Source organism: Dermacentor silvarum, chromosome 8, assembly GCF_013339745.2.
Source record: "Dermacentor silvarum isolate Dsil-2018 chromosome 8, BIME_Dsil_1.4, whole genome shotgun sequence".
Taxonomy (NCBI): Eukaryota; Metazoa; Arthropoda; class Arachnida; order Ixodida; family Ixodidae; genus Dermacentor; species Dermacentor silvarum.
The window spans coordinates 66,032,641-66,100,943 of NC_051161.1; the positions used below are offsets into that span (position 1 = coordinate 66,032,641).

A 68,303-nucleotide genomic window follows, 5' to 3' on the forward strand; every position below is an offset into this window, starting at 1 on the left:
GCCGTGCTTCCTGAAGGGCTGCAGAATTAAGCGTCTCTTTCCTCCTTTCCATATATAGAGAGCAAACGCTACTTTTTCCGTCGCGCGAAAGGCTGTGGGGGGACGGGAGGGAGGGAGGGGAGGCGACGTTTAGCTGCGGCACTAAATACGTATTTATATAAAAACGCCGCGCGCGTTCGTTGCGAACGTGGGCAAAACGCCGACGGCGTCGACAACAGTTCTGCGCGTTGCTGGTGCTGCTGCATGTCCAAGTTTATACTGCTGATAAAACTACTATCCTTACTCCGTATAGCTCTCTAATAATTTGCTATCGCAATTGATGCTTCGCCTTTCGGGTGAAACTGTGACAAATTTTTTGGCATGATTGGCCATCAATCCGGTGAGAGAGAGAGAATAAACTTTAATAAAAAGAGCATGCGAGCGTAGGTAGCTCCTCCGCTCTGCAGTGGGTGGTCCCCTCAGTCCAGGAGTCCAGTGGCCTTAGCTGCCCTTCTCGCTCGATTGACCAGGTTGAGCTGGTCCGGTGAGCTTCCTGTTATCACACCGATCACTATGATGAGTGGCAGGTGCCCGAACTCTAGCATATGTGGAAACTCTCTTACGTAGAAGAAGTTTTGAAAATACGGGCTCTGATTTGATCATCGCCTACATGCACTACTAGTGGGCTATGTGAAAGTGCGAGAACCATTTAAAATACACACTGTCATCAAACTGAAAACTAACATATAAAGCAAGTGTTCACGTTACATATGTTGTTTTTGTTATTACAGCAGAAAAAACGGGTCTGTGTTTGTCAAAACACACCTTAATTTCCCTCTGTGAGTGCAGTCTGATCTTTCTCGTAGCACGTGGAATATTCACTTCCTCGTTCACAAATGTACACAGCATGACAGTGTTCATTGACTTCGTTGCCACGTTGTGAACATCCCTTTGAAACATGTAGTGGTGGTGGCACAGGACATCAAGCTCGCTCCTTTAGCCTTTCTAGCGTAGATGAACATATGCACGCTAGCGTCAGCACAACATAGGCACGCACAAACATGACGACAGCACAGTGCTCGATGTCACGGACACATCTTTTTCTTTAAATTTGTTTTAGTATGCTTGTGTTGTGTCTTTGTTTCATTTCCTTTGCACGTTATGCCTTTAAAGCGTGTTCGCTACAAATATATATTTATATAAACAAAAACATTCGGCCGATCCCACACTTATTTGAGAATCGCTGGTAAGCGAAGCGTTCTTCGATGCTTGCGCAAATGTTAAATCAAATGTTATGCAAATGTAACGGTAATGGCGTGAAAGGGTACAGGCAGATGATCTGCTGAACAAGGAACCCAGCATGGTTTTCATCATGTACGAGCACATAAGAAGCGGTATTGTGATCAGCACACTCGTACAGGTTCCGAAAGCTCAATCGTACACGCGCTTCTCGCTTTGACTTGGTCAGTGACTGCATTTATACCAACTTTCATCATGACTACTAACCAGAGGAGGTTTCTTCGAAACTTCGACTGCGAGTCATGGTAGATTTGGCAGTTAGTTGCGGGACGATAGAAGACTATAAAAGCAGGCTTTGATTCGAACTCTGCCTGGTATGCTCTTTTTTTTTTCGGGCCCAACGCAATTTACGAAGCCTATTGCTTTATACATTCTTACGCGACCATTTCATCTAGCCACCACCTTCTGAAGCATCAAAGCGACCGACAACATTGTAGTGGAAGTTTAGTCCTTGAATGCCGCGAAAGGAAGTGAACGACAAAAAAAAAAACAGAAGACAAGGATACGTACTGATGCGCACGCTCATTACGACCCCATAATATCATCTTTACTGGCGCAGCTTCTCTTTTCCCTACAGCGTCATCACATGTGCGAGACTGCGCGCTGTTTCTGACACCAGAACGTTTTGTTCAGTGCGCCGGGCACCAAATAGGAGGGGAAAAAACTGGAAATGGGAGGCGAACTTCGGCGTGTACGGTAGGCGTGAGCTAATATTTCATCCGCCTCCTCGCGTCAAACCCTCCCTAGATTTTTTTTCTCCCTCGGCTGCAGCACTTCGTAGCAGATGACGGCTTCGGCCTTCGCTGGTCCCTCTTACTTGTCTGACCGACGCCGACGCTTCTAGTATGCCGCAACCGCCAAAGAAGATCAAGCGAATGCCGAAACAAGAAACCAAAGCAACGGCGGCGGGCGGCGACGAATGCATGAGACGCGAGAAACTTTGCCGCGCCGGCAACGGCGGCGCAGCTACGGTAACGAAGAGACCAAGCGAACAGACGCAGCAACAAAATTGGGAGACTGAGCCCCCAGCCGATGCCGCCGAGATCTGGCCCGTGTGCGTCGGGAGAGACTTTTCTGAGAGGCCCCTTCCTTCAGAACGAGGCAGGTTCTGGCTTGGGCTGCGTCGGCTGCGTTGCTTCTTCTATCGCTTCGTTGCTCGTCGTTGCCGCTTCTGACGCATGTCGATCTCTCAAGCTTCTTTCCGTTTAGCCTCTCTTCTACATCTCTTCCCACAATCTCTCTCTCTCTTTCTCTTCACCCTGTCTTTCCGAGTTCTTGCTCCACATCCTTTCTCGGTTGATTTGTTTTTTTTTTTGTCTCTTTCTATATGTCCCGCGTGGTTGCTTTCTTCATTGTTGTTTGCCCCGGCCACGTAGCTCCTTCGCGCCACTCTCCCGTCCGAAGACGGATGCATAAGGGCGAAATATGATTGGTCGGCAACCACCACCAATCAAAATCCTTCTCCCGGAGTGGTGTGCTGCCTCTTCTTTCTGGCGATGTCTTCTCCCCTTTCCTTTCGCGTGAGGTTTCCTGCGACTTCTTCGCTCTTTCTGTACATTTTTGTTTATTTCTTCTACCGCGCCCTTCTGTTTCGTACATAGTGTTTTCGTTTCGCTACGGCCGGCGTCGCAGCGGATCCTATACTACACGCTTGCCACTCGCCTCTACGCAAGCGGTACAAGAGATAGGAAGGAAAAAAGAAGCGTAGGCAATGACGAAAGAGCGACCCGCGAGGTGGCGCGGAGGCGAGAGCGACTGTGCAGTGTTGGTGTATGGGAGAGGAAGGGGGGGGGGGGGGGGGGCGAGTGAAGGAGGCTGTGCCGTGTTTGATTTACGCCTTTGTCGAGTTCGCTCTCGCTTCTGTAAAGAGTTCGGGCTCTCCAATGGCGTACACGCACTTAATAAGCTTCTGAGCGGTGGACCTACAGCCAGCCGTAAGCCTTCTGGGGCGAGAAGCGCTAAGAGTAAAATCTTCCGTGTTCGCGTTGTTCTCGTCTGTAAAAAGCATTACGTCTCGCATGTTCCTTTGTGTCGGCCCTCCAGAAGAAACGAACCTAATGCTGTTCTTTTTTTCTTTCTTCACTGATCCACTGCTTCACTTGTAGACCGAAACTCCACGCCGTTCACCGCAGCAACAAAGTGACTGCTGCACACTTTTCCTTTTTTTTTAATTTTTTGATCAGTGAAGAGCGGATATTGTCATATTGTTCACATTTATTCTCCAAGGCCTATGCTACGTAATGATTCTAGAAGTGTTCTTCTTCTTTCTGGGGTTTTACGTGCCAAAACCAGTTCTGATTATGAGGCACGCCTTAGTGGAGGGCTCCGGATTAATTTTGACCACCTGGTGGTGGTCAAATTAATCCGGAGCGTTGTAGTGCACGTTCTTGCGTTGTAGTGCACGTTCTTTAACGTGCACTACAACGCAAGCACACGGGCGTTCTTGCATTTCGCCTCCATCGAAATGCGGCCGCCGGGGCCGGGATTCGATCCCGCGACCTCGTGCTCAGCAGCGCAACACCTTAGCTGACTGAGCCACCCCGGCGGGTAATTCTAGAAGTGTTCCGGGGTATTTCTAAGTACACGGGATGTCATAACCAGACGGGGCACTGTCATCATCATCATCATCATCATATATTTATGTCCACTGCAGGACGAAGGCCTCTCCCTGGGATCTCCAATTACCCCTGTCTTGCGCTAGCTGATTCCAACTTGCGCCTCCGAATTTCCTAACTTCATCACACCACCTAGTTTTCTTCCGTCCTCGACTGCGCTTTCCTTCTCTTGGTATCCATTCCGTTACTCTAATGGTCCACCGGTTATTCATCCTGCGCATTACATGGCCTGCCCAGCTCCATTTTGTCCGCTTAATGTCAACTAGAATATCGGCTATCCCCGTTTGTTCTCTGTATCTAACGCCAACTTGCCGAACACCGGAGTGCTCTGGTAGTAGAGTATTTTACCACAAAAATACATCTGCGTACGTGAGTGGTGAACATGGAGAAGTTCATGTTGAGTGGACGTCCCAGTGGAGCACTCAGCGAGTTCCAACTGCAGGTGCCAACCGGCGTAAAGGGCACCCCATCGCGCAGCCACCCTAGGCACAACGTGTTCCACCCTAGAAATGTGACGGGGTACGGACTAGAAACACTATGGGATGATAACCCATGGGTCCTGCTGCAGTGAGATTATATAGGCGCAGAATAGGGTGTGCGATAAATTGATTTGAGGGAGGTTGATAAAAGATCAAAACTGGGTAGTTTGCCTGCTGGTCAAAAACGTTCGTAGTGTTCGCAGCATAACCTTGAATCTAGTGCACTACCTGATTGAGAGAGTACATCTCCCAGCATGCTTGCTTCCATTTTCTTGTGAACCTTTTGTGAACCCTCTAACGGCCGCTAAACAATCTGTATAGAACATCTGGGCGTATGATTGCAGGCAGCTTAAATATGACAGATTGTACGTAGTCTGGGATTGCTAGGTGTTCCGTTACCGAAAGTTTGGCTTGCTGACCAATTCAGCGTTGATGGCGTATTGTGTTCGGACTAGATATGATATTAGGCAACCATCCTGGTAGGGTAGCAGTATTTTGTATATAGACATGACGGGTACTATACCGTTGTGAGTCGACGATGAAAAGTTAATTGGTGCTAATTTTCGGTTTTGCCGCGTCAGGATTTGTCACTACGCCAAAAAGGAAAATTTATGTCCTCTTCACGCCTATTGTGCAGAATCTCAATGACAAGCGTACAGAATTGCAGATAAGCGTACCAAGCACGTGACTTAGAGTGATATTTCGTGCGGCCGGCCCTTATTGAAGCTTGTTCTGCGCATATGCCGTGAAATACATCCGCTGACTAAATGGTGAGTGTCGAACTCAGCGCCCTATCTTAAACGCTGATGACTCCTGGGTTAATAAATGTTAAACGCGCATAATGTTTAAGTAAAGAAACATTGCTCACCACAAGTAGTGGTTCTCAATAGGCCCTACATATTAAGTGAAATCGTGCGATTGAAGCAAGGTAAATGACGGGGTATGAGACATGCCGCAGTGGAGGTCTCTGGATTATATTATAGACCACCTGGGGTTTAACGCTCACTAAGAACATGACACATGAACACTTTTGCATTCCATCACCGTTGAAACGCAGCCGCCGCGGCGGGGGATTGAGCCCGTGACCTCGCGTGTCGCAGCCGAACCACTGTCACTGGGCGAACGCTAGGCTTTATTAGTAGGCACGGTGGTTAGTAGGCTTTATTAGTAATCTACATGTATTGTTGTGTACGTTCCTTGCAGAACCACTGCGATTTCGCTCACCTTTATTGTATTGATTTGCTTTCTCTTTTTTTAGACGACGACATTTTCAAACTGTACGAAGTCAGTAAAATGTCGATAATAGCTATCGTTTAAAAAAAGGAAAAGAAAGGACAGAAAGGAAGTGCTTTGGAAGCTGCCGAGTACATTCAACATGTCCACTGTCCTGTCTTCCGGTGAATGCCTGACAAAATCGCGTTATTTTCACTTCCCTGTACGCTACCACATCTGTCAGAAGTTTGTTGAACTCTCACTCGTGTTTGCCGTGTTTACGCGTACACACACAAGTCCTTTCATCCGCTGACGACACAGGTATACCTTCCACCACTTGCTTTGAAGCATCCGAATCTCTTGCAGAGTCGCAAGCTTAGGGGCGGACCGCTCCGATTTCTAGTTTTCCCTCATTGTCTGTGTTCAACACGCTGGCACTGCTAGAAAAAGGGGTTGAAAAGGACGCTTCGTTCCCACAGAGCTTCGCCTCAAGTTCGGCGCGACGTGTCGGCGCCCTTCCCTTTTGAGAGACGTGATCCCCCTTCTCCGGCCACAACCCACCCCCGCGTGGGCTACACGCGCTGAAAGACGCTGCGTGTTTTCAAGCACGGACAAGTAAGAGTGTGTCGTGTGCACAGTGTCAACGCCATTCACAGGAACAGGAGGAACAAACTTAGAAAACGCTGTATCACACGAGTCGGTGCCGACACCTCCGAAGAGGAGTATACTCTGCCGGTTCTGGCGCCCTCCGTTCTTCACACCGCGTATTCAGATTCACTCGGTTCTCCAGTAGCATTCAGTGCGACATTCATTCAGCTCAAAAGACCAGCACTGAAAATCCGAGAGGGAACGCGCAGAGTGATGCGACTGCGTCGCAAGCGCGCAGCTTGTTTGAATGGTTGTTTTTCTCTGTGCCCTTCGGAGCGTGCGTTTTTTTTCATGGAGTTGGTGGCGACGTGGCAATCCAAACTGCATCTACAGTGAGCTCACTTTTTTCGCAGCATCTCAGCTGAACACAGCGACAGAGACTAGTTCAACGTAGGGTAACGAATCGCAACAGCAACAGTATATAGCTAGAACGACGACAGCGATTCGCATCTAGGATGATACACGCAGTAACGAAATGATATTTCTTCAATTAAACGAGCTCGGTGACATATTTGCACTTGGGCGATCGCTTGTCTAAGCATTATTTTTTGTCCGGTGTCGTTCATTTGATGGAGAAATATAGTCCGAATAGACGGTCGGCGCCGTCCTCCAGCATAGTACACACGTCATATACCCGAAGCTGAGGCACATGGCTGCATTGCGAATTGTCGTTTCCATTTGGGAATGCATACTTTTTTTTTGTGAATCCCATACCAATATAACTCCTTCATCCCTCCTGTCCAACGTTGGACATTCGATTCCCTGTCTGGTAGCCTGCTCCTTCGCGCACGAAGTGATTAGTTGCAAGCGTGATTTTTTTTAAACTGCTATCAAAAGTTATTAAGGAATGTAAGCGTGCGCTTGAATAGATCGATGAACAGGCTGCTACGTTGTCTATTTTTTGAGGTCGGCTATATGCTGCGGATGATGATAATACTTAAGGCTCGTGTCTGTACAGGTTGCCTCCTGACTTCTTCCCCGTTTGAATTTTCACAGGCTCTTTCAAGACCTCACGTGCTTTTTTAAGAAGCAGCGATCATTCTCTCTGAGGTAATGAGGAAGGCGTTCGAGCTTTTGAGGACGACAAGACAAAAAGTTCACAAGAAGGTTAAAACTTGAAGTCATGATAGTGGCCGAACAACCCGCCTAGCGATGCACGCTGGGCTTCTTTTAGACGTTTCGACAAGGGTACTTGCCTTCGTCAGTGCACATACGACCACATAGTGTACGATATCACATACGATGCTCATGTACATACGATGCTTACGAACGATCGATTCGTTCCTACCCCACTCCACAGTTTTTCTCGTACGCCTAAAAGCATAACTGTGCTGTCTCCACGTGTTCATCAAGATGTTCACGCCCCAAATGCTTGCACGTGGAGCACGTACTACCAGCCGTCTTATCTTTTATTTGTCTTGCCGCTACCTGGTTCATTCGTGCATACATCGCGGCGCAACAGAACGTCACGCGTTCCGAAATAAACGGCTAATGTTATTTTTGGTTGCACTTACGCTTTTGCTTGTGAGTGTTGGACATCGCGCAATTTTCTTTCAGTTCGCCCCGAAACGGCATGTTTGCCCCAGGACGTGCTTAGCTTTTATGGACGCCATTAGCAGCTAGCGCACCACGAAGGAAGCATTGTTTATATCGCACCGAGCGCCATCACTCAGGAATGCAGCCACCATGCATCAGTACCACGCTGGTGCTACCGAAATCGTAGGGTCATCCTTTATGTGATACACTTTCGCTCCGCGCCGCTGCACGTTTTCTATCTTTATTTTGGTTATTTCTTGACTACTAGAAGCCTCGACAAACTTGCTGAACTTGGCCCTTTTTAAGAAAAATAAGCAACGAGAAACAACACAAACGCAGCCGGCGCGCGGAACCGAGCCCTGACTCTTCTCTGGACTGGGACGTGTTATTGTCGGTTGCTTTTGCTATCTTATCGCCCAGCTATTGTCTTTTACGTACTGTTGGTTTCCGTCTGCTGTCGTCCCGTTTTACTTTCCTTGAGCCTCAACCCCCCCTCCCGTTTTATTTTGCGTCCGGGTGTCTGTGTTTGTGTCACTGCTTGCTTTACTCCAAGTCTCGAAGCGGGTGGCGACGTTAGGCGCCCCGAAAGCGCGTACAGGGTTAGTTCTGCAGTGGCGGGGGCATCGGTGCCCGCTGAATTACAATCAAGCCGTGGGCGACCCCTGCGGATCGTTCCGGGAATACTGATTTACTCAAGGCCGACAATTAGCGAGAGTGCGCAAGGGCCCGTTGCTGCCGCTTGTACGCAGGCTGGCCGAGAGAGTGCGTCCGCGTGTACGGACCGCACTGTCCGAAAACGGCGCTGTCTCTTTCTCTCCTGCACACCTCTCTTCCCTAGCTCAACGCCGACCGAGGCGGCCGCACCCTCAGCACGCTGTGTTCTAATGCCTTGCGCTGCCCGCGCCATGGCAGCACTGCAGCGAGCGTTTCATTCGCGTAGATGGTGCATTCGAAATGTATTCGGTATTCGGCGTTGCGTATGGTCAAAGCACTACTAAGGCGGAAGCATTTAACATTGCGTCAGGCACCGTGAGAGCAGCATAAGCTTAAATCTTTAACGTAGTTGAACAGAGGCGTTTTTTGTTGCGTGAGAACAACGACGATATAGCCCGCTATCCCATAACCGTATAGCTCAAAAAACAAAACAAAACAGCTAAAAAAAACTAAACAAAAAACGCGTTGGTGATAGTTGTTTGTTAACGCTTGCACATCATTTCAGCACCACGCGAGCACTTGCGTCAAGATAGGCGTACGCAGAGTTCAGTTCAAAACTTGCGCCCGTGTTTACAAAGCAATGTAGTGCGTCAGAACGGTTCGTAGGAACCGTGGCCGATCGTGGTTAGGAAACATGTGAATAACGACAGCGCCCTGCCTGTCACGTCGCTTCTCAGGAACAAAATACTTATAAATTTCACTCATATTCTGTATTACAGCAACGAAACGTGTGAGACGTTGTATCATCAGTGATCATGTGCGTGAACATTATCACTCCTTCATTATTTCACGCCAGATTTGAAGGCTAGGCAAGTGGGTACACGTGACTGCGTCCAAGCTCGCTACGTAGAGACGTGGCACCAGCAAAGCTGCATTTGTGGAATACACGCAGATCCTTCCAGCCATTTTTCTCAAGCTGTTCCATTACCATTTCGATAACATTTGCAACACCTTTCAGCGCTTACATAGCAGTTACCCCGCATGAATATTTCGACAATACGCAGCTAAAGTTATGAGGAGTAGGAGGAGGAGGAGGAGGAGGGGGTCACTTCGTGCTCTGTAAGTGCAAAAACAAGACAAATACGAAAAAAAGAGATGATTACGAGCCCTGTTGATGAAAATACTGCTTGATTAGTGAGGTCAAATAGTTAGAACACAAACGAGAGGCACTTGAACTTGTAATGTACTGCACAATTAGCGAGAATTTGGCGAGTTGTAATTCGTTCATGATTGAAAAAGAAGAGACGATCACAGTTTACTTGCAGGAAGGCAGACAGGCTGAGCTATAGGTACTCTGCAGCGGCAAGAGGACGCTATGGTTCTTTTGTTTATCCTATCGGTGTCGCCGACGCCAGCCGCTCGGGGGCTGCGATGACAATGAAACAATCTTCTAAAACCGACACTTGTCTGTACGCGCCGATATTTGCCCGGTCGAAAGCTTCGCTTGGGAATGCTCGTGCTACCCTGCGCGAGCGCGGCACCTGCCTCGGAATATGCAAATCTTAAGCGTCATCGTACGTTTGAATCACGTCCCTGTTATTTTATCTCCTCCGCTGGCTAGGTTGCATGGTATGGTTGTCAACTGTAAAAAGTTTCTGCGCAAAGTTCCTATAGCTTGCTCTGGCCTACTACTCTACACAGGGAAAGAGGGACGGAGAAGAAAAGGATTGATGAGTGATGGTGACGAACAGAAGGCATCTTTAAAGTCACGTGTCTAGTACGATGGCTTGTGAAAGAGCCTTACGTTCCCGGCTTCGCTGTTTGCGTCAGGCCAAGAAGCCGAAACAGCGTCATCGGATAGTCTGCTATCGATGCGTGCATTCGAAGAGACCAGCTTCTGTCGTCCTCACGCCTACGCAGTACAAACCAAAACACGTGTGCAAGTGCTTCTCGCCTGTGTAAAAAGACCACCCTGCGGAGTGTGAAGAAAATGGCTTCGAACAAAGGGTCTCACTCTTTAAAAACTCACTCCACAACGGTCGCAAAAAAAAAAAAAGAAGAACGAAAAGAAAAAGGAAAAGGAAGAAAGAGCTACGCTAGAAAAACTATGCTCCTTTCAACCATGAGTGCTGTCGAGATTGACGAGGCAAACGGAGATCTGGTCGACAAGGGCGTCCGGGTCGTGGACGGCACAAACCAATCCGGCGGGGTCTCAACGCTGCTTCGTCTTGTGTTTAGCTTGGTTTCCGGACTGCATTTGTTTAAGCCGAGGAGCAGGGGGGCAGCGTGCAGGATGTGTGTTTTAGAAAGGATTTGACAGGCCGTGCAGAGGATTCGTGCTCGGCTTTGTCCTCGCCTGACGCTCCGCTGGAGCAGGGGCTCCTCAGCGATGCAATCTAAAAGTGATTTGGGGTTTGGGAACTGCGCAACGACTCTCAGCGCGAGATGGAAGCGACCCGCTGAAGTGTAAGCCGCGTGTGTTGGACGTTGTTTTGCGATCACTGTGACGCAATGTTTAGGAGGACGAAACTCGAGATACGAGCTCAATTTGCTCGCGTCGTTCGTCTGCGTTATCTGAATCTGAGTGCTTAGACGGGACGGTGCCAAGCAGCGGTCATATTCCGAGGTTTCGCCAATTTCTGCTGCAATAAGCCACATCTTTGTTCTCTTTTGAAGTGAAAACAACGGTAAATACCGCATTTTACATCTAGGATGCAATTCGTGACGTATTAAGCCTTTCTTCCGTAACTGCCCTCACCTCAGCACTTGAGCAACATTGCTCCTCACCTTGGCAGAAGGTTGTATCGTTGTTTATTTTTGATGCATAAGCTTCTAGGCATTGGTGCCCACTTACATCAGCACGGACGGCCCGGAGCACCTTTCTACGCTTTATAAGGACACCTGGATTGTGTGACAGGCAGTGACCGTTAATGTGATCCTTCTCGGGTGCGGCGTGTGTGCGCCATAATGATTTATGTCCTTTTTGCCAATCCCCTTTACCCGCCGCGGTGGCTCAGCGCTGCTGAGCACGAGATCGCGGGATTGAATCCCGGTCGGGGCGGCCGCATTTCGATGGAGGCGAAATGCAAAAACGCCCGTGTGCTTGCGTTGTAGTGCACGTTAAAGAACCCCAGGTGTGGTCAAAATTAATCCGGAGCCCTCCACTACGGCGTGCCTCATAATCAGAACTGGTTTTGGCATGTGAAACCCCAGACAGAAGAAGATGCCAATCCCCTTGTGCTTCAATACATTTATTCGCTTTGCGTTGTGCAAGACACCAAAGAAAAACCTGCCGTGTTTAGCTGTCTTTTTTTCTACCACCTTTCTCTCTATTTTCATAGACATAATAATCGAGCAGGCTTGCATGTTACATACTCGCAAAATATAAAACATCTAAATACAATACAGCTTGAATTGCTCGTACTGTAGTTGAAATGCGAGCCACCCTGCCAGCGTTATCATTACAAATTAGACATCTCTCGTGAGCGTATTATTGACCAGGTGTACACACGTGAGCTACTTTGTAGGTGGCATTTTTTTGGAACACAGCACGTAGACATTCTGCTTAATATGAGTTGCGTGTCTGAGCGGCTTAGGCACTGGCATGCAAACAAAGATAAACCGGAAGTGGCCAAGGCATTAGGAACCAAGCATAGAGGTATAACGGGTTCAAATCGCAGAAGTGCTACCAAATCGTCTGCCCCTCTTTGTTCTTTTGAATTTATTTATTTCGTCCTGCTTTTCTCTATCAATGTGTGCTACATTTAACAGCCTGAAAATAAGGATGATAAATTTTACGGACATGTTTCACCTTATCGGTGTTGCCCGACTATACTCAGTAGCAGTGCTAATTTCTTGTGTTCCCAAGCTCGATTAAGTTTAATGTTTCATTTATCGAGGCCCCAACAGCTCGCTCAACGTGTGTCTCTCCTAAAGCGGCCTTTTTCAAAAATCTCAGTGCCATCTTCGTCTTGAAGCAAAGTGAAAATTTATTAACCTCGCTATGCAAAATAACCTACTCTAACGCGCCGCGCCTTACATCCCCGTTCTCATTGTCGCACTTCCTCAATTTTTTTTTTTTTACTTACTGATATCAAAGACATTATTATAGCTGCCTTTCTGCATCTCCTTTTAAAAGTCGCTGGTATTTCTTGTCGCTTCGTTTCAAACAATTACATTCCAAGAACGTGGGACAATAGACCCAAACCTCCCGACGTTTGTTTTTCCTTTGCACCCCACTTTTTTTCAAATACAGTCCCTTGCATTCCTTGAAATCTATTCTCAGATCACATGGCGATACTGGTACTTCGCTGAACTAGCTGCTTCCGATTCTTTCGCGCTCACATGCGCGACGCCTAAAACTGTGCCGCTTCCTTTCGCGCCGTCTCCACTTTCTCGGAAACTGGGTGTCAACCTTATGTCCCCCTTGTCTGCTTTCGGTTCTCTCGTACTCTTTCAATCCCCGCTCTTGTCTTTGTGTTTTCCTTTTTCACGCTCTAAAAGAAGAACAAGTAAACGGGCAGAGAGAAACTCGTTTCCTTTTTTTTTTTCCTTTGTAGAGCAGAAAATAAACTTTTTTTTTCCAATCTCGTCAGTGCTTTCCTTATTGTCGCCTAGTCGCCCCGTCCAATCATCTTGAGTCTATTCCCGAGTTCCTGCTGCTCCCGTAGTTCGCATCCTTCGCCCGTTTTATTCCAACTTCTTTAGGAAAACGAGGATCATTTCGAGCCTTGTTCCGCCACTCTACGACCGTCTCTGTTTGCGCTCCGAAATTGAACTATTCCGTCTCGCTCTGCAGTATTTCTGCATTTACCCGCCTGTTCGTTCTCTCGTGCTTCTATTGGTTTCCGCGTCGTATCGGCATCTGCTGTGGATAGCCTGATGAAACGATGTTTGTGAACTCGGGCGCTTCTGTAAAACGCCCCCTGTAGTTCTTCGACGGATTTCTTGTTTTTCATCATAAGTTGCTCAGCGAATTAGCTGTTTTGAATGTCGAAGTATTTCCTACGTCAGTCTCCCGCTGGGGCTGACATGAGAATGAGTTCTTAGGAAGAACTGCTTATTGTTGACGCTGTTATTTCTGGTATTTCCCTATCGCGATCGCTTGCTTTCTTTTTATCCTCAATTTTGAATTACTGGACTGCATTTTTGGTCTTGAAGTGTGAAGCGTGGAATGTGTTCCATATTGCTGTTGATGTCTGTGTTCGACCATGGAGCACAGTGGTGATGTATTTTTTTTTTTTTTTCGAAGGCAAGTTATACTTAGTCTTGCACTGGCTCGCGCAGACTAATCGTCTAGAAGCCTCTTGTGCGTCATTAGTACCTCCGAGATGTGCAACCACGCAAGAAAATGTCGCTAGCGATAACAATTTATACTTATTGTTTCCGTTGGTTCGTGTCATCTTGTCTGAGGTCTATCGTTTGTCACAAATTACATAATCAAGCAATACCAAACATTTTAAAGAACGCCGAAGACACCAGGATGTACGCGCACTAAAATTTCGGAGGCAACAGCCGTCGTTCGCAGAATGCATAATAGATGCCGCCACAACACGGCGCTGCCGGAAATTCGGACAGAGACGGAGGAGGAACGGCAGGAAGCTCAAGGAATGCCTTCGCCCGTTCGCTAACCTACATTTGGGTAAGAAGGAAAAGAGAAACATACATAAGAAAATAAAGAAAATGTAATGAAGAGATAGACAGTGTGAACCCACTCGCAGAGGAATGTTCACTGACAGCCACAGGTGTTCATACAGTCTAGTAGCCTTCAAAAAAGCGCTATAGGGATTTTGTGGCCTTGTCCATGACAGAGAAAGAGAGGAAGATGAGATGGGAAGGGCAGAAAGGCAGGTGGGTTAACCGAAAAAGAAGCTTCTGGTTTGCTACACCATATTGGGAAAGGATAAAAGAAGGACGAAAAGAACTGCGGAGAAATAGTGATCAAGCTTAGCGACCAGGTTCTTTTTGTCCGAAAGTGGTCTGTCATATAAGCGGCTAAGACTAGCTTGCACAACATATCGTTCAGCATCGAACTATTGGTACTGGCTTAGAATGTGTTCTATTGTTTCATCACACCTGCGAGCAGTGCATCTTCCGCAGCTGGCCATTCCAATGAGAAATGATTATGCATTCGCAAATGCGAGGTACCCCCAACCGAATGCGACAAAGTAAAATTGTTTCATTAAATATGCACCCTAAGTATAGAGTATTTGCCTCAAAAAGAAGTATCGGCGCCTTGCCAGCGGAAGTTCGTCAGTGTGCTCACAAAGAGATCATTCATGAGCACGAGCAAATAAGTCGTCGGTACCCTCTGCGAAAGCATTTGCTATCACACTTTCTTTCGTTGGCAATTTTACACAAAGAACCCTCTTTTTTTCGTACTCAGTTGCAGAAAGGTGTAATACTGGGCGGGCTGGTTGATGTTCATTACAATGGCAGCGTAAATGTTGCCGTAAATGATACGGTGACACACAGAAGCGAAGCATACAGGACAAGCGCTGAACTAACAACTGTTAGTTGTTCAGCGCTAGACATGTGTTAGTTGTAGAACTATGAGTTGCAGAACAGAAACTATCAGTCATGCTAGATGAACGATTACATATGTATGAATAAACAAAGCATGATTTGTGGAACGTCTCTTTATGTGTGTAATGTGACCAGTGATAACGCTTAGGGTGCGGGACACTACCATACCGACTACAAAGGCCAGCATTTTGTTTTACTTCTACACACGTGTTCAGCTTTATTCCAGCTCAGACACAGTATGTCAACCTGCTTTAACATTTCCCGTTAGAAAGACGCCTGTAATTGACTCGTTATCAAGAGCTAAGCAAGTCTCGGTAATTCTGTTCTGTAGGAACATCATATGGACGCGTTGTTTTCTATAGATCTAAGCGTTCCAAACTTACAACAATTAAGACACAGTAACAGTATACCTTGTAGTGATCTAAACAGCCGTAGTTGCAAATCAGCGCCTGTATAAGCCTTATGCTTTTTTTTTTTCTGCGGCGGCTTCTTATTCATGGTGTACATTCTGGCGGCCAGCTACATAGGAGAGGAAAGTAAGCTATAGCATCGCGACAGAGCTCTTCTGGGAGCTTCGTCATCGGCGCAAATAATGTAAAGTACGCTCCTTATGAAGTGCCTAATGGTTCGTCTTCCGAACCTTAACACTCGACACCTTCACGTTGCGATCGTCTCTTCTTTCTGTCGCAGTAGCTATTTTATTTTTTCACTACTCTAAAGCGAAGCCGTTCCGATTGCGTGCGTGACAATACTGATTCACAAAAAAAGACGTACAAAGCAAAGTGTCTTCAGAGGCAGGCGAGGCCATTAAACATTAAGGAAGAAACGAACCGGGCTCGAGTAAATGAAAACGTCCCCGAGTGGACGACGGGCGGACTTCCAAAACTCACTCATCTCGTAGCGACGGTGCCACCCTCGGTGTGGGCATATTCGTTTCTTTCGTGTAGTTTGGCACCGTTGTTTTACTTTGGTTGCCGAATTCAGTCACAACCGGAGAGTCTCCCACCCTGGTGCTCGCGGGCTAACGCGACTCCGGTCACCCAGGGTCCCCTCGCAGTGCCCGCCGTTGCCATGGGCGCCATCTCGTTTGAGTGAGACCGTGGCGCGAGCACGCGCGCGCGCGCGCGCGCCAAGATGAGCGATGTGGTTTCGGACCGCCATAAATCCCCCGCGGCCCTGGCGACGCCCGACGCTATTTGTCACGCGGATCGGCTCCTCATTGGTGAAACAGTTTTCTTCCTCTTCATGAGCGAAGGGGCAGCTATGGGCGCCCACCCAGCGACGCGCCGCGTCGCTGTCCGCGAAAGGAAGACTCTATTTTCTTGTCTGTGTTATGGCTTCCCGACGCCGCTGCTTGCTTTTCTTCTTCTTTTCTTGTTTTCTTCAATCTTTTTGTTTTAGCTTGTCCTTTATCGCCGAGGAGTACTTCTCTCTCGTTTACTTCGTTTTTTTTTTTTTTTTTTTTCTGGTGCGCTGAATACGTTTTAGTCCTGGCGCCAGGGAACCGTTTAGCTGAAGGATGACCCCATATCTGCGACGCCTCGAAATCATAATCGCCTTCGCTTCCGTTGCCGCGACCGGACGGTCAGCAGTTCATTTTTCAGCGGCCGAGCGGATGTCGCTGAGAGAGGCGACGGCGTCAGCACTCGCGCCGAACTCGGGATATCCTTCTTTTTTTTCTAACGCGCAAAGAACCGTAAACGTCTTTATATGACCGTCGATTTTTTTTTCTTCTTACGCCTATAAAGCGGTGAGTATCCTTTCGATGATCATGACAGCAGCCCCGCCTCATTCTTCTCCGTGGACCACTTCTGTCTCGCTCGTTTGGTGCCGCCATCTTGAAAAAGAAAAAAAAACACAGCACGGCGCTAACCATATACATTGTTGGCGATGGCAAGATGCGACCTTCGGTATTAACGGCAGTAGCAATTCGATTGTTATATGATGCATGTTTTGTTGACTCATCACGTTAGACCACCGCCTTTCCCGGCATTCCCACCATTATCCTTCCTCTTCGTGGCGCAGTCGTTTAAGTCACGCATCTGAGCATCCCCGGACTGAGCGTTTATCGCCGAGCAAGTGTAGAACGCACTATGGTAGCAAGTGGCGAGTTTCGCCTTTAGCTCAGCTAGGGACTTCGCCACCAGGATTGCCCAGCCTGCGATCGCGGAGAGATGATGATGATGAAGATAGTTTAACAAGGAAAGCGAGAGGTAAAATATGTATTTACAACAGGCAGTATGGCGAAGCCCACACACGAGCCGAGGCGCGCCTTCATCGTCTTCTTTTCGCTGCGTCCTCGTGCGCGCGCTTGGGTAACGGTCCCATGACACGACCCCCCGGCGGCGGGAGCACCTGACGCGGTGTTGTTCATGGACACGAGAGGCAAGTAACAAGCGGACGACGGCTAACGTTCGCGGACATAGTACGGTTTGAGCCGTACGACGTGCAGAATTTCACACTGTGGGCGGCGAGTCGACGATGTCGGGGTTTGGAGGGGTGCCATTTCATAGGTGAGGTCGGTGACTTGCCGAAGAACACTGTAAGGGCCTGTGTAAGGCGACAAAAGCTTTTGCTGAGAGTCCGACTCGGCGCGTTGGAGTCCAGAGGAGAACGAGGGAACCTGGTGGAAAATGGTTGAGCCGGCGATGCCTGTCGTATAAAGCTTTCTGCCTTGCTTGCGATGTGGCTAATCGGTGGCGAGCAAGCCGACGGGCGTGATCGGCTCTAGCAATGGCGTCGTGGGCATACTCAGTGGTGGTAGACGTATCAGAAGGCAGCAGGGTGTCCATGGGTAAAACTGGATCACGGCCGAACAGCAAATAAAATGCAGAGAAACCGGTGACATCCTGGCGCGATGAAGTGTAGGCGAACGTCACGAATGGAAGGTTAACGTCCCAATCGCGGTGATCCGAGGACACGTACATCTACATGTCCGTGAGCGTGCGATTTAAGCGTTCTGTCAGGCCATTGGTCTGGGGATGATAAGCGGTGGTGAGCTTGTGTTGGATTGCGCACGGTTTAAGAATGTCGGCGATTACTTTTGAGAGGAACTGCGGGCCTCTGTCCATAAGAAGTTGTTTAGGGGCACCGTGATGAAGTATAACATCGCGCAACAAAACGTCGGCGACGCCATAACCGGAAACTCTTCCTTTTCCGGATCTTCTGTAACAACTTGGGTAATGGTGCTGAACAGTATGATCCAGAAGCCTAGCAAAGCTTAGCATGAAATGCCAACAATACGATCTGATTATGAGACACGCCGCATTTGGGGATTCCGGATTCATTTTGACCACGTAAGGTTCTTTAATATGCACCCAACTCTCTCTTTCCCCTTACCCCCAGTGTAGGGTAACAAACCGGACGTCTGGTTCACCTACCTGCATTCCTTTCTGATTTCTCTCTCCCTGTCTCTCAATGCACGAACGTTTTAACATTCCGACCTTATCGGAATGCGGTTGCTGCGACCGGAACCGAACCCTCGACCTCGTGCTCAGTAGCGCAACGCCATAACCACTGAGCTATACCAGCGGGTCGCGTTGCAATACCGTCTGTACAAGTGTGACGAGTGAAATCTGCGCTTGTGGAACATAGAGCGTTTCGTATCACCTCCCTCTTGGAACTGTTCGGGAAAATGAAATAAAATAATAAGAAATAAAGCCTTGCAAACGTGTTTCGTTGCAGATATAACCCGTGTTTATCACACGCATTGTAAACGTTTTCATCAGTCTGTACAGCGTCCGTTCCCCTGAGCGCTGCAATTCTAAAACCGCTTGGCTAAAGCGCGCATTCATATATCTCTACACCTGCCGTCTACTAAGGGTGTTACGTGTGGAACTACAGGCTGAAAAGTAAGCTTCGTGAAAGTCGCTTCCAGCACTTGTTGCAATAGGAGCCTGGGCTCACCGGCGCCGGAATGGCCGATCGTTCGCCGTTTCCTAGGCACGGCCTCTACAACGCAGCAGTCATTTTGTAAAGCGCCATATAGGCCTACGCTTCTTCTCCTTCAGGTATACTCATCTTGCTCCTGCTCTTCGGAGTGGTCCTTACCGTAATGACAGTGAGTCCCGAAATCCGGCGGCACGGAGGCCAGGCAGGCCGTGTTATGCGGGGGCCGTAACCAACCACGCAGCGGGAATTACATGACGCCCGTGCGCAAGGTAAAAGCTGGCGCTATGGAAACCCGCGCGATCGGCCACTAGTGACTTCCGCTCAGAACCGCAGCATGATACGAACGGGAGAGCCCACTAAGGGTTGTCTCATTTCCAATTCCAAGTCGACGTAGCATCATCAGCGGCCTCGAAGTATACGGGAAACCGTACGTATAATACGCGTAGGGATAGACCCCGTTGGGCTTGTACCTCGTTCCCAGTGGCTTTCAGTTCGAGGCACGCCGGCTTTTTGCGGCCTCGAGTGGAAACCCCTTTGGGCACCGGAATTTGTTAGGAACCCCGGCAAACGTCGCGGTTATCCCGAGCACGTGTGGAACGCAGGGCGCACCGTACGCTTTGATGGGAAGTTGCCGGCGCCTTGTTAGCGGGGATGGCGCACGGCGCCGTCTCCGAAATGACCCCCATCGCTTGGTATGTATGCGGGGATCCTTAAAGGTGCGTAGGGAGCCAAGCTTTCCCGCCGGTGAGATCAGATCTACTTCGTGGCAGGCCTGATTTCGTGTCGGGTCGTGTGGGAGAACGACGTTGATTGGCCAAGATGAAACGGGGGTCTGCCTGAAGTACCACTTGAACGGCTCTGTGCCTGTTACCTTTAGGAACAAAATAAATGAAATTTCATGTTCGCTTGCATTACCCAAACGACGGTCCTTCCGAAAGGAGAGCTGTCTGATCGCCTTCTGATGAGATAGGCGGGACTCCAATAAGTTGCCACATTCCCCGACGCTGAATTTTCGACATACACGTATCAGTTCACCGTACAACTCATTACTTTACTCAAACCTGATCTTGCGGTATTTCTGGCCGTCAAGTTGCCGCGTTCATTTTTATCTACCCGATGTATTTAAAAGTTAGAATTCTAAATTCGAAGCTACGAATAAAGCAATAAAAATTCCAGAATATATTTGTCTGGGTTTATACTTTTGGTCTTTCTGGTTTCACCTTTTCTTTTCGTTTTCGGTTATCGTCCTCAACTCGAACACAGTCTCGTTACCTTAGTTGCCTGGAACACATATTCTTACGTTGTGTTCTAAAATGTGTAGAAACCACAATACTGGAGTTTACCGTTCTGTCGTTACCTTCTATAATCACACCAAATTAGATGGTCCCGTTTACAACAAATACGAGGCCATATGGCAGCTTCCCCCCCCCCCCCTCCATGGGAGCCACCAAACAGAGGCAACTTTCCACTCCTTAAAGCACTTTGTCCGCACAGGCGAACTGAGTCACTCTGGATCAGTCCTGATTAAACCCTCTATCTTTCATTCAACCCTCTATCTCTTTATGTCTGCATTGTACAAATCCCACTCAAATTTTCTTTGCCACTTGAACCATACCCTTTGCGTAGACGTTTTGATATGCAGGATAGCCGGCAAGTTTGCCAAGTCGGCTCTAAATGCCCACAAGCTTTGATTACTCTGAGAGGTGTTTCGTTGAGTAAGGCGCTGGACACCCATGTATGATCACAAAGTGGAATGGAGTAGGCGGATGTTAGTGCTTCCAACCTTTCTACCCTATGCTCCAATGACCCCTACAGATCAATGGCCCAATCTCTCTTAGTGCCCCACTGCATTTTTTTTTCACTCTGTCTCTCTCAACGCTCCGGCGAGAACACAATGGCTGTATATACCATGTGTCACGGATAACGTTACCCAAGCTACAAGATACAATTATAAGACCTACAGCGTTCGGTCGTAGAGGTTTGACGACCGAACACCATAGATCTTAAAACCGTACATTGCACCGTGTGTAGGGAGCCAGGCTTTGGCGGCGGTGAGATCAGATCTACTTCGTGGCAGGCCTGATTTGGTGTCGGGTCATGTGGGAGAACGACGTTGATTGGCCAAGAGGAAACGGGAGTCTTGCCTGAAGTACCACTTGAACGGCTCTGTGCCTGTTGCCTTTAGGAACAAAATAAATGATTTTTTTTTCCTTTGAACAGCTTGGGTAACGTTAGCGGGGACACCCTATTGTCACGTTGTAGTGACGGTGAAGAACACAGTAGCAAGAACTAACTCTTAATTCAGCAAACGTGTGCCCAGAGAAGCAGGTTACACTTAAAGCAGAACGACAGCAGTGAGCACATTCAGGGATCGTCGAAAATCTGATCTGCGGCCCAAGCGCGTCGGTTTTTATACATGACTCCTCGAATGTTCCAGCGTAATCGGTGGTGCCCGCGTACTTTCCAGAAAGTACTACGCGCGTACAATCAGATTACACAAGGTTCGGTGACAACAGAAAACGGATAGAACGAGTGATAACACTCCAGAAACTTCAGATACAGAAAGGCGCATCTTGCGCTGGGCGATAACGTTAACACTTGTTATCCGGTGGAAAGCTGTCACCGGAGAAAGATAAGTAAGTACACGCGTCACTATATATTGGACTTACTGGTATTTCATTAACTTTCCCGCCAACTGCCTTCAAATAAATGACTGATTTATTTATTTATTTTGAAAAATGACACTGTGGCTCTTTAGTTTTGGTAAGCAGGCTTCCCCGCACCATGAGATTAAGTGCAGAGAAAGCCGCTTGCAGATTTTCGCTCTGCCTATCGAGTGCCACTTTCTGAATACGGACGCCGGATGTGTCTGCCACTGTCTGGAAACGCTTGTTCTTAGCGCCTGATTTGTCTCTGCACATCAAAGCACCGTGTGGTACTTTAAAAGATTAGCGGACCTTCGGAAAGGTGCATTTCGTGAAGGCTTCTATGGTAGGTTACGCAACGCTTCGAACTATAGTTAGCGTGCTGTTCGGAAACTTCGCAAAACAAATTCCACTCCTTGACATAGCTTTCTTTTTTTTTCTTTTTTTTTCAGTCACAGCCTAATGAATTTCACCGAAATTCTTATAGTTCTAGCAGCCGGAGCAGTGCCTGGGCAAGCAACCTTCGTGTTCTATGAAAACTTTGTGCGAGAGTTGTTTTTCTTCGTTTAATTCAACGAATCTCAAAAAGATACGGAGTCTTATTTCTTCGTTTTCTTTTTCTATATTTTCCTTGTCTGTTGCAGTGACGGCCGGCCGTTTTGTTTCCACAAGTCCGAGAAAAAAAAGATTATTCGTACACGGGACCATGTATTTTGCTGTGCGAAAGTACGGAAGAAATTACGAGTATGCTCAGAGCGGGACTGTACCACACATTTTACCGCGAATGATAGAATAAAAGAGAAGGATAAAATAAGTATTTTGTTGCCCCCGCACTTTTTTTTTCTTTCGGCAAGTGTTATTATTTATACCAACCCGCGCTGCAGTGCCGAAAACAAGAAAGAAACTACGTGCGCTTGCCAACGTGTGATTTGAAATGCAAACTGAGAAGCATTCGTTATAGTTTGGCAGTGAGGTGCAGAACTTAGGGGGCCCGCGTGATTCGGGACACCGCTAGGAAGGAGTTTTGTAGGCGTTTATTACTTTTTTCTTTGTTTCTGTTGTTGCCCGCTGTCTTCAAATTTCGAGTCTTCCCTACGCCCGCCTACCTTGAAAAATAGCTTCGGAGACCGATGGTCGAAATATGGAAATTCCATCGCGTGCGAGCCCTCACATCTAAAACACAAGGGCCCAACTTATTCGCGCCCAATTTTTTTTTTCTTTTCGAGAATTTTCGCTTCCTCGTTTTGAGCTTGTGTTTGTTGCTTTCTTTCTTCTTCCCCGGCCTTTCCTTTCGCTATCTTTTGCGCTTCTAGTGTTGTTGTGGTTGCAGCGGTAGCTGTGATGTGGCTGCCTATTCTGCCAGTTTGAAAATAGCGCGAGTGGATGAATTATATGCAAAGATTGTAAAGAAGAAAGACAAATTAAAAAGCCGCAGCCCGTGCAAAACAATTTTCTCCGTTTTCAAGCCTCGCAGATATTGATTTCCAACTTTCTTGCGAAAGTTACTGTTTCTTTGCATGCGTTGTTACTCTCCCGCATCGAAGCGCTGTAGAAGAATACAAATCACATCAATTTCCTTACTGCAGCCCTTTTCATATATATGTATTTTTTCATACGTACATACGTGTTACTATAGCAGAATTGCAAAGTTATCCAGAGTTTCGCTTCACCAGAATGTCAAGAAAGTCTTGTCAAAATATTTGGCACTATAGCTTTGCGATATCCCACAAAAGCAACAAAAGTATTATGTTTCCTAAAATCGAGTGGGATCGAATGCGCTGTCGAATGACGTTGTTTGTCACTTCTATCCTTCTATTCGGAGATCGAGCAAGGCAGATATTATTGCTAAAAGAAGTAAAAGCCAGCCTTCCAAAGGTGGCAACCTGCGGGCGACCTTTACTTTATTGCGATATGGTGTAAATGAAACCAAGTTCCATGTCTGGCGGGGGTGGGCTTTAAGGGGGCGTTTAGTTTAGTTACAGTGCGAAAGATTCGAAAGCGCTCCCTATATTGCCACCAATAAAAAAAAAACGCGTTCCACTTTGTCTCCGTTTGTTCGGCAATTTGGATCTTTCCCCCAACTGTCATTGTAATCTTTTTCCTCTTCCTCCGCTCCCCACCCTCTTTCTTTTTTCACCTTCGTAGATGTTTCACCACCGCATCCACGGTAGCACAGTCTCCTCGCAACGACCGTGCCAGCGTAACGCCAAGACCCACAACGTAATGGCACTCCACTAAGAAGAAAAAAAAAGACATTTTTTGTTCGTATCCAGAGCTGTTCTGTTTCGCACCGTCCAGCTTGTCGAAGGGCACGGCACGACGCGGCACGACGTTTCACGGTAAGTGCGGTGGAAAACTTAAATTGCTCCTTGCCGTGACGCAAGTACCTCGTCCCGGTCCCATCACAATCTCCCCACCTCGCCACCTCTCCTTTATCTATTTTCTTTCTGGTTCTTTCTTCTTTTTTTTGTGTGTGTCTTGCGCACACCGTACCTCCGCGGCACGTTTTGCTTTCCCGTGCTCGAAGTGCAGCAGAGGCAGCTGACGCTGGTGGTGCGAAAGCTGCGGCGGCGGTGAGTTTTCTGGTCGTAGGGCGGTTTGTAGAAAACCCACAGCCGCGCCATCGCGCTCTGACACCTACCCGCAACCCCGCGGCCTCCGTGAGAGGGTAGGGACCGTGCGAGTGCGAATTGTGGAGCGCGGCCCTACGGTGGCACCGGCTGTGGTGGCACGAGGCCTAACGGGAGGGAAGTGGGGGAGGAGTAATAGATGTGGAGAAAAAAAAAAGGCTGGTGCAAGAGGCGAAGAGTCGTAATGATAGTCGTAGACGGGGCCCAGCGAACGCTCACGATTGATCGAGGCTGAGTAAAACGCTGCCTTCAGAGATAGCGCAGCGCTTTCACCCTCGCGAACGCGAGGGTGTTGTAGGTGTAGGCCACGTTGCAGGGGGCCGAAACGAGCGCGAACTGTACCGCGTGTGTCTTTGCGGTGAGCTAAAACGAAAGAAAGCGCGAAAGGGTGATTCAGCCGTACGTGAAGATAATGATAGGCCAGTTGGCTCAGCTGAAGCCCGAGGCGTGCAGAGGTTTCGGGTGCGAGAGAGGCGATGGGAGGTGGTAGAAGCGAATTACGAGCGTAGCGCGTTCTCGGCATCTATGGGATTGAAAGGTACATTTGCGTGAGCTATCCTTGAGTTCCACGCAAATGTGTGTGCGGTAGCTTTGAATCTGCCAACAGTCGGCTTCGCACGTTGGACAGGGTTTAGCTAGGCGTCGGTGTGCCGTCGACACCGTCGTATAGTTGTCTTACTCTTGTCCTGGATGCAACTGAAGCGCGCGATAAACTGACAGCACAGCAGCATACTGGACGAAGTTACATCAATAACTGCGACACGGCGTCAATTAAACATGTCGCCAAGGAGACGAGGCGCTGTCCTGTTGCGGACGTGCAATGCCACTGAGCCAACTTACAGGAAGAAGACATATCGCAGGAGTCGTCCTCCTGGTGAATCTCCAGAGCACCCTACTGAGCATGCGCGATCGCACTACAAGCGAGTAAACAGGGCGCCCTCGTCTGAGGAAGGCAGCCGTGCGTCTCAACGCCGTCTCGTCTCAATTTGCATAACAAACCAGGTGTAGTAAACAGAGGCGCAAAGGCGCTCACTCGTACGCACGTGCCGTCACACACGCGTCCATGATTTCGATGTATATGTATACTTGGCAGCGAGTTCGCTGAGCTAAGCAACACGCTGGTGTGGAAAACTTCTATTTTAAAAAGGGGGCATTGCGGAAGGAACGAAAGACGAGGAAAGATGTGCGATACAACCTTCAAGCAAATATTATAGGAGTCGTGATTGGAATAAAAAGCTCAGGAAGCGCAAGAGAAAAGAGACGAGGCCGAAACAATGGTACCACGTTTCGAGCTTCGTCGCCGCTTTGGTCTTCGACAAAAGAAGCCCATTGCGTTTGCAAAGTGGGCCGGTCTTTATCGCGTGCTTGCGACCACACCATGTTCGATGGAATCTATACCGTCGTATTGTGCTGACACAGCGCTCTCTATTGGGATCCGCGTTGTCTGGAGGTGTTTGGTCTTGAGCAAATAAGACGAAGGCTTGATGAAAGATCTTTGTCAGCGCGACTCCCATTCATCTCTAAGCGTTTGCGTATCCCAGGGACTCCTTTTGTCTTACACTACGTGTGTGCTTAGCGCCCATCTTTGAAGCTCGCGCGAAAGCGAACTACTCTTTGTGCTAGATTCGGCAGAATTGCAGCTAGGCCTTCTATATTCTTGGTACTTTTCTTGACTGGAGCTATGGAAAAAAGCGAAAAGGAAATGCTGTCTTACAAAGCGTCATCAGCTTCTCGCTAAGGAATGTCTGGACGCTACTGGCTGTGTTCTGAGACGAAACGTGCTGCTCACAATGTCTTCTTGTGTAGAGGCATGTAGAATGACTTGATCACACGGTACTCTAGCGTGTTCAAGTGCTAGGCAGTTCGTAAACAGGCGAAAACTACTGAAGATAGCCAATTCGCAGTGAGCAAAGATTCCAAAAATGACTCTAATCTGCAATTTTAACCGATAGGCCATTGATTTGGTAAAAACAAAAATAGAGTGCATTGTGCTGTGGCAAGTTGTGTGTTAAATTTGGCGCTGTTTTTATTTTCGCCTTTGACATCGATTTATTGCAGGTGAGCGATAGAGCAAAATAAGTTGTACACTCACACTTTAAAAAAAATTAAGTGTTCAGTTTTATGGGCCAGAAACACGATCTGAATATGAGGCACGTCGTAGTGGGAAACTCCGAATTAATTCTGACCACGCGGAATTCTTTAACGTGCACCTAAATCTAAGTACACGAGCGTTTTTTGCATTTCGCTCTCATTTAAATGCTGCCTCCGTGGCCTGGATTGAACCCACGACCTTGAGCTCAGCAGCGCAATGCCATAGCCACTGCACGGTTATACTCAACAGGTATCAACTCCAGCTACATTCCTCCTGACACGTCCCACCCTTACATCAAGCTCAGCTGAGTCGGGTGCATCATATGTAATGTGAAGCTAATTTGCACCTTCCTTATCATGCGATTGTTTTTCAAGAACCTGACCACCTCATTGTGACTCCTGCATCTGCCACACCGCTACGTATCAGCGATACGGTTGCTTGATTCCTATTATACATCGTACTCAGCGCCACGCGACCTCCTTCAGTTGCACGTACCACCCGTAATTAAAGGCACTCTCGAGTTCTGTAAACCAGTCAGCTGCAGTAGGGTCGCAAGACGCGTCTCTGGCGATATTACCCCGCCAAGCCGCCCCTCTAGCTTAAAACACGGATGAATCTTGACGCCCGCTTGGTCTTAAACCCATCCTCTCCCCCCTTCTCCTACACAGCTCCTCCTCCCTCACACCTTTGTTTTGCCCTTACCCTCCATCTTCCTTGCCTCCCTTAATTTCCGAGCGAGGATTTCGCCTCCTCGAAGTAGGGGCCGGTTCGAATATACGCCGCTTATTGTTACGGCCGTAATCCGCTCTCTCTCTCTCTCTCTTTCCAAGAGAATATAATCCTGGCGCCTTCATTAATTACTGGAATAAATGGACGCCATCCCTCGCGAAGGCCTGTCCCTGCCGTTCTTGCCCGTGCCAAGCCGTGACGTCATTAAGACTGGCAGCATGACTGTTTCGCTGCACGGCAATGGTGCCATGCGGCGCAGCCCGCAGCGCGGGCTGCGCGAGTTAATAGCGTACAGGAAACCTCGCCCTTTTTCCTCACTCTTCGTGGCACCGACTTCGTTGTCGGCCCCCCGGTTAATTATATGGTTTTTGGCGGTGTCTATTGCAAGCGCTCGGGGTTTGCCGCCACGGTCTTTAAATTGCCCGGGAGGGCTTATGATTCCTTCCTCCGCGAAGATAAAGTCCTCTGTGTAGACACTGGAGATGGGCGCACTTTGTCAAAAGCGCCTATTCGGAAGTCGCGGTTTGGCGCGCAATGCTGCTGCATATTCATCGCCCCAAGCACCAGAGTAGCGCCAGCTTTATGGCTCCGAGTCGGATTACGCTTAGGCGGAATTAATTGCGGTCGTAAATGAGCGCGACGTGCGGCCGCCGGTCAAAAGTATCGAGGGCGCATGCACAAAGTTGGAAGTTGCAGAGATTCGCTGTTGTCAGTTTCTAATGAGTGTGACATTTACATTTACAAGCCGGATGGCCCTAAGAGGTTAGGTTTCTCCTAATTGCACGCCTCGGACGTTGCAGCAAAGAGACAGAGTGCAGGAGTGCGAACCCAGAACAACGCCCTTCCGTTTTGCAGTTCCTTAGTTGAATGCGATAACTTTTATCACTGTAGAAGTACGGGCTTCTGAGAGATTGCTTCGAAGAAAATAAAATCGCAAAGCTGATTTATCGAGTGGAGTGTTCACGTCATTATAAATATTTGTCGTATCACTCTTCCCCTTTTTTTTTTTCACCAGAAGGTCAAGTAACGGTATAAAAGATCTGATGAATCTTAAAATGGAGTGAGAGAACTACAGTAGTGCATGCTTGATATGCCGAGCTTTTATTCTGCAGGCGCGTGCTTATATGCTACGATATGCTCCCTCAAGAACAAGGCAAACTAATCTAGTTCCGTAGCACTCATGATGCAAACCAAACGTGTGTGGTAAGCAGTCGTCCGTTTGCACTTGTTTTTCGAGCCCTCGGTGGTTAACAAAGAAAGAAACTTGCATGAACGAAAGCAAGAAGCACTGGCCCGGCCACAGGCCAGCGCCAAAAGGTTGCGATGCTTTAAACTTGTTCGTCATGTAACTTCACCCTAATAGACCGAATAATATGGAACACCCTCCAACTCGCTCTGTAAACTCTTAACTCTCTCCTCTCTTTAGCCTCATGCACTGCAGTGCGCCGAGGCGGTATCACTGTTGCCTAGCTTTGCTACAATCCCTCAATTTCTTCTGATGAAACCCCCAACACCCTCCCTCCGCCGCTACACGGCTAACCCCCTACACTACGTCACCGTAAGCATCGGCACTATCTTTTTTTTTTTTCCTCCGACCTTCCCGAAGTGATTCCAACCTATCCATCCAACCCTTCTCGCACAAAAGGAGGATTACACAAAGAACCACTCGCTTCCCCCCTTTTTATTTTTTTTTTCCCGCGTACTACTTATTTTTTTAATGCTTTTAACAATCTACTCAGTTTATGTTTCACCTCCTCCTCTTTTCATCTGCGCGTGCTGGATGCTCAGTCTTCTGCAAAGTTTTATTTCTTGCTCTCACCTTCCCTCCACAGCCCTCTCGTTCGTCACTAAACCTTCTCCCCCAATCCCTCTCTCACGCGACTGCAGTTCTCATCTTTCCCCGCTACCGAGCTAGCAGCACGGGGGTGTCGGGCGCCACTTTTAAGCCGGCACGCGGTCGCCTCTGCGGCTCACCGACTGCCACGCTGAGCCTTTGAACGGCGCCCAAGCTCTAGTTTCGGATTACCTCGACGACGGCGACGCCAACGGCTCCCTCGCGCAGCACGCCGGCTTGCGCCCGGGTTCAAAGAGTTCTTTCACTCCTCCTTCTCCTTCCTCCTAATTCTCTCGCTCTCCTCTGATTCACCCGCTCGTGCGAGAGCGCGAACGAGCGTATAGCCCGCAGTTCATCCTCATCATGCTTGTTGGTTATTGAGATGGTTTTGCTTTCTTTGTTCCTCGTTTTTTTATTCTTGCGCTTTAATACCTAGTACATCGAGCACGGAGAAACGTGCATCCCAGAGTAATAATAGCGTGATACACCAAAAGATCGGTAGCAGCTTTCCCAACCAAGGGAATCGAAACCTGCCAATGAGTCATATCGCGAGAGAAGCGTGCGGTTTCGCAGTGGGTATCCAGCGGTTTAACGTTGTTCTGTGTCATTTCATAACGCGCCGTTCTCTAGCCCGTAGAATTTTTTTTTTTTGAGCTAGAAGATGGCCGGCACATTTTTTCGTCCTGAAGCGGTAAAGCAACACCTCATTCCGCTTGCGTACTGCACTTTTCCGAAGGACTTGGGGCACTGAGACCGGGTCCGTTCTAGTCTCTGACATTCGTTAAACCTGGGTGTGAGCTTTAGAGATACTACATACTAGTAAAGTGAGAAGATCGTTGGTGGATGCTCTCAGACGATTCGGGGCAGAATCCAGCAAAGCTAACTTCTACCGCTTTTCTTGAGTTCCGTGTCCTTGATGAAAATGCTAACGCGAACAACCTCAGGTCAGCCAAGTCGCTTCGTATACAAGAATCTTAGCTGAACGAATGTTTACCTTTGGACAACTCGAGATAAGGGCACGATGTGCATGCGCAAGACTTAGCAAACAACACCGTGATTTATCACCACTTTCTATAAGCCCACGTCCTGCTTCCTCATTCAAACGTCGTTCTTTGTTCCTTACAGAAGTCACCCTCTATCATTTTTTTTTATTTTTTTGTTCTTACCATGAAAATGCGAACAACACTCGCTCCTGAACGCCCACTTCACTCCACCATTCGTCCCATTTGTGACGAACTTTAACAAAAAAAACGACAATAACAAAGACGGCAAGATAACTTAGTGCGCCCCCCCCCCCCCCCCCCTTCTCTCTGTCTAAACGATCGCTGGTCGGGGAGGCGATAAAAGTTTTGAAACATATCGAAGCGTCCTTTTCTTTCGCCGACCGTCGCGCGTGCCTACTAGGCTGAGTAGGCAGACACTGCTGGGCCTACATCAGTCAGCATTCGAGAGATGTGCCTATGACAGTCGGCGTTGGCTCGCTAATGGTGCCTATCGCTGGCTCTTCGACGGCTATCTTTTCTTTTTGTGGAATCGAAACGCGGTGGGCGTGATCGAGCGATGCAGCCCCCCCCCCCCCCCCCCTCACCATGACCTAAAAAGAACAAATACGCGAACAAAAACGAATGTACCACTTTTCGGTTATTCTTCTTCGCTCTCGCGGCGTTCCGAGTCGCAGTCGCGGCTGCCTCCGATTTGCTTTTTGCCCTCCAGCGTTCTTGCAGAACAGCCGCCTTCGCCCCTCAGCGCCGCAGAAAGTTCGCAAAACAGAGTCGGCTATCGTGTGTCCCGCATGGCTGCTTTATGGCCAAACAATGGAGGCATTAGGCGAGATTAGAAATACGGAACATGGAAAACGCGGGGTTTTTGCCCCACTCACTCTCTCTATTTCTCCCCTTCACACTCTCGCCATCTCTCCTCTCTCTCGAGGCCTTCCCGCGACTTCAGTCTTTGGTTCCCGTTGTTGTCTTTTCTTTCTGCTTCTGCGATAATATGGTATGCGTCGGGACCCTGGCGACGTGGGTGCTGCAGTATTTGTTTCATTCGGCGAGAACATTAAGTATCTCTGATATATTCTAAATTACCCGGCGCACATGTGGTGGGAGCGCGAACGCCTGCGGTTGACGCTGACGCTCTTGGTTTGCCTTATGACGACGGCGTCGACCGGCGGTCGAAGCGGCGCGAGCCGGCGGGAGCTTTCGTCGGCGCCGTAACATTATTTCAGATTATGACTTTCGGGGTGGCGAGTGAGGAGTTTGTGATAAAGCGCTTTGGTGTGGTGAAGACAAAGAGAAAGGGGAGCGGGGAGGGAGGTATAGATTGCAAACATTCGACGCTTATCTTAAGTGCGGCTTCATAAACTTTCGCTAAGGCTTAGTTCCATTTTTCTTCAATACAGTTGTTGTTTCGCTCACTTCGCGAAAGGGTGGCAGAAGATATTGTGTTACTTTATTATTGCCCCGGAGGCGATGTTTCTGCGCTTAGGTTTAGCCCACAACAACACTTGAGCAGACAATGCTTGTCAGACAACGCTGGCAAATCTTGTATTTTAAATGATAAGAATATGGGACAATAGACCCCCCAATTAACGGTCAGCTATACCAGTCATTAAACGAAACCAGATAGAAAAAAAGAAAAGAAGATATACAAAATACAACAACGAAACAAATGCAGAAAAAAATATCGGGGGAACATTACATCACATAACTGTCATTGCCAAGAGGATGACGTAAAATGTGAAGACATGCTGCCTCAGTTTCTGTGGTCACCTATAGTATGGTTCAAATATTTTTTAATCTTTTTTTATTTTTATCTTCCTACCATCTTTTTCAACATCTTTTTTTTTTCTCATTCCCATGCAGGGTAAGAAATCTAAAGGAAAGGTAACGAAGGAAAGCACCTTCTCGTAATGTCTTTCTCGCTTTCATTGTCTAAAAGCCCTGCGTCTCCGTTTGGCACCAGAATTATTCCACTTATTTCTCCAAATCAGGGCCACATGGAGCAGACTAAATCAAGTCCGTTTTCTTTCTCCATGATTTTTCTTCTTCTTAGCAAAAAATTACACCAAGGTGGTATGTACATAAAATAACTATGCATTTATGCAATGTATCTATGTGCATGTGTTTCGATGCCAAGAATAGGCGCAAGAACCTTTCTCAAGCTGCTACTTAGCAGCCTTTTGTTCGTGTCCTCGCATTCGTTAGATGCTAAGGCTGTAACGAATGCCGAATAAAGCGATTTGATTTAATGGTTTGAAGAGGTAAACGTGTAACATATCGCAGCCTTCGTTCGCGAAACTTTTGCTAGTACTTTTGCTTTCTGCTAGGGGTCATCACCGCGGCCTCCTTCTCGTTATAATGCGGATTTCTATCATGGTTGGCAGGTGCCCGAATGCCAGCCACTGAAAAAACGCTCCTAAGCAAGAGAAATTTCGTGAATACAGATGCAGAAAAGCAGCGCGCGAAAGCGATAACGCCTGTCCCGTGCATTTTGTGTTCCATGTCTCCTCTTCTTTAGCACTGTAACAATGTTTCATAATGTAAGAACCCGGAACGGAACCGCAGATATTCTTTGGAGAGCAAGTCGAGCTTGAAGAGCGCAATAGGCAGTGGCGGTGGGGAGGAGGATATAGGAGGCCTTGTATGATATTACACCACATTATTAGCCATCACACCATCACATTGTGCTGACATTGGATGGTTCTTTTTTGCGTGTCACCTAAATATCTCGGTGGTCCAGTGCATGCCTGCAAGTTAAGTGCACACTACTGAATCCCGCCGTTGAACGGGCTTCCGTTTTTATTTAAGTCAATGCGAACTTACTCGGCGAGAAGCTGACCAGCAACCGACCGACCCAGGCGAAAACAATGGAGTGGTAGGCAGAGAAGGCTTCGCTTTAAAACAGCAGACTTCAGGAGTACTCAACGGCATGTTCACTTTCACTGAGCACAATGCCATAAAAACAAATGTCAGGAAAGATGTTAGCTTGGAAGGTGTACACTTGGCTATACTCACCTATAGGCTTTCGTCCGCCGCCTTGCAGCCTATTCTTGCGTGCAGTCACGAAGAAACTACGCAGTGATCGTGCTCACGAGCCTACATAAAGCGGCGTGAAAGCACCAACAAACGACGAAGGAGAATGCGAGAAGCGGTGGAGGTCTTCATAGACGAAAAAAAAAAAAAAAGAACAGCCACGGTGTTATATTCGCACATCGCACTTAATTCACACGAACTTCATCATGAACGGAGTGAACTAACGCGGTAAATTCACGCCGTCTGAACACCTACTGGAGTCAGGTCTTCTCAAAGTGCGCTTCCAGCAAATCACTTCACCGAATGACGCGGAGAATTCGGCGAATGGAATCTTGCGCCTTCTTTCTTACATTTTCGCTTGGCAATAGTTTTCCGTGTTCTTGATGAACCGCCTGTGGGACCGTGTCAGAGGGTCACTTGCGTGCGCAGCCTTCCAGGATAAACGCACCTTGTAGCAACACCACACCCCTAGACCACCCATAGTTCCAGGCAGTACACGAGCACAATCGGCAGCCGGTTTTCGGGCTCTCCACAAGAAATGGCTGCTGGCCTGGTTAGTCTCTGCTACAAGACGCGTTAGGAATAACGAAAGTGAGATTTTAAAAGAGGGAACATCGAGCAGAACGCCGCTGCGTCCGTTTGCGCGTCACACATTCAGCACAGCTTCCTTGCTCGCCAACAAGCGCGGCGTCTCGTATCACTCATCCTAGGCGTCCTTCCTCCGGTTGTTGTTGCGCATAGTTGAAACAGACCGGTGTTGTTCACATCGATTGCGACGAGCAAGGCCTCACCGAGCCATGGGACAAACTTTTCGCACGCACACAATGCCACATACAGCTTGTACGCCTATGGCGCGCAGATCCAGATGCTGTCACATCCGAGTCGCAGCTCAATCACGCTTGCCGGAGGTGCGCTTTGGCTCTTCTTGAGGGAGCAGCGAAGGCTGCTTCCCCGCGGCACAAGCGTCACGGAACAAGCGACGAGACGACACTGACTGCTTCCCCATGGAGCCGGGAACGCGCGCGGTAGCAACGTATGCGGCATTGTGAATAAAGGGCCAGCCTTTCGGGACTAGCTTTACCCTTTAAACTTGTCTCTCGCCACGCTGCACATACACCCCCCCCCCCCCCTCCTTCCCGCACACTCCTGCTGACCCCCCCTCCCGTTGCTGAACCCCCATCTCGCTTGCTATACCACAACCGCTGTACCCACCGTCGCTTCCGCAGCCAGTGACGTTATGCTCGCCTGCATTTACATTTCGCCCGGGCGAAGTGCATGTCACTTTCGCCGCGGACGAAGCCCGTCCTCTATACATGTTAATGTGTTGAATCTATTCTAAATAAATCTATGCGTCTCACCCCCCCTCTAACCTCCTCTTATACTCCTTTTCCGTGTACTTCAATACCTCGTCTCTCGCTTATTCTTATTCTTCGTCGGTTCCCGTTCGTCGCCGCCATTCACTCTTTCTCCCCAACACTGCCCTCTTGTTTTTGCCCTGTGCTCATAGGTTCTCGAAAAGTGCGTGCAGGAATATCCCAAACGTACGTTTACGCACGCACGCATGCGGGCATCGAGTAGCCACAGAGGCATGCACGGAAAAATCGATTGGCACCGCAGCGGGGGGTCGCTGCATATTTTTATGCTCATTTAAACTCGCCGGATGAATCGGTGATCGCGGCCGCGGCCATATAAGCCGCCCGTAACACCCGCCTTCTTCTTCCGAGCTACACCGCCGCGGGAACTTCTCGGGCGTACGCTGTACGGCTGACCCCTCGTACACGCGTAGGCGAGGTGGCGTTGTCGCTGTAGCGCGCCCTCAACCTCAATGTGGCCTCTGTGTCTCACGTGACGTCTTTCATTCTCTTTCGCCCCATCAACGCCTTCGTGACGTCTTGAGTATTAACGAGAGACCGCGAGCTCCCTTTTCCGGAATCGATGCTGGCGTTGACCACCAATTTCCCGATATTTTGTTTCGATTGCTTTATCACTTTTTCCTTCTTCTTTTTTGTACTCCTTCTAATCGTCGATTTTCTACGCTTCGGTATAATCGCTAATGAAACGAACTGCGCCGACCGTAACTTCCGTCAGTCCCAAGTGAGCCGTGTTAACGGGTAAAAGAGCGATAAAGAAGAAAAAAAAAAGGTAAAAGAACGGAAACGGCGTTTCATATTAGTGAGTCTTCGCTGAATTAAGTTATGCAAAGCAGGGCTAATGCGTGTAATGACGTAGCGTGCGTCGTCACGTTTTCACCACGCACACCGTCGTTTGACCGCTAACTGTTCCCTCCCGTTCCCTTCCGCCCACCTTTCCCACCTTTAACACGGAAAGCTTTTCTTTCATTCAAGCTTTCACGCATACCAGACTCCTTTTCCAGCATTATACTGTCTCTTTCATGTTGTGTGCGCCCGCCAGTTCGGAAATTCCACTTTCCGGCGTGCTTGCACGGCCGAAAGAGCTTCAATGAGTCGGGAGCGGCTAATGATTGCGAAAGTTGGTGTTTTAACAGAGTTGAGCGATAATGATTCTACACTTCGTGCCGCCTCTCCCTTCAGCGTTTCATTGTAACTGAGCTCATATTAAAGCAATATTCGTTTAATAGCAGTCATTAGAATCAATGTAGGGCGGTCCTGTCTTGACCTCGATGTTCCTGAGTGCGGTGCGCGAGTGTTGGGGCCTGGCGCACATTTACAGAGCAAGCGGGACTCGCGGCGACCGAAACTGACGAGAGGTGAATATAATAACCGCTTAAATCGGTGGTTATCCAACGTATAAAGTGTATCACTTGAATTATTCAGCGCCTAATGTTTCGCTTACGTCTTACATTCACACTTGGAGCCAGAAGTTCCATAACGGCTTCTCATTGGTGGGCGTTCTCGCTGTCCCGATTATCCATCGCCTGTTCTTGAGACTAATGTACGCGCGAAAGCCCTTAATGAGTTATAAATACTGTACTGTGCTTCACATTAACGTGTGCACCGGATTGGAAACAACGAGGCATGCTCTGAAGCTGGAGGCTACTCTCGAGGCATTTCTCAAGACTACGTATACAGACGCCACTCTGACGCGAGGTGACCCGCTGCGCAAGGACACGTACGGTCACACTCAGCAACTCAAATTCCAGTCGAGTTCCACATTGCTGTACAACAGAATATAGCTTCGCCAGTACGGCCCCAACACTTATATGTTACGGGACTGAGAAACGAAAAGCAACGTGTTTTTCCCCCGTAAGCGCTATACGCTTTACGCTGATGGTTGCTGACACGGCAGTCCAGTCATGCTCCTGACATCATAGCTAGTGACGACTATAAGCAGACTGGTTCGCGTTTGCGTGTCTGATAGCCACCTGTTACTATTTGCCGGTGTGGTGAACAATTTGTATCGCGCCCCCAAAGCCCGGACGTTTCGAGTACGCCGTCACGCCCGCAACCGGTGAAAAATTCCGCCGACATTCCAGCCTGTGAAGGTGATTGTACTACCGACCAAAAAGTTTACGGACCAAGGGATCTGACAAAAAGCTGAATATCTCCGCAGCCTCAAAACGCCCCCCAGCCTGGGATTCCCATTTCCAGCCTCTGCTGGTATGTGCGAACAACATTGTGATGTACAGTTTTACTGGCTACTTTTAAAGGCTGCTCGGATATTTAGCGTTTTCTGAGATCCTGTGGTCCGTAAACTTTTTTGGTCGATTGTACATCAAAACTGTAGGCGACGTTATACAAGCACCACCACCACAAGCGAAGTACTTCACGCGCGCGCGCACGTGTGCGGTAGTCCAGCATACATATTCATTCTTCTAGGCCCTCTGCCAAGCGCCTCATTGAAGTAATTGAATTTTTCAAAGCAAATTGCGTCAGACAATTGTGAAGTATGACTTACACACAAGCTGCAGACATGGTAGCTTCGGATTTTAATTCGACTATACGAGAAAACCTATTTCTGTTACGCGGAAACTCAAAGACAAAGCCCTTTTCCAGCTGTCGTTTGAGGTCTGTGCACAGAGAAAGACATTGAACGACTCTATAGGCCACGACTGGCCCAGCCTTTATATCGCAGTAGTACGTGTAGGGCGCGCGAGCAGCTATACATAACAATCTCCTTACGAAAAAAAAAAAATAAAAGCTCCCAAAATGTTTAACACCACAATAAGAGCTCGCATGGTCATGCCGCATGTTGGACCGTGCGCTATAAAGCTCATACAGATCTATATAACCCAGCATCTACCACTGCTTCAGACACTCACGCAGTCCGCAGCTGGTCGCTCGACCACTAGACAAGTGTAATTCTCACTGTGCGGTATGGTCTTATTATTAACCAAAACTATTTTATTCGCGGGCAGAAACCTCGCCCAACAAACGAGGTAATCGTGCAATGTATCTACAGATAATCTGAACTTTTGTCAAAGTGCATAGCACAACTTATTCCGCAGCGGAACGGTACCCACACTGTTAGAATTGCCTTATGTTTCGTAAGTACTCATTGCTATTAAACCACAGCTTAGAATAACAGTGAGAATGCTGCAGGAAGGTGGTGTTCGCGAAACGAATTTTCAGAAACACAGAACTGATCTCCGAGGCTGACTGTAGGCTCAAACACGAGCGCACACATTGCGCTGGGTGCTGCGTCCGCCTCAAAGTCAACAGAGACTCCGGCCAAGCGGACTTATTATTACTTCAGTACATCTCACAGAACCATTTCCCACTCAGAAGGGGCCACGTCATACTAAATGTACGCGAGCGCGAAAACCACCGCCAGAAACTGCCGCCTAACGTATACCTGGCATTCGCTCAAGCCAGCATGCCTACGGCCCTTAGATGGTGCCACTGCCTAGGCAGTATGGCCGCACCCATGACATAACGGTCTATATCCACTGAGCCACAGAATAGAATGGCTCGGGGGCAAGGGGAAATAAGGAAATAACTTAACGAGACTCACATACACTGTTCATGCAAGACACAATGTGCACTTCCAACATCAAATCAAATTATGAGGTTAAAAAAAATCATCACAAGCCACGAAAGTCACCGCAGTGCAGGTGAGGGTGCCAGATGAATATTGGCCACCTGGGTTTCTAAACATGCACTTACATTTAATTACACTAGCGTTATTGCTTTTCACCCCCATATGAAGGCAGCTGCCGCAACTGTGAACCAATATACTGTGAACAACAACTGTGAACCGCTTCACACTACAATTCTGCTACTTCAAGAAATACAATTTCTGTGCAAGCCGGGTCTGAGCACTTACGAGCGAGTGAATGGTGAATGTAATGTTACAATGGATATTTCAGCCCCCAAGAGCTTCGTCCTTAATGCAAAGCATTAGTTTTTGGAAAACACTAACAGTCCAACCGATTTACACATCTGTAATATCTGCATCTCACGAGCAGTGGGAGACTTGGCTGCTCAGCTGGGACCCAGAAGAGCTGCCCTGGGCCGTCCGGATGGCCGAAGACGCCGCCAGAAAGCAAGGACTAGCCGCCGTCTGAGGAAGGAGAGGACTGTGGGTTCAGGCTTATTCACACCGACGACTGACAGCGGTCGCGCGACCAAGTTGGTCGCAAAGCGACCAGTCGCAAATGGTCGCAAATAGTCGCAAATAGTCGCAAATGGCCGCAAATGGTCACAAGCGGTCGCAAATGGTCGCAAATGGTCGCTTTTCTTGAAAAGCGACTATTTTGGGCCAGTCGCTCGCTGCTCGATTTTTCAGTCGCGCGACCGTGGTCGCAAAGCTGCTCAACCAATCAGCGCCGCGCCGAAAGTGATGTTATGAGTTTTCATCCGCCGTCCTCTTGCGTAACGCCAAATGCAACGTCCACGCCACCATGGCAGACTACAGGCGCTTGGTGTCTTGCCTTGTTATGTTGGGACGCAGCAGTTGCAGAAACGTGTCGAATGTACGTGTTGGCATTCGCTCGAAGAAAAACAGCAGCAAAAGAAAGCACAACAAACATAAACCCCTTTCTCCAGCTTCCGTTCTTTGGATGAGCACGCCACCCAAATGTTAACAGCGGGTGGACAGCTTCGCTTTATTATTATGCACCGATTCCCAAAAAGCGCCTCTTCAGTCTGTCATGTGCTCAGGTGTGCCTCGCCACAGGGACCCTGACATCTTCAGCGGCGCGGACGAAAGCGATGTGGAGGACTGGCTGACAACGTATGTGTGGGTAAGCGGTCACAACAAATGGGACGACCCCGCAAAGCTAAGCAATATTATCTTCTATCTCGCGGGTGTAGCCAGTCTCTGGTACAGCAACCATGAGACCGATTTTCCGACGTCGTCCTCGTTCAAGACTTCTTTGGTCGCGGTGTTTGGTCGCCCTGCGGTGCGCAAGCTGCGAGCGGAATCGCGTTTGCGAGAACGTGCACAGCAGCCGGGTGTATCATTTACCAGCTACATTGAACATGTTCTGGACTTGTGCAGACGAGTCAACGCGACGATGTCGGAATCCGACAAAATATGAAATGTCATGAAAGGGATTGAAGATGATGCTTTCAACGTGCTATTTGCGAAAAATCCTCAGTCCGTGACAGACATCGTCACTCTATGCCAAAGCTACGATGAGCTACGAAGGCAGCGCTCCTTGACACGTCGCCCTTCATCGCGTGACGAACACATTGCTGATTTGGCCACCATCTCCGACCAGACAGCACTGCTTACAAAAATGAAAGCGTTCGTTCCGGAGGAAGTTGCACGCCAGCTCTCCTTGCTAACCTTCGCTCAGCCACCGCATGTGCAACATCCCGCAACGAATGTTATGCCCACGCTCCGTCGCGTGATTGAGCAGGAAATCGCCGATGTCTTGCCAGACCAGCATCAACCTCTTCCTGCGACCGCTCCACTAAGCTACGCCGATGTCGTCGCGACGCCCCAACATGTCCCGACGGCTGCACCACCCAGCTACGCTGAAGTCGTCGCAAGGACTCAACCACTCTCTCCGAGTGTTCCTCTCCTTTATGGCGACGTCGCGGCTAGGCCCCGACCGCAGCCCACCATGCCGTCATATCAGCATCCGCCCTGTACAACGCGACCTCTTACATGGATGGGACCTGCCCCAGGGAACCGGTGGCGTACTTCCAACAACCAGCCGATAAGTTTTGCGTGCGGTTATGCCGGTCACGTCGCTCGTTATTGTAATCGCGCTCAGCCGCCTAGTGCCGCATCAACCGTGAAAAGCCAGTTCAACCGTCCATATTACGACCCCCATTCGGCTATGTCACCGACTTTGCGCCCGACGCCAACTACCCGCCGTTCACCGTCTCCACGCCGTCGCTCAGTGTCGCCGATGCGACCCCGTCCCGTAACTCGGGACGAGGAAAACTAATCGTCGCAGTCCAAGAGGCAAGGGCTGCGGCGCCGTCGAAACGTGAAAGTCCTCAACGCAGTCCTTCAAATGTGATCGAAGTGTTTCTTGACGGTGTTCGAGCATCTGCACTCGTGGACACAGGAGCCACCGTATGTTTTATGCACGCTAAGCTTTGCCGCCTACTTCGGAAATTCACGACACCCCTTTTTGGATTGTCCCTTCGCACAGCCAGTGCTCAGCATATCCACCCCTTAGTGGCTTGCACTGCTGGTGTTGTTGCTGACGACGTTCTGTACGCCATAGAGTTCATCAACCTCACCTCGTGTTCTCACGACGTTATCCTCGGCTGGGATTTCCTCTCGCGCCACAATGTCGTTATCCATTGCGCACGGGCCGATATGGAACTCTCGCCACTGTTAGATTTGCCGATCACCGACAATACTTCACTGTTGAGGAAGCTAATTGTCCACGACGACACCCACATTCATCCCCGCGCGTCAACAGTCGTGCCAATGTACTGCAGAGGAATCTCAGACGCTGTTGCGCTGCTGTCTCCATCTGACTGCTTCTTTACTCGGACAGGCCTGCTGCTACCTTTTGCGACAGTAGACATCAAGCAGGGCTACAGCACCATTTTCGTTTGCAACCCGTTCCCATACCCTGTGATGCTGCTCCGAGGGTCATGTCTAGGCAATGTCGAAGCGATTGAAGACGTGCAAGTTATGAACGTGCCCGATGAAAATTACTGTGCTAGTTCCAGTGCGCTCACTGCTATTTCTGCCTGTGAGGGACCGTCCAGTGATGTCTTTGGTTCTTCTATTGCCGATGGCCTTACGCCGGTCCAGCGATCTCAACTTGTGTGCCTCTTAGAAGAATTTCGTTCTTCTTTCGATGTCGGGCAATCTTCCTTAGGCCGGACATCAACTGTTACTCACCGCATCGACACTGGCTCGCAACCGCGCCATTGCGGCAACGCCCGTATCGTGTATCTCCTGCAGAGCGTCGTGTAATCAACGAACAAGTCGATGACATGCTTAGCCGCGAGGTGATATGGCCTTCTCCACTAAGGTGATGGGCATCCCCTGTGGTCCTCGTTACGAAGAAAGATGGTTCTGTGCGGTTCTATGTCGACTACCGGCGCCTCAACAAGATCACACACAAGGACGTCTACCCTCTCCCGCGCATAGACGACGCCATTGACAGTATACAAGACGCAGAATTATTTTCATCTTTAGATCTGCGCTCAGGGTATGGGCAAGTACCCATGGCTGACGCCGATCGGCCAAAGACAGCTTTTGTAACACCCGACGGCTTATACGAATTTAACATAATGCCTTTTGGACTTTGTAATGCGCCCGCAACTTTTGAGCGCATGATGGACACCGTTCTGCGCGGCTTGACGTGGCACACATGCTTGTGCTGTCTTGACGACGTTGTTGTTTTTGCGTCGGACTTCACAACGCACCTTCAACACCTACGGTGTGTTTTGGCGTGCTTAACAAACGCAGGCCGACAACTAAACCTAAAGAAGGGCCGATTTGCAGCTCGGCAGTTGACAATCCTCGGTTACGCCGTATCATGGAAGGACTCTGGCCGTATCCAAGGATGGGATACTCCCCGATCCAGCCAAGCTTCGGGCCGGGGCCGAATTCCATACGCCAACGCCTGTCAAAGAATTGCGAAGTTTCATAGGTCTGTGAGCTGTAAGCTGGAAATAGCAAACTGGAAATAGCGTGTAAGCGTGTGGCAGCGCCACCTCGCGGTTTCCTCCCAAAGGGCCACGCGCGAGCCGGCGCGTTCACCACACTTGCCTCTAGCCACTGTATACTTCCACGTTTTCGCCGACCTGCTGGATGTCGCGTGGATAACAATAGAGCCCAGCGACCGAATTGACTGTAGCGCACCAAGCGGCTGATAGAAAAACCTGCATGATACTTCCGGTTTCGGTTCTGGGCGCGCGCGTTTTGAACGCGTGCTGGTACGCGTTACGCCGGCTGCGCTGACCGGCGCGGCATTTGTTTTCACTTCTAGCGCTCAACCACCGCGCTGTCTTGGTGAGGAATCTTTTTTTTAGTAAAATACGTATGATTGCTAACGATGTTTACATGCCTCCGTCGAATTTGTCCCCTGTACAACACGCAATTTCATAAAGTAGACGCAATACGCCTTGTGAAATGATGAAATGTTTATTTTCCCCTATATAAATACTTTTCCGGGCTTTTGGTGCGTTCATACATTGTTGAACACCATGTAAGCATAGTAGTTCCCGTACGAAGTTCCATCAGACGGCTTCAGCTAAAAAAATACACAGTTTCACCCGAAAGGCGTAGCATCGATTGCGATAGCAAATTAGTAGACAGCTATACAAAGTATGCATAGTAGCTTTATCGGCCATATAAACTTGTAAACACCGGCACACTAACTAGATTAACAAGCATGGTGTCACTCGCGCACAAACAAACATGAACGCATCTCACTCGATGGCCGCGGTCGCTGTAGTGAGTAGAAACGCTGTAGTAAGCGCGAGAGCAGCAGCGAGCGAATTGACCTTCGTGCCGCCGCTCGCATCAACGCGATCTTAGACGCGAAAACAAAGAGAGGGCGGACTCTGCCCCCGTCGTAGATGGCTTTCAAGATACAGCCGCGCGGGAGGGCGCTCGCGGCGCAAAACGCGCCCTTCCTCCACCCCCCCCCCCCCCCCCAACCTCCCTCCGGAGCCGTCCGGGCCGGCGGGAGCGCACAGCCAAGATAAAGCATGGCCCCTTCAACTCCCTACCCTCCCTCCGGAGCGTTTTGCGCGACTGGAAGACTGCGCGCTTCCTTCCTGCTTCCCGCCCTTGTTTGCGCGAGCCGCGATTGCCGGCTCACTAGAGATGGGTCTGTCAGGAGCGCGCCGGATCTTGTGAGCAGCTCTTTTTCGAGAGCGAGTGAGCCGTGGTTCAGTAAAAGTGAGCGGCGGTTCTTTTAGAGACAGGGAGCCGGTTCTCTCCCCGAAAGAACCACCACTCACTTGAACCACGACTCACTCGTTCTTCAAAAAGAACGGCCCAAAACACAGCCGAAGGCGAGGGGGTGGAGGCCCGCTTCTCTCCCCCTTGCGCGTTTCCGCTGAACTATTACGTCAAACACTTGCCTTTGCTGCGAGTTGTTGATAAATTCGACTTCACCCTGCCATGTGCTAGTCGCCTGGTTAGCTCAGATGGTAGAGCGGCTGCCCCGGAAAGGCGGTGGTCCCGGATTCGAGTCCCGGACCAGGACGAATTTTTCTTCAACTGCGAGGCTTTTCTTTCGAGTAACCTCTATGGGTTTCCTTTGTAGCATTTGCTACGATTGGGTGGATGTCTCATTTTTTCTTTAATCTCCAACATGATATCATGTATGTGTTTGATGCGAATAAACATATTATTATTATTGCCACACAAGCCCACGGAGGGCTTCGGCAGACCTAGCAAAATTATATGTACAAATTGATTATTTGTAATAAATATTATTATTATTATTATTGTCGCAGCACACGCTATGTGACAGATGCAACGGACCGTTGCATGGGCCATGCTTCAAGGACAGCTCCATTGCATGCACACATACGTCAGGCGCGCACGCACTTTTGCGGAAGTGCAGCATACGTCCTCATTCTCCTAGGCCTTCCGCCAAGCGTAAGGGCGTTATTGAAATAATTCAATTTCTGAAAGTAAATTGCGTTAGACAATTTGTAAAGCATGACTTACACACACGCTGCAGCCATGATAGCTTCGGATTGTAATTCGAATATGCGAGAAAACATAATTCTGTTACGCGGAAACCCAAAGACAAAGCCCTTTCCAGCTGCAATTGGAGGTCTGTCTGAGTGGCCGAGCCCGCAAGGTGGCGGTACTATTTTTGGGTGAGCACGAATTAGCCCACGAAAAATTCCAACCAACTAGAGGCCAACAGCTTCGCTGTAAAAATCCTACGAAGTCGCAATGGCGAAAATACGTTAGCCTATTTGTGCGTGCATTCTCGCCTCCTTACCCACGGCGCGCGCGATGCCCTGATGTCTGCGTAAGCTCGCCAGTGATGGCTCCCTTAGGTGAGCGCGACGGTTAAGCTTCGTGTGTGCATTCACTCCTTCTCCTCCTCTTCGGAAAGGAAGACACCGGTGGTGTCTGCTTGTGCACGTCAGTGCCTTTCCTTTTGCTGGGCCAGTGGCGGTTAGAAAATCCGTTTAGAAAAATCCGGTTGGAAAATCCGGCTTCCATATACCGAGCGGCAGTCGCATTCGTGGAAAGCGTTCGCTCTGTCCTCCTGAGCGAGTGTGTTCCAAAGAATCCATAAAAGACTACGCCCCCAACGAACTTCAGCCTTCCGCACAAGCTAGTGTGTGTGCCGCTCTCCTTTTGTTAAGCTGACCGCTCCGTAACGATGTAATTAAACGCCTTTGTTACTCGTTACGTCGATCGCCTTCCGTCTCCTGGGCCCCTTCCTGTTGGTTATGCTCCAGACCGCTAGGATGACGCTACCTCCACCAATCTAGTAACGTTGACCTCCACGGTCCGGGGTACCGGTATGTAACACGCCTAAGCGAAACCTCTTCCCCTGCACTAATGCAATGAGCGCCCATCACTTCCACAGAAAACCCGTCATTAAATATTCGATCTACACTCGCCTTACGCAGACATTACAATCAAGCCTTACTTGTTATTAGTGACTATTTAACTGATTCCTCAATACGTACACAGGTCCCGATCAATGTCTCTGCTTCGGGCATTGGCTGAAACACCTTTTTGGGTCAGTTAGAGCGCATTCCTTAACAGAAAGCACTGCGCAAATTAACACGACCAAGATATACTTGGACAGTGCGAGTGCGAGCGCAGTCCATCTGTATCTTGTTCCGCCCGTGATGTTTCTATGCGCGCTAGTTCTTGTTTTTTATTGGCAATTTTTTGGGGTGCAAAGAGGCTTCTTTTAGGGAATTCCGCTGTAGCGGCGACTTCAAATGCTGCCCATCGCTGAACGGAACTTTTGCTCAGTCATACGATCGAGCTCGAAGAAGCACCACTTCTCACCTATCACTACTGCACGCGCACTGCTGCAGGCGCCGGATAGGCTTGGATAAAGAAACGAGAAACTCGCAGTTTGAGTACAGAAAAACCCAAGACCTAGGCGGATGAAAGGCGAACGGCGGCTCACGCGGTCCGCACCGGAATAAGCAATTGCAACGGTAATAACGAGAAGAAGCAAAGTTCAAGCGACCAGAACGGCTGCCCGGGGCAGCTGCATATACGCGCATTGTCCAGCAGCGTGCGCAGAGCGTTCTCGGGCATTGTCTCGCGGGGGCGTTGCAGCCCGAGAAGGGGGGGGGGGGCGCAGAAGAAGCCCAACTATTCTCGCGCTCATCTCCAAGTCAACAAGCCCGGGCACTTCGCCGGTCGGATCGGGGAGCTGTAGCCGCGAAAAGCGAGGAGAACCCGCGTAGGCGTCAGCAGAGCTCTCGCCACGCATCTCTCTGCGCCACTCTACCGAACCGAACAGCGGAATAGGCGACGGCGATATCGAAGAGCTCGGCAAGAGGCATCAATAGACTACACTGGGAGAAAGCCATCGGCGGCGTCGACGTCTGGCGCCTTTGGATCTGTGGCGCGAAGGAAAAAAAGAAAAAAAGAAGTGGCTTCGGTATCCGACTCTCGGGTAGCGAGCGGCACGGTACGGAGGAACAAAGGCAATCTATTCAGGCGGCGATCCTGGCGCTGTTCATTTGCCGGCTGGCTCGTCGTCCTTTGGGGCCGGACGCCGGATCGCGGGGTGCGAATGTTTCTCGCGCCAAACTTTGCTGGAGGCCTGACGATGCGCGCGGTAGAGATGGAATGTGTCTTATACTCTACAGTGCTCGGCCAATGCCTGACCTCATCCGGCCAGCGTCCCGCAGAGTAGCGATAGCTCTTGCGCGGAGCAGATGTAAGGTGCGGCAAAGTTCGAGCAACTTTTCCACACCTATAGGCGCAGTCTGCCTTTGGTCTGCTTGACGGCAGCGCTGCGTGTTTTGTTCTGGCGTTCCTAGGGGGAGGGTTCTATAAAGAATGCCAGCATGGAAGGGTTCAAAGAAGACTCGGCTTAAATTTATGGGAGGCGAAACTGCCAAAGAGCGCTGCTTCGTCTCGCAAAATAAACTCGCGATGGCTGCGATCAAAGAAAAATTCTTCAGTGAAAAGTTGGCGGCGCAGAAACGCGCGCCATCGAGTATTTCTAGGAGCGCAGCATGCAACTGTGGCAATTCTTCAAACCTTTACGTATAAGTGCATAGCTTCAGAAGGGAGGAATGACGGCGTCATTGTGAATTTTCGTTGTTGCGCCTGAGAATAACCTTTCCTCCACTCTGTTCATTGAGATATAACACATGAAGGAGCACCGATCTATATCGCTAGTTCATTCACCGTGGACAATTTTTAAAGATGTGAAGGTCTCCTCTTTACCTTCAACTTCAATCTAATCCTCTGCCAGCCTCGGCAGCATTTCCCTTCATTGGAGCCCATACGGTTGCTCTAACATACCACCGTTATCTGCTTAACACATTACATGACCAGCCCGACTCCACTTTTTTTACCTTAATCTCAATTAGAATATCAGCTGCCCTCGTTTGCTCTGTAATACATACCGCTGGCTTCCGGTCTCTTAACATTACGTTTATCACTATAGTTCCATAACTCGCTTGCGTGGTCCTTAGTTCATCCGTCTAGAGCAAAGCTCATTTCATTCTATCCTTGCTTTTTTGCTCTATGTCTCAATGCACCTAATTATTCCCTAGGAAGAATGTGCCATGAATGTGCTTTTCCTGACTGCACACCGAATACTTCGCTCATAATAGTGATTTCTCACTTCACCGTTTTATTAAATACCACAGCTCCCTCGATCGTTCAGTAAGTGAATTGAATTCACTCAGTCACATGCCAACTGGCTCACTACAGCAATGACCCACTGACTCGCTCGTGCTCTTCCTCGCTCGCTCACCCAACCACTAGCTCACCCCGCACTCACTGTCTCTCACTCACCTCCTCACTCGCGCACCGCCACACGTTCACTCAAGCTATCTCACTCATCCAATCACCCACTCACCCACTCACCCTCTCACATACTCCTCCTCCCGATCGCTCATTCGCTCACTGACAGCGTATACCTTGCAGTAGGAATGACGGACGGTTTCACACTTCGTATACTCAGGTTACCATAATCGCGCACAACGTCGACGAGCTGCGCCGAGCGCCGACCGACCATCATTCCGATCGGGCATCGCATTAGTGAGCTTCGATTCTCCGGACGGCGCGCCCTCTGACAAATGTGCCCCGCGCCGCGGGAACATTTGTCTCCCGCGCTAACGACGAAACGTTCGCCCCGCAATTCGTCACCGCGGCCGCGCCGACGCTAACCTGGCGCCGACGCAGTGGCGGCGACGTCGCGCGACAGGCGGAACCAAGTTTCTTGCCGTCGGCCCCACCACCGCCGTGTGTACGTCGACCGGTGCTTCCTGCATTCGAGAAAAGAACGCGTGGCATGAAGTCGTCGCGTGAGCCCCGTTGCGTTGCAGCCAAGTTCGGTTACTAATGGTCCCGGCTTCCCTTTTTTTTTTTTCTTTTTTTTTTTTTTTTTTTTTTTTTTTTTACGCGGGAACGGCCATTAAACAGCCATCGCTCGAGCGGCTGTCCGCGAGGCTGTATGGAGAGACGTATGAGCTGCGCATCGCCGTGCGAGAACATTTGTCATTCCGCGAGGCTGTGCGGGTGTTTCTCTCGCCAGCCTCCTGTTGCCGGCTGGGTCGTGTGTTTTCGCCGTAATTTGCCGAGGCCCTCACTTTTTGACGCGTCTTTAGCATATCTGTTTGGAAGGGAATACTGTTATTTGCTCTGTATCGCGCTCGATAGAGCCAAGTATAATTTTGCTTTACTGTACGGTAAACTGACGTTGCAGTTGCTACCGGTCATTTCTTTCTTCATCGCACTTGCTCGTGATTTGTCAGTTGTGCGAAAGGATAGGTAATTTTTCTTTATATTTTGTCCTACCCCATAAACTGCAAGCCCTGGTACTATTAAACCAACAACGACTTATTTCTCTCTCTCTCTCTCTTTCTCTCCCTCTCTATCTCTCTGATTTTAGCTTCGAATGCCCCGAATCGCAGTAACGCGTTCGACCGCGTAATCTCGAGCGCCGCATAAGTATGGTGCTGTTACGAGCACCACTTGCGTTGCCCTGCAATCTAGAGGCTTGCCTCACTTTCACTGTGTGCCTTACAAGGCCGTGTAATTGCTCTATTTACCAGTGTGGACAAACCAAGCGTTTCTCAGTATCTTTTGAGGCAGATTTAAAGGGACACTGAAGATGAATATGAAGTTTATCTGTGTGATATGCTATATGTACGTTATGCACAATGCATTAAAGGCGTCAACATCTCCTAAATACCATATAATAAAAAATGTTTATCTGTATTAGTAAATTACGCCACACCATTGTGAAACGGCTATACTATTTGGCGTGATATTAGGTTTGGTGAGCCAGAAATAAAATGGAAAAGCGACAAAAATGTGGCGACGCTGCCCAGAAGCTTTCGCACCTCCTCGCCATGACGTCACAGATTTTTGACAGCGTCTGCTCAGGTCTAATTAATCGTTTATCTTCGGAAGCGACTTACTGGATTACATTTTTCAAGAACGTTCTGCTGCACCAAACTATAGCCCAAGCACGATAAAATACTTTGAAATGCGCGACCTCGCACAGGCTGTACCGGAGCTCAGGTTTCGGCGTAATGTTACAAGAAGAAGGAAGTTTGGCTTACATTTTCGCCAGTAATGAACCTACTGCCTCCCACCAGATTATTGCAGATAATGCATCGAAATGAGACTTCGCTTCACTACTAAAAGCTAGGTACGTCTTAGGTTTGAATCGCCGATGCGACGGTCGTGTACGGTCGTGTTCTGGAAAAGATGAAAGGCAGAATGCTTATGTACTCGTATTTTGCTGCGCGTTAAAGGAATTTGCGTGGCAAAAATTATTCAGGGGACAACAATACGGCGCCCTTCACAACATATACGTAGATCTGCATCCATAACTTCATTCAAGCAGTTAGTGAAACCAAGGTAGTCAGCAGTGCTACCGCTGACCGCTTACGACCAGTATGTACCCATGTACCATTACTTTCTCGGGATTAACAATAGCAGCTCCACGAGCCTTACGTTTTTTGTTAGGCGAATGTTAGTAAAACAAACGTACGCCTGGTGAGTAAATGTACGTTGCAAATTTACAGCGTACGTGCGACAGGTGGTGGGCCCAACTTATTTTAAACGTCTTCCGGCTGCCCTCCATATGTCTTTTTTTTTTCCTGGCTTTTAATTTTTAACGGTTAATTAACGGTTAATTTTTCATGCGTAAGTACACGACATGCGTGCGTCTTTCACACGCTATACGTTCTAGCAATCACAGTAGGACGTTACAGGCACCGGAGTTTGCGGGATTTCAGGTTAATTTTTTTTCTTAGCGCAGTTACGCATAAGGCGTATGGTCAATAACACAAGAATGGCGCTAACAAACCTGCATGCAAAAGAGAGAGAGAGAAGCAACAGGACGCGATTTTAGTGCCACGAGAAAACGTTAATCACATCGCAGCATAGAGAACTTTTGCCATGGAAGAAAGTCTCACGAACCGGTACACACTTCAACCCCTGACTGTCAGTGACCCGTCACCATGTTTACGCCTCGCTTACTTTACTATGTGCACGGTGCACAAGAGAGAGGGGAAAGGGAGAAAGTTGGAGGGGGGGGGGGGGGGGGACCGTCTTGCCACAGTCGGCAGTGTCCAGCTTGGACCGGGTACCGCTGATACGAAGGCGCGAGGGACAACCCGTCGCCTGGAGGGTGCAGGAACAGGAGGGTGCTTCGCCGGACTGGTTGCCAAAAAGAGTAGAAGATGGCCACAAGCACGGCCGACGATTCGAACAAGCCCGAGTCGTCGGAAGCCGGCCCGGCCTAGAAACGAAAGCCTGTCTGTGCCTTCGTGATACGTCCTCTGCCAACTTCTACCCCGACACTTCCTCGTCTCGGTCCCACTTTTACTGGCTACAACGGGCAGGCACTAAGAGTCAGAAGCGTGCTTCAATATCAGACGCGACCGACGCGACGTCGCCCACGCAAGAAAGCTAGTGCGGGGAAGGAGACAGCAAAAGTGCGGCAGAAGAGAGAGATGTCCGAAGAGATAGGGCTTGCAGATAATGCGACTGCATTGAATATGAATGAACGCCGACTTAAACACGTATCGGATGGCTTCGTCGTTTCTCTCAGTGTCTCTTCGTTTTGTATCTGTCTTTGATTTTCTTTCTTTCTCTTTCTTCCTTTTTTTTTCTTTTCTTTCTTGCCTCAGAGTGACTCGTTTTCCCTCTCGCGTGCACGCCGTGTTTGTTTTTGTTGAAGATCGAAAGAGAAGTTCTGCGCTGGCACCATTGTCGTTCGCTTCATTCGCTCGCCTTATTTTTTTTCTCTCTCTCTCACGCTGCCAGCGGCGCGTGTGTGCCTGCGTCCAGACAGTGCGTTCTGCTCGAATCACCTTTCTTTGTTCCTTTTGTCCACTCGATCGACTTGTCGTCAATGCCTTACTGGTACTTCTGTAGTTGCATTGGGCAGAGAAGGCTCTGTGTCTGGCACCTTTCCCAGATAAAGTGTGCCGATAAAGTTAGTTCAGGGAGTCTCCAACCATGGAATAAGAAAGCCACATATATTCCTTCAGAAAGATGCGAGGCATAAGAAAGATGCCATAAGTGATTTTGAAGTAATCATATGTGAACTCCATACGTTTAACCGATCGTCTCATCAACGCCACAAGAACGTGCCGTGTTTAAGTATTCATTACTGCAGTTGTTTATTAGTTGCAGAAATAATGGAAGTTTTACTAGTGAAAAGCCCGTTATCTTAAATTCTTAGCTAAAGAGGAGAAAAAAAACTAGACGAGAAAACAATACAAATAGGAAAATAGAAATAACCGAAACTTTCACAATTACTTAGAGAGTACGAAGCACGCTAATAATTAAAAGCTTGACGTCCCAAAATTTTCTGTCACATTTTGTACATTTCTAGCACAATTTCAGTATACTTAGCGAAAGTTTTCTTAATTATTTAAGTAGATTCTACAGAAAAATGATCCAGCTTTACGAAAAGCTTTCCTGCAGAATTTCTGATGTACTCCTGGGGCCATTACAAGTGAGATGTCACTCGATATTCGTCCTTAGCGCTCGAATTCCTTCTTCACTGGACACGACGCCTGGAACAAATAATCAATGTGGTCAGCAAAAAGTGCTTGTGAAATTAAATCTGGGCCGCTCAAGCATCTTCTTATTACATCAGCGATGACTAGAGACTCTCCAGGCTCATTAAATCGCGCGCAGAATAAGGTTGTCTTCTGCGACGTCGACGACCCGCCCATTCACGACCTTTGAGCGATGCTTGAGAGCTCGAAAATCGCGCATGCTGCTGTGATTGGCACTGCTCTCGTAACATGGGCAGAGGAAGCAAGCACTAATCAACCACGACGCACTATGTTGGGAGCTGTCGGTTGACATCTCACGCATGCTTCCGGGAAGGAGGAACGTTAATGGGAATATTACATTTTTTTAATCAGCCCTGGATTCGATGAACCTGAGTCTTACTTCTCCTTGTAATTCGCATTCACCTTTCATTAAGCAATTTTTCTTTCTCTCTTCTTATGTTTACTCGTCTTAATTGGATAACAAACTTTTTCTTTAATACAAATAATGAATATTCGAAGTTACTTGTAAAGCTAGCTTTGCTGCAGACTTACCCTTTATGTGGCAAAAACAACTTTAGTGCACAAACAATGTCAGCGAACACTAGTAACACGCACGCAAGAAGAGCCGCAAATGTAGTGGAAATGCTTACAATGTCCTTTGTTATTCTCGACACTTCTTTCAATTAAAACACATTTTACAATAAAAATGTCCATTTCATATGTGTCGTTCCTCATAACTACTTATCAGTGGATATTTTAATCTTGCTTAAGACACTATTTCTCTTATCTATCAAATTTAGCATTGGCACGTGATCCCCCACTTCCTTGTTTACAGTGATAGAACTCTTTATCATTTTTTATCATTTGTATACCTCACGCATTCCTAACGCTTGCAAACTTCCGCACACTCATCGCCAATAGCCCTGCTAGAAATGACATGGTATCCTTTACAGCGATTGAAACTGAACTTCAACAGCTTTTCTAAAAATGTGTTATTGAAAGCCATAGAAATGCACCAGGAACTCTTTAAAACGTCAACAGAAGTTTTCACAAGAGACAACTTCATCTGCAGTTCACATGGCATTGCACTCGTCTTCTATTACAATTTACAGTCGTACTATTAGTCAGGTGTAGTGACCACGATCCTGACATAGTGGTCACTAAGCTGTCGGATTTAATGCGGCGAAGGACAACTTTAGTGTGCAAAAAAATTTATGGATACGTCCGATTGTTTCTTGCGGCGATATTTTGCTGTTCTGCAAGTCATAACAGGTTGAGGAAGTCGTTGAGAAACTTGATGCACGATATACGCTTAAAATGGGTAGACACATGCGCTGTTGCTATTCTCACGTTGTTGGAAAATGAAGCAACGCGTAGTACATGCACGGCATCCAATCAAAAATATCAGTACTATTGCGGACGTTGTGAAATAGACAGAGAGGGAGTGAAATTTTGAACCGGGAAAATAAAAGCAGTTTCCAGCAGAAGATGCGTTAAACGCCTACCCTTATGTGTATTTGCATTAAAAATTGTACTTGTTTCTTTTTGGTTTTGTCTTTCCACTGACTGATACTTTTTTTCAAGGTGGATTTATAGTATGAGCAATAACAGATTGATTAGCTTTTGTTTAAGGCGCGTCTTTTCAAGTACACTTTTGACAGCGTAAAGCATACCCCATGATCAGGAACCGGTAGAGGGTGGTCAAAATACTCTTACTTATTGCACACCCATGCTAAATTTTTATCCCATTTTGTAATGTTTTCTCTACGGTGATCTCTATTCTTGTATGTCCTGAAGAAATAAAAAAGAGAGGGAATGCAACCGCTCAAAACCAGCAAGCCTATTTCATTTCCACGGGCGAAACGTCGAACGCGGAGTAAAAACCTTTCCTGACATCTCTTCTAGCACACATTAGCAAAAAAAAACGAGGGTGAACGAAAGAATCTCATAATTTTAACAATAAATATAATACGTAGGTACGCAACAGTAACGGCATATAAACAAAATATGGTTGAGTATATACGAAGATTATGCAAGATTTAAAAAAAAGGAAAGCCTTCCCTATGTCTCATAGGTAAATTATTTTTTGACACCCTCATTGTGGAGGGCGTCAGCTCACCACATTCAACTCTTAGGCACTGTCAGTAAGGGCGCCCCACTGCGGATGGCGCAGAAAGTAAACGGGCGCGAAAGCGGGGAGAGTGCGATAAGCAAGATGTGAAAGGGGAGAGGGAGGAGGGTAACCGGAACGAGATAAGCCACCACCTCGGTAGATTTCGTCGCTCTGCTCGTTGCGGTTGTCCGTTGTGACGGTGCTTAACTCAGTAGGGAAGAAGAACCACTTGAAATCAAAAAAGGAAGGGGATCCCCGCATCTGACGTCGCACCGGGTGGTTCGTGACAGCGACGGAACGGAGGAAAAGGCCAGATCTATAAGCGCACGTGCCACAGAGGTGGCCGAGGTGGTGGATGAAATATGACTTCCCGGGGGTTCCGGGCCGTGCGATATATCCCGGGCCATTGTGCACCGTCGCGAGAGGAAGGGAAATAGAAGAGAGAATGCATTGGAAGGAAGCCCGTCTTCAGTGGTGCCGCCCGAGCCTCGTTTGGTTCAGAGAAGTGGTCCCGCGTGCTTCTGGCCGGACTGTTCCCACTGTGCGCCGGAAGTACGTCACGGCACCCTCGCTTCCGGAGGACTTAGGGAGAACTTCCGGCCGCTTTACTGCTCTTAACTTTATTTGCTTTGAGCGGGCACAGCGATACTGCACTGTGCGTGCGACGGGCGCCTGTCTACGGGCTAGAGCAGCCGAGGGTCGACGCATGGGAGCGTCTCGGAAGGGCATGAGCTGCACCTGCATTGCGAAAACTTCACAGCTAGATGCAGAACGTACTCTTTGCACGTTAGGATTAAGCTTATCAACAAAAGCCCTGTTTAAATAAAAGAGCGCGAAAGTGCACTAGCTGTAGCAGTTGTTTTTTACCTATGCGTTAGAAGAGTAAAGTTGAGTTAGTTGTAAAAAAAGTAAATGGCTGTAAAAGAGTAAATGCAGGCAGTAAGAGGCACCGCGAAGAGTGGCATCATTGAGCTCTGTTATCTTTTTTCCTCTGTTGTGTTCTAAAGCACGATATATTGCTCTGACACAGCTGTGTTAATTAGTCTAAACTTTTCCTTTGAAGCAAGAATGTGACGGACGCCTTTTGCGAAAAGCATGCAGGGTGGTATTCCTTACGACGTAGAATTCCGCCACGTTGGCGTTTTGAGCCAATTATAGAAGGCGTAGCCACCGTGCGAGCCAATCAGAGAGCACAAGATGGCCGAAATCGACAATATCGCGCAATTTGACAGCGTCCAGGCGCTCCGGATATTTATAGCAGCCCTGCCAGAGTTGGTTACTGGCTGTTGTAGAAGAACTCTGGGACTTCGATGCCTTTTGTGGCACCAGAGACCCTCTGCATCTCGGGTGACACAAAAGGCATCGCATTGCATCGAGCGACAAGCATCGCTTTGCAATGCTTGTCAGAATTGTGAGTGGGGCAGAGTCCGGGCCACGTTAAATGGTCAGCATTGTGCGCAGCACATTCACGAAGCAACACATGGATTATTAGTGAAGCGCGTACGGTACGTTCTACAGCAAAGTGAGGGAGCAGTTGTTTAGCATTAGAACCGATGTAAGCTCAAATTATTTTTCTGCTTTATTGAGAAGAGATTGGGCATATCACCCGTGAGATACACGTATATTCCATAAGCATTCACTCGACTTCTACGTCACGACTTGGATGTTGTACAAAACGATACAAAAGTACAACAGGCAGATTGAGACAAATATTTATCAACAGTGGACGAACAGGGGAAGCGTGAATCGAGAGCTAATGTTTCTACAAGACTTTACGTCACATGAATACGTGGCGTAATACGTGAGACGTAATATAAGCATCTAATAAGTGAGACTCAATATAGGTTAATTGTCACTTGCCAACTAAGTGTCGTACTGTACACATTCTTTACATTTTGTTAACTTTACGTGCCGTTGAAGGTTAAAAATATTAAAATTACTCTTACCTTCTAGAGGACGTTCTGTATAATTTACTGGGACATTTAGCTAACTTACTGAGCCATTTTAAGTTGTCAATCATGAAAAAAACACGCTCTTTATTTATTTATCTATGTCTGGGACGAGTTGAACAAAATTTTAAGCGCCGGTTCAAGCTGAGTTACCACCGATAAGCATGCATGCGGATAAAACAAAGGAAGAAAGAAAAAATATGCTATCTACTACTCCCCACACTGAATCTTCCTCGAGAACCATTTCTCATAGACGTGACTGAATTAATCTTTCCTCCAGCAGCATTTTATTTATCTTGCCATGCTGCCTACGTATGTATGATGTACTCGCAATGTTTCTTTTGTACCCTCAATGTTTTTTTTTTTTGTTTTTTTTTTTTTGCTTTTTTTTTCTCCACATGCAGAGATGACGGTGGCCCTGTCCTCTCGTCATCACATTGCTACTGGGCCGGGAGGCGCTAACCGGAAAAACGCAAGCTGGGACACCCCCATGGGAAAAGGCTCGCATCTATGAAGAAGGCAAAGAGCCGGTATGATCGCTTCCTGAGCATACGTGGCGTCTGAAATAGTCCGGCACGCAGCATCCGGCAGACCACTCCTCTATGGATAAATGCTTCCCTCCTCTCGTTCAATGTTCCCCTGCTTCTCTTCCGTTTGTTCCCTACTTACGTCGCGCTGAGTCACGGTGCATAAAAAAAGAAAGAGAAGGACTTGGACCAAAAAAATATATATGAAAGGCCTTCCCCAACAAAAGAATAAATTCACAGGATTGGTCATTACGGATGTCGTCACAATAGATCTGTTATAATGAGGATTCACTGATTGCAGTGGTTCATTTAGTAGATTAATTTAAAACCGTTGAAACGTTTTATGTCGATAATGGAGTTTTGACGCTCACGCTTTTGTCTTCCTACGTGATGGTGTCTGTTGTTTTGCTCCTTAATATTGAAAATCATTTTGCAGACTTCATTGTGTTTATGCAAAACATATGAAAAATTAACATGAATAGTGGCAGTCAAAACCGTTCACATTACGAGAAAGTCTTTTGGAAACAAAATACATCAGTCAAGTTTCTTTGAGACAGAAGGTCGTATGGGCCGAAAATGTAGTAAAAGATGTGAGGCTGTCACATCGAGAGTGCACTGGACATCTAATCCCGCATGTTTCCGGAGATTCCGCTGCAGGTACCTGGTGATTGGTTTTTAATCATGACGAGCTCATACCGGCATACATTAAACCTGCGGTTGTGTTGTCCTGTCGTACAATATACATCTTCATAAGTGGAAGCATTGCAAAGAATAGAAAGAGATAAAGAGTATAAACGTCGTATACTAAGGTACATAAACAAAGTGATGTCGCATAATAGTTAGAGGAACGTGATATACTCTATCGGAATAGATGGTGACATACACAATATAAGGGTACATCATTTAACGCTGTCAAATTATACAAAAGTAATGTAAGGGCACATCTCTTGACACTACCAAATACTGAAGTTAGCGAGAATCATGTACATAATGAAGAGATGATTAACAATGAAAGCAACTGTTTATGAAAAAATGGCGGTTATTTCATGACGAAACATAACAGGGTCATGAATGTCGACAACATTATTAGGGAGACCATTTCATATTTCAGTTGGTAACGCGGATGAGTTGAAAACGTTAGTGCGCCAAAAGATGCGTTTGAAGGAGCGGTTGTTGTGTAAACTGCGAGACGTTCGAACGGTTGGGAGAGAGGGAGAGTGGTTTGGTGCTGATTGTTTGTTATTTTATGAAATAAGCAGAGTCGAGCAATCTTTCTGCGCGATTTTAAGGAGGGTAAGGACAGTAAAGAGTTAATATTAGTAACGTCAGAAAATCTTGAAAGAGGCCTGTAGTTGCCGTAGATTCAGATCGTTCGTCAACGCTGTGCAACTCTTGCAAAGCACGAGCGCGCACACAATTTGCGGACGATGTTGGCCAACTTGTTATTCGGTGAGACGGCGTTCGTAGACACACCAGCGGACCAAGACTACGTTTTGCACAACGTTATTAAGCTGCCCCCGGTGGCAACCGACTTCCTTCACTGAGTCAGCCTCAGGCGTCGGGTATTCCTTCCGTGGGATTGAGTGCGAATGGCGTAGTGTAAGCACCGCCGAAGTGGAAATCTCTCGGCACGAGGCGTATCCAACGCCACGCGTCATTTGGCGGGTCGTCCCCACACGTTATAGACTCCGCAAAGGGCACACGTGGCTATATCGCTTGTCATTTGGCACGGCCTTGCCATGGAGGGATTCCGCAAAAGAACTGCGCTCCCATATCGCACTCCTCCCATCCTCTCACACAGTTCTCATTAACTCCGAACCCGTCAAGCACCCTTCATCGTCGCCGCCAACGCAGCATCCCAGCTCCCGGATGGGCCACCGACCTGTCACCGCCAGGGCTTCGTAGCGTCGGTTGGCGTACTGCTCGTCGGCTCCGAACTGGTACGGCGCCGCCAAAGCGGGTGCGTCGAGGACCCTCTTAGACGCGCCAGAAAGGCCTGACTCTCTCGCCTTGGCTGTCGTTGTCAGAGTGTCTGGGCTGTGCTCGAAATGAGAAGCACCCCTGCCCCCTCCCCACCCCCTCCCCCCGCCCTCTGCGCCTCTGTCACTGACTTGCGAGAGTCCTGTTCTAGTATACAGCCTTCTGCTCTCGACATAACCAGACGCGAGGAGGCTTCGAGAAGGCTTTGTGTCGAATAGCTGTTCGAGAGAGCGGTGACCTTTGACGACGAGTCGCGTGGATTTGGCAAAGCAAGCAAAAAAAAACAATATTTGATTCTGGCTAACGGTGTTTTCAGACTTCAAGTGAAACAGCTTAATGAGACGTTTCTACGTGCTATAGTAACTATAGATCCCTGGCCCGCGTCGTTGTCGTGATTCACTACACTGAATGCGCCTTTACAGCCAATCTACACTGTTTCTAATACATGTCACGTGGTGGGGAAATAGCAGTAGCTGTACATGACGCCTGACCGAATCGTCGGCAATGCTACCCAGCACAGGGTGGCCAGCCAGTACTTACACTGACTAACCTCCCTGTCTTTCTCTCTATTTTGCCTCCTGTTTGGTGTAACAGGTACATTTCATTGTGAAGCCATATGTCTTATTTGCTAGCACAAGTATATGGCTATATTTTCTTTTGATACATTTAAAATCGGGATTTTTGAAATTAACATCAGGAATTGTTGCAACTACTCGACGAACTGTGTTATCACTTCGCCTGACCTTTGGTTGTGACTGCTCTCCCACTATTCAAGACATTTTTATTTTTTTACCTATGCACAAGCTTGAACTTAATGAATACATACATTTAGCCTACGGGAGTGGTACTCGCTCAAACTATACAACGCAATCAAACTTCAGCCTAATATGTTTTAAGGTATAATAAGCTAGTATAAACATGTTTACAGTATCGTTTCGTCTTTAATGTGTCCCTGCTTTGGCAACCGTGGAAAAACATTGTGCCATGAAATGTCACCAAATGTCACCAAGTGAAATGCGAAAGCTACGTATCGCTTCCCCTACGCTACGTAATAATATTCACTTCCATTTCAATTCCTACCGTACCTGCGTTGAAAAAGAGTGAATCCCAAGAGGTACACTCGCTCGGGCTCTTCCAATCTACACTGTCTCATGGAGAAGCGAGAACTGTTACCGGAGGGCCGCAGAGGCGAACTTTTCAATTTCAACAACCACACTGGAGCTTGTCCTCTCGCCTTTCGTTCTTTACTTTCTTCTTTCTTTAGTCCTCCTTTTTTTTTTTACTCCCAGGAGACGCAATTTCTCGATCTCCGCGGAGCCACGTCGCGTTAACCTGACAAAAGGAGGAATAAGGAGCAGTCCCCTCTCGGAATGAATTAAATTCTCGAAACTCCCCGTCTCACAGCTCCTGAAGACAGCGTTCGTTTGTCCGGCCCCATAAAAGTTTTCAGCACTCGGAATCCATTCTCATTTCGCTAGCGAGGAAGTAAAGCTTACAACAGTAGAACCGATGCCGAGAAGACGTAGTCACCCTCCGAACTGTTGTCCTTAGAATACGAAGGAAACTGTGATAAGATGGAATGAGAAAGAAAAAAAGAAAAAGGGAACCGCCCTCCCAACTTCTACTTTTGCCACGGTGTCACCAGGCCGCGCCGTATCTCCGGGAGACACCGCGTTGAGTCCACCGCCGAAAGGCCCCACTCGAATATATACGGCTGCGTTTCTTCCGGCCACGGCTCGGGTGTGTCTTACGTAAAGCCCACCCTACGGGGAGCAGACGAGTCATTCCTCGGGATAGGGCGGAATAAGAAAAGAGCGCCAGTGCTTCAGAGTGAAAATTCGCAGCAAAGGTGCCGGACAGACTATCGCGCTCATGTACGCTGTAGCGCGAGGATCGAAAGGTCGCTGCGCCGGCGTTTGGACGAAAATAATCTCGAAACCGTGGACCAAGTCTCCCGCCCCCGTGTCTGCACGCTTGCCTGGAACCCCGGCCGTCACGACTCTCTGTACAGCGTTGGCGAGCGGCGGCGCGGGCGCGTCGTTGAAAGGAAACCAATGCCGCTGGGGAAACAGAAACGGAAGAAGCTCGTACTATGAAAAAGCAAAGATCCCTCCCGCGCGCGCACACTCCGCTATACGGCCCACTGCCGTCGTCACCGTCAGCTACATCTTTACCACTGTGTGAAAAAGTGAAAAAAGAACACGCACACACGCAAAGAGAGAGAAAGAAGTGTTTTATATCCTGCTTATTTCTGTTTCTTTATTTCTCTCTCGTTCTCACGTCTTTCCCGCAGGAACCAACCTCCGGTTCGTGCCAAGATCCAAATAGAAGCATAAAGGAAAAGCAGGAGCAGAGCAAGACAGCGCCAGTGGTGGAGGCGATGCCGGCTCAGTGGGGAGGAAGGGCGAGCCATGGAGCCGCATTTGAAATGCGAATTTTCTCCGGGACGCTCCGGCCAACCGAGCGAGACAGACCAACCGAGAGAGGCCGCTACGGCCGCCTATATGGGGAGGGGGAGTGCGGGAGGGGGGAGGGGGGGAGGCGTTGTCGTCTCTTCCATCTTCCTCTTATCCTCACTCTTTCTTCACTGTACAGAGGGTTCCTGCTCATATTTCTTATACTCACTACTATACTGTACGCCCTCGTCTCACGCTTACGTCTTTCTCTTCCTGTCACTCCCTTTTTTTTTTTTTTTTTTTTTGCCAGGCCTTTCCTTATTATTATTATTCCTTCTTTTCGACACACTGTCTGGCATTTCGGAATGCTTCGCGTTTTGCTCGACAGTTTTCTGATATCGCGCACTATCTCAACATTGCTTCCGTCGCCGTTATCGTTTACTTCTTCCTTTACTGCTTGCTTCCTTCGGTTTCTGCATCTCCATCCTCCTCTCACTTTTTTTTCGTCGTCTGCGTTATTCTTTCGTCCTCTCGCCTCCTCAGTGTGCCTCTCGGTTCGTTGATTCCTCCCTTCGTTCACTGCTTTTTCATTCCTCGAGTAGGACGTGTATTGGGGCTTACACTTCCTTCTTTCCCATTTTCAGTGCGCGTGCGTTTGATCTCAATACTACGATGAAAAAAAAAGAATTTGATTGCTTCTGCTCCGGGCGGAGGCGAGATAGAAAATAAAGGTTGTAAGAACGGTCGTATATAGGCAGAAGACGAGGAATGGTCGGCGTAAGACGCAAGGACCAAGGCGTGGACCGTTTCTTTTCTGTTTTCTGAAACCCGGAAGCGACTGGAAAAGTGTGACAGGGTGTACAAGACTTCAAGGCAACAAAAGAAAAATTAAACAAAGTTCAGAGGTCGGAGCAGAGATGACGCACAGAATGAGAAGCATTGAAAAAGCGGTATGCTCGATGATCTTAATGTTATTTATTTATTTATTTATTTATTTATTTATTTATTTATTTATTTATTTATTTATTTATTTATTTATTTATTTATTTATTTATTTATTCGAATCTTACATGTGTAAGCTGTCAAGAAATAATGTGTACCCAAACTTCAATTTGTATGGATTATAGGAAAGATGTCCCGTGCTTTTCAGGTACACAACGCACTCACAAGCTTGCAGATAATCAACCCACGTGACAAAATGTAAGGAAAATGGACGCAGGGGTCATCAGAATACGAGATAACGAATCCAGTGTTTTGGACGTCATTCGCCACGGTAGTATCCCAGTGGCTATGGCGTTTGCTCTGCTAAGATCGAGGTCGCGGGTTCGAAGGGGGCGAAATGCAAAAAAAAAAGCGCTCGTGTACCTTGATTTAGGTACACGTTAAATAATCCCAAGTGGTTAAATATTATCCGGAGTCCCCCACTACGGAGTGCATCATAATCGTATTGCGTTTCTTGCGCGTAAAACCCCAGAAATGAATTTGATTTCTGACGTCACGGCCATATTTTGCCGACGACTCTTTATGGATATCCTTTCGAAAGCCATCCAGTACCAATAAATGTATCCGCTGCCTCAGTGTCCACTGATTTGCGCTCTGAGTCACGAATCTTGTGCAGTGTTGCCGATGGTGGTAGTCTTGCGGCTCCTATTGGAGGCAAGAACGAAATAAAGTACAATGTGACATCGCAGCCTCTTGTGTTGTCTCTATGCATCGTGCCTGACTTTCTCGTCCCGAAGATGCATTTTCACGCATCTTCGTGCTCCACGATTATGAGTTCCACTGGCCCCAAAGAAGCGAGAGTCACTGTAGTAGTACTCTTACAGACTGATTATTCACCTAGTACTCTAAGCTTTCATAGCGTATACAACGAACTAGTGCCGTGTTCTCTAGCTTCTCTCGCTCTTCCACTTACCTTTTATCAATTTTTGCGGCACTTGCACATATCAGTGCCGTGAAATAAAGCTGTCAGTCGAAGAAAAAGAAATAACGTACATTATTCGAGGTTCGTCCCTTTCCGCTGCATCGAACGGTGTAGGCGCTATAAAGGAAGACACCGATCTCGACGCAGGCGCGAGGAAAGCTGGTCGTCAGAAGATCCAACAAGGAACAAATAAAGAACAAAATTCCAGGAAACAAACGTACGTCAATCGAGTTGAATTAGAAGATGCGCACCGAATAACCCAGGCTGGTTCGCGAGACCTCGTCTGGTGCGAAGGCTATGTAGAAGCACGAAATCGAACAAAACCTTCCTCTGCGTTTTCTTCTCAAAAAAAAAAAAAAAAAAAAAAAGCTGCAACAAAGCGATGAAACAGGGAATAGGGGAACGGCCGTAGACAGACACTCGTGAAAAGTGTTAGCCCTGTCGGCACCGACTTTTATTCGCTCCCTACAAAAGGTGGTCGGCAGAGGACGATGGAGCGCTACATCCACATTGCAGTGGGATTGCATTTGGCGCCCGGAATCTGCTGGGCTCTCTTGTATGCTAAGTGGCGCTTTTGTTAGGCCTGGGAGTCCCCCCCTCGCACACCCCTTTTTGGACGCTCGTCTAACCTCGTTGGTCGTCGTCTGCAGTTGGGATATAGTTCGGAGCACACCGGATCGACGGCTCTTCGATCAGCGCATGCGCCAGCCTTCAAAGCCCTCCGCTGTATAATCGGCTTGCGACGTCGGTGCCTTTGTTCCCCAGCAACGCGAAGGGCAGACGAGTAAGAAGCGAACTATAGACGTTTTGCCGACACTTCTTCAGTTTTTATGGCAGACGAGAAAGAAAAAAAAAAGAAAAACAAATATGCAGTGTTGAGTGATTACTCCGTCTCTGAACTATTTTACAGCGAGAGTAGCAAGCACTCACAATCGACATTGCTATATTTCCGAAAAACATTAACATTTTAGTGATAATCGCGCCGTCTTCGTGCGCTACGTCCGTCTGGTGTGGCTTTTGAAATATATGTTAGTGCATGTGTCAGTGTGGGTGTGCGTGCTTTGTTTTTGTTTTTCTCTCACCGCCTTTCTTTCATCCCTCACCATGTCCCGTGGAGCTGCGCCTGTCGCTCGGCTAACCTCTACAGATATCATTAAACTCTCTCTCGCTCTCTCCCTCTCTCTCTCTCTCGCTCACTGCGACGTCCCCAACACATTACACCACATGATGTGGGACCGCGGAGGAGCAACAAGAACCCAGCCAGAGCCTGAGCCAGAGCCAGAGCCAGAGTACCGAAGAGCAGTTGGAAGGCCAGTTGTCAAGCCGTGATTCCGAGGACCAGCTAGCACTGGTGAACCGAGCCCGGGAGATGGCCAGGTCCCACGATTACCTGGAATGAGGAAACTGCCCACCAAGGGCGAATAACACTTCGCTTGCTCAATAATAAAGGTTCACTCTCTCTCTCTCTCTATCTCTATCTCTCTCGCACTCATAGAGCCTGCGTGGCGCCCAAACTACTGCCCCATAGCTGGGTGGTTACCGGTGTCAAACCTCGCATTAATGCAGGTGTTCAAGCTCCAGTGGCCGTGATGGCCAGTTTTCTTTTTGTTTACATTTTTTTTCTTCTTCTCCATATGTGAACCTGAGAACAAGGGCGTGATCCAGAGATGACGAAGATTATATGACAACTGCATCAAAAGAATCAAATCGAAATATTAAGATTTAATTTGATGACCCTTCCCCCCCCCCCGAAAATTTCAAACTTCACTAATTGAATTATTTAAATAGCCATTTGCAAGATGCATAGCCGTTTGCCTACGTGCAGATTAACAACTTACTAACTACTGACGCTTCAGAATGTAAGGATACGGTGGCTGCTGTTATTTTCTCTCCTTCGCTTGGCCTGCCATATTCTTTGAGACTGCCAGATAATACTCGCGTCTTTGAAGCTCAGCTTTTCGCAATGGTTCTTGCGCTGCGTAAACTCGCTTTGAATGCAGTTGTTGTTGTCATTATAACAGATTCTCGTACCGTCTGTACATTATTAGCGCGAGCATCCCTGAATGGACCAATAATTTCGATTCCCCCAGTGTCGGCGTACATCACAGCGATTAGGCACCGGAAACGTTCAATACGTAAATATTCCATCGAATCAATAACAACCTTGACAGAATTCCAACATCTCAGATTTCCCAGGAAACATCAGTGGCACCCATTAAGACATTTAGAGGTTATGATTACCAGGCTATGTTGCCGTATTCCCTATCTATATAGACTTACATTTACACAGGTCTGGTCTGGCGCTATCGTCCCTATGCCGATTCTGCCAGTAAATAGAAACCACTGATGATTATTCTTTAATCTGTCGTCGGTTCACATACAATTGAAAAAGACTTCGTGAAGCGCCGTTTACTGAAATTGGTTTCAATTTAAGCATTGGAATATTACTTTCCGCTGGTGCTTCGGTACTGGCTTCTAGTCATGGGGACGTGTTTGACGCAGTGAGTGATTTCATTCAAGCAGCGAAACGTATATCACTTTAATTCCTACTTTTTTTCTATTCATATTGTAATTTTCACAATTCTTTTCAGTCCAAGTTTTATAATGAATACTCTTGTTCTTTCTTTAAAATTTAAGCGTCCACTCATCTGGTCAGACTGCTTTATTAGGCCCTTTTATTCGAAGTGGCACCTTTTATGTTCTTTTTTAAAGATATTAATGGAGCGTACACACACCTGATTGTTGACCCATCTCCCATTGTGAGCACATGCCATGTTTAAAGGATCATCATCATCATTATCGACGGTGCAATGGAAAGCACGTAAGATGGAAACAGCAAACCCAGTTTTCAGCATCTAACTGCTGTCGCGCCGTAACAATAAAGTACGTGAAGACGCTATATACTTTGAAAAATCATTGTTCATTGGCACAGGCGTGTTTACCTAATTGCAACAATGGTGTAGAAGATTATAGTTCGCACTTTTGTAATAAGAACAGAGTGACAGAAACAGTAAACTATGAGGGGATTATTTTTATGTTTACGAAAGTTTTAAAAAGCGCCTCTGGCAGATAGCATGATTCTTGTCCTTGAGCTGTATTATTTGAAAAGGCGGACATTACTAGCAGGAGAAATTGAAACACACATTCAACTAATTAACAAAAATTAACTGATTAGCTTCTTAATTATTGCTTTCTGGTACATATTGCAAGTTACAAATTATATCCATTGAGCTTGCAAGACTTATCCTCTAGAAATTAATTTCCAGGATTGCGCCAGTTTCGATATGTTATTTCCCAAAGTGTGGGACGATATGCATCGTCGTTACAGCTACTTTTGTGCTTCAATTCCTAAAAGAGAGTATTGTAAAAAAAAAAGTAATTGGAACAACAGTGCATTTTTACGGCGAGTTTGATGGCGCATATCTCCAAACTGGTGGCATTCTGGAAATTCATTCTAAGTGTATACGTCTTGCATTCTCACAGGCTACAATTGGTAAATTGCCCTAAAGTTCCTAACTAAGAAGTTAATTAGTGAATTCTTGCTAATTAGTTGAATATGTCTTTCCATTTCTGGTGCAAGTAATGTCCGCCTCTCTGTACTGTCCAGCTCAAGGACTAGGATTAGGCTATCGGCAATAATTTTGAAAATTTCGTTAAGCTTAAAAATGGTCGCCCTCTATAATGCGACATACGGTCAAAAACTGTGAGTCATAAAGTTGGCATTGTCGGATTCACGCGAATGCTTAATGCTTCGAATTGAGAGGGAGGGGGAGGACATGGTGAGAGAGAGAAGAATAAGAAAAGGCAGGGAGGTTAACCAAGGTCTCGCCCGGTTGTCCGGCAAACTATATTTGCCAAATAAAGAACGAAGAGCAAAACACACTAATCCTGATTCAATTCATTCAGAAAGTTTGGATAGCTATGTAATACGTATTTAGCTCCGTTTTTAGAACAAGTAGGCACCTTATACGCTGCTCGCGCCTTTTCGACATTACTTAATCAACTCCGAAAGTGTTCTTGCATGTTCTTTAAAGCTGTGACCAACGCTTCGTGTCGTCCACCCAGTCACCGTCTACGATATTTCCCGAAACAGAGGTTTGCTAAGCCGCACCGGTGTCATACACATCCTTTGTAAGCTCGGAGGCAACGGAGGCAGTTGAAGCAAGCAATGGACGCGTCACCACGTGAACAAACATGGCGGCGCCCACGGTATCACTATAGTGAACTAGATCACTATAGTATCACCGCGAAAAGTGTCAGTAGAAGCTGGTTCTTTCATAGTGTTTCATACAGTTATATAGAGTAAACTGTGGCGCTAGTGTCAACGAGCCCTGCCAGCAGGGCAGTTCACTCTAGTTCCGCCAGCCTGGGAATGATACGAGACAGTCATTTCAGTAATCGTCAGCCGTTTGTGCGCAGGCGCGAGTACGAGCGGATGCGAGAGAGAAAATCTGGCGGCATTTGCTCCTTGAATGTTTGACTTTGACGCCTAGGTACTATGGAGGAGAAGTTTCTTTGCTCGTTTTGTATGCGTTTCTTCCTAGGCGTGACAGCATTGCGGAGTGAGGTCGTGTGTGTGTGTGTTGACGCCATGCGTCAGCCAGAATTCGTCTTGCGTCTCCTTGGATGTGACGCGTAGCAAACAGACAACACGACCTTAAGGGAGAAAATCTCCTCAAGCTGGCAAACGGCTTCGCGCTATGCCACTTCACCTACGAGTCGGCCATGCACAGATGGAAGGTAGCGGAGAATGACAAGCTGAGGAAGTTAGTCAAACTAGCACTGGGAATCCCCAAGAGCACCGGGACAGAGCTCCTGCTGCAACTGGGGATTACACAATACGCTAGAAGAAATCGCCGAAGCTCAAGAACGGGCTCAATTGACAAGACTCTCCGGAACCAAACCGGGTAGAGAAATCCTAGCCAAACTAGGTCATGACACCACAGCAATCAAGAATCTATATGAAAGTGTTCAGACAGACACACGCAACTCCTACACGGTTTGCCCACTCCCGCGCAACATGAACCCCGAACACCATCAACCCAGAAGGCTGGCACGCGGATCGTTCATCCTGCGCGAAATACGTGATAAAAAGATCCAAGCCTGTTTCGTAGAAGCGGCACAGTACCTGTCCAGGCAGGCCTTCGTTGCCACCACGGTCAATAAGCAAGGTCAAGTCACAAACGCTCTCACAGTCAAGACTCACAAGTCCGAGATAGCAGAACAGGTCGCCATCGCACTCGCGCTCACAGACCCGACCACCACCCACGTCTACAGCGATTCACGCTCGGCCGTCAAAGCCTTTCAGAAAGGCCCCGTTGCAAGACAAGCACTACAAATAATCAATACATCCGCACCGCTGCAGCATCACACCATCTGCTGGTTTCAGGTACACCTCGGAGAGATCGAGGACGCTCCTCCCAATCTCAATGAGATGGCTCACAGGAGCGCGCGAGGCCTAACCCTCCGCGACGCCACCTATTCTGGTCGTGACCATCACCGCCAGAATCGGGACCCTCCCTCCACATACAACGAGGTCACAAAGCAATTTTATCTAGACCGCAGAATATACAGCACACCTCACAATAAGCTCACCAGGCCTCAAGCCATCACCTTGAGAATGCTTCAAACCAACACGTACCCCACGTAGAACAGACTACATCACTACATGCCTGAGCTATAAACAACATCATATTGCGAAAATTGACTGGACTTACTGGACTTACTGCTTACTGGACCTACTGGACTGGACACTGGACTTACTGCTCTGGCGGTGTGGTCGGACCCACGCAAACAAGAATCAAGACTCCGCCAGGCTACAAGAAGCACTACGCAGCACGGACCTGGTGGAACATCTCTGGGCCGTCCAGCGAGCCCACGACGCGGCCAGGGAGCTAAAACTCCCGGTCCCAACGTGGGAGTAGCCCGCTCTATGGGGCCTTGCACCCCGTAGCCCGCAGGACCTTGCAATAAAGTTATCCCAACCCATCCTTGGATGTTGCTGGCGCAGTGCAATGACGTGGACGATTGTTGGCGAGATTGCGCGCGCTGCGAG

At 48.1% G+C, this 68,303-nt stretch overlaps 1 long non-coding RNA gene across 1 annotated transcript; it reads left to right on the top strand.

Annotated features, from left to right (window-relative positions):
* Nucleotides 1-23,601: 23,601 nt before the first annotated feature.
* Nucleotides 23,602-60,427, top strand: LOC125947556 (uncharacterized). The gene is made up of 4 exons (XR_007468384.1): nt 23,602-23,822; nt 55,826-55,951; nt 57,750-57,908; nt 60,222-60,427. It is a non-coding gene; the product is annotated as an uncharacterized LOC125947556 (long non-coding RNA).
* The last annotated feature ends 7,876 nt before the right edge of the window (nt 60,428-68,303 follow it).